The sequence below is a fragment of the Garra rufa genome, chromosome 15 (genome assembly GCF_049309525.1).
Source record: "Garra rufa chromosome 15, GarRuf1.0, whole genome shotgun sequence".
Classification (NCBI taxonomy): domain Eukaryota; kingdom Metazoa; phylum Chordata; class Actinopteri; order Cypriniformes; family Cyprinidae; genus Garra; species Garra rufa.
The window spans coordinates 25,752,387-25,813,334 of record NC_133375.1 but is presented as its reverse complement, the minus strand read 5'-3'; the positions used below and the strand labels follow the sequence as shown (position 1 = coordinate 25,813,334).

General features: G+C 36.7%; 1 protein-coding gene across 1 annotated transcript; it reads right to left on the bottom strand.

Moving 5' to 3' along the window:
• Window positions 1–3,201: 3,201 nt before the first annotated feature.
• nol4la (nucleolar protein 4-like a) lies at window positions 3,202–56,647 on the bottom strand. Its single transcript, XM_073819396.1, has 11 exons — window positions 56,306–56,647; window positions 33,740–33,892; window positions 27,294–27,405; window positions 24,524–24,633; window positions 17,332–17,485; window positions 11,658–11,959; window positions 11,364–11,549; window positions 9,625–9,813; window positions 7,868–7,987; window positions 7,551–7,740; window positions 3,202–7,273 (listed from the first exon to the last, which is right to left on the bottom strand). Exons 1-11 carry the CDS (start codon window positions 56,645–56,647, stop codon window positions 7,053–7,055), a joined length of 2,079 nt encoding a protein of 692 aa, XP_073675497.1. The 3' UTR covers window positions 3,202–7,052.
• Window positions 56,648–60,948: the final 4,301 nt, after the last annotated feature.

Below are 60,948 nucleotides of genomic sequence, written 5' to 3'. Positions count from 1 at the left end.
AATGGTAACACCACTGTGGTGATGTGAGCTGAGGAACTTCAAATAGTACTTAAAGGGAGCATGACATGGATTTTTTTAATTAATTTTGTTCCTTGAGGTTTACTTACAACTTTAATAAAGTTTTTTAAAGAAAAATCATGAAAAATCATTATTTTCAGCCCTCATTCTGACCCTCTCTCTAAAATGACCTGTTTTTAAGGAGCGTGACCTCTAGGGCTTCTCAGTAATTGGCCACTATTATGATTGGCTAGCGTCATTGCATAGGAAACAGTATCAGTGCCCCCTCGCCATTGCATTTGAGTGTTTTGACAACATGGTCAAAATAAAACGGTCATTTCCAGAAAAAGCATTATGAAATCATTTACTTACAGTTTGCAGTTGCAGTCAGATCTAGTACCACTTCATCTTTCAACAAATGTTTCTTTGTGAGCTCTCCATGACACTGTGCCTCGTTTACAAAGCAAAACACTTCGGACATTTCCTCTGACATGATCCGGGATGCCATTAAAAATAAACAATGCATTTGTTCCTTACGCTGGGATCTTTCTGATATTTGTACAAAGATGTGATATCAGATCCAAAACAAGCCGTTTTTGGAGGTTGATTAAATAAATGAGGAGGAGGTTTAAAGCTATGAAACTTGCAGGATGTTTTAATGGTACAAAGACTCTTTGGTTTCTCATGTCATGACTCCTTTAAAATATCTTAATTTTTACAGTTCAGTGGAAAACATCAGACTAAGCCACAAAAACACACTCTTCAGGTCAGTAAAAGAAAGACAGACTGCGATGTGACTTCAGTTCACAGATTTTATTCAGACAGCTCTGGAGGAAAGAGCAACTCGGGTTGCAGGTGCTTTCTCTGACCACAGCGATGACACCACACCGAAAATTTTAAAATGTCTTAGAATGAGTCTCTCGGCAAAGTGATATGTAAAAGGCAGGAAATCCACCCACCTGTGCTTTTTCATTTTTTTGTGTGTTTCTTTTCTTTTTTTTACATTAAACAAACAGAAATGAATTTTACCTGCCATATTCTCCGTCTTTTAGGCGCTTCACATATATTTATATATTTATTTATGTTTATCAACACTTTTCTAAAGAATTCAAATATTCAGCCACATGTACTGGATTCACTTTAAAATCACAATAAATATATAAAAACAAACAAAACACATACATAGCAAATCCAATATAATTGGGTTGATATTGGAGAAGAGAGGGAGGACTCGTCAGCCAAGACGTACAGACCTGGTTAAAAAAAAAAAAGTAACACAGATCCAAAGGGTTCCTGAGGTTTGCGTGTCCCGTACATAACAACAGTGTAAGGGGAATGGCTTTTTGACTCACTGAGAGGCTTCTGACTGAGGTCAAAGAGCACAGGTCAGTTGGTTTATGAGTTGGGTAAATCTTCCCAGTCCCAAACACAATGCCCCTATTCTATATTCCCAATAATAATAATAATAATAAAAAATGACATGACATCAAGAGTTTTGTCTTTTGCTTTTTCTCTAAGGGAACTACTTGTAAGGGGGCATTTTACTCCAACGCTTGTGGAGAAGAAAATTAGTGGTGCCCTTTGAGCTGATGATAAGTCCCTCCTCTCTCTCTCGTTTTCGGCATCTACCATCAGTAGTGACAACCACATGTCTAAAGGCCCTTACACAGATAAGTAACTAAAGTTTGACAATTGAAAAAAAAAACAGAAGCATAGCTAATAACTTACAATTCACAATGTTCTTAAAAAAGAAAAAAGCAACAACTTGAGAAAATAAATTTACAGAGATTTATGCACAAAAGTGTGCAAAGGCCTTTACTGTGGTTTAAGTTCTGCATGTCCACGTTCTTCTCCGTTCAGATTTGATTTAAAGTAAAAAGCACATTGTGGGGTCACGACAGGACAATAGGTGGGGCTTTACTAGGACAAACAAAACCAACGACAACAAAAAAAAAAGCAACAACGAAAAAAGAAAATCTTAAATTCTGTACATGTAAACATCACACACTTTCACTGAGTCAAAAAACCAGAAAGAAATCATACAAAGCTTCACATTGGTATACAAAGAGAAACTGAGCTTCAGCCTTACAGTTTCTAGTAAGTACAGGAGTAAAAACAAATAAAATACCATAATCATAATAATATTACAAAGCACCACAAAATTAAAATATATCACAGGCAATGGTTGTTACCACATTTGATTGCAGAGTTTAGCTGCACGGTTTAAAAAAATAAAACGTTGTAGCATTTCTTTTCTTTTCTTGCCTTTTCCTTTTTCTTTTCATGTGTCGTGTGTTCACAAACCTCAGATGTCCAGACGGCTTTCTAAAAATCTTACACTTCTAATGTCATTTAGGAACAAAAAGGTACAAAACAAGGAACAAACAAAGATCAATGGCCTGGACTCTCAATACACCAACATATTTATGCTTGTTTTCTTGCAATCGCTGTATAATTAAATAAGCCCAATGCTTGACGGGCTCGCATTTTCCTGCACGGTGTAAGGGAACAAATACAGTTGAAGTCAAAGTTAAATATACACCTTGGAGAATCTGCAAAATGTTACTTATTTTACCAAAATAAGAGGGATCATACGAAATGCATGTTATTTTTTTATTTAGTACTGACCTAAATAAGATATTTGACATAAAAGATGTTTACATATAGAGAAAATAATAGTTGAATTTATAAAAATAACCCTTTTCAAAAGTTTACAAACACTTGATTCTTAATACCGTGTTCTTACCAGTTAAATTGCCTGCTGTTCTTCAGAAAAATCCTTCAGGTCCCACAAAATATTTGTGTATTTGAACCCATTCCAATGATGACTGTATGATTTTGAGATCTATCTTTTCACACTGAGAACTAAGGGACTCATATACAACTATTACAGAAGGTTCAAACACTCACTGATGCTCCAGAAGGAAACATGATGCATTATGAGCCGGGGGTGAAAACTTTTGAACAGAATGAAAATGTGTAAATTTTTTCTTATATCTTCAAGAAGTTTTCACCCTCTCTGCTGTTAATGCATTGTGTTTCCTTGTACAGGACAAACAAGGGACAACTATCACTAAAAAAAAAGCTGTGGATAATCCAGGTAACAACACAATATTAAGAATCAAGTGTGTGTAAACTTTTGAGCGTGGTAATTTTGATAAATTAAGCTATTATTTTCTATTATCTTTTATGTGAAATATCTCATTCAGGTCAGTACTAAATAAAAAATAACATGCATTTTGTATGATCCCTGTTATTTTGGTAAAATAATTAACATTTTGCAGATTCTGCAAGGTGTATGTAAATTTTTGACTTCAGCTGTAACTACAATGAGGAGCAAATAAAGACAGAACATTATGGCTTGAGAATGATCAGCTGCATTTCATAATTTAGGATCATTTAGGTGGTTTTAAGGCTCCATCCCATAAACATTTTTCCTTTGCGGATTGTAAAGTGCTACTATGTTAACCAATTTAATAATTTATAAAGTGTAACATCTGAATATAAATTAACTATGATCCTGCACATATCATTTCATCTGTTCATCAGTGAATCTGTTTCAATGAGGTAAGAGGTAGCTTTGAGCCACGTATCAAAACTAAGCCGTTGGAGACAACTTAGAGTTTTTTTCTCTTTAGAAGTTGCGTCATTTGGATGTCGTATTCAGTCATTTGGAGACCAATCTGAGATGCACGTTTTACATCTGGAATGTCGAGACTCGCAACAGTGATTCCCTTCAGACTGTCAGTGTCCTACAACCAGAGTTTTTAAAGAAATTCAAAAATCAAATAAAGCACAACTGGAATGGCAAGACAGAAATAAATATATCTAGATAATTAAAAACAGAAGGTTTGCAGCTAAACAGAGAAAAAATGCTCTGTTCCGCATTATCATGTTGCAGAGTGAGGACACAGTTCAAGCTATGGCTACAAGACTTGAAGGCCCTGTATTGTCATCACTCCACTAAAGGCTAGAGAGTCAGAGTGAGATCTCACACAACGCTATGCCGTTTTCCGAGGGATCAAGTCACAATTGTTCAGGATTGTCTTTTGCTTTTTTTTAAGTACAGTTTTTTTACGATGGCATTTGTGAACATGAGAAAATGCAGGCAGGAGGAAGAGTGAGGCTGGTGTTTGAGGGGCAATGCATCGTCAGTGCTACCTTAGTCCACCAATCAATGCCTCTCAAGCTCTCGGGCGTTGCTGACTGAAAGGAAATGATGTCGCCATTGTTTCCCTTCTGCTAATATTAGGTCCTTTCTCTCAAACTCACTATGCATATACAGTATGTGTGCCAATAGGATGTCAAGTCCCTCTGTTACGATTGGTCCCCGTGAAGATGAAAGTGTCTCAGTCATGAGGTTAGAAAAAAAGAGCAGCATTCACAACTTAACAGAATGTGTTTGTGATGCATGGGAAATGCAGTCCTTGTCCTTTTTTTCTCTTTTTTTTCTTTTTTTTTTTGAACAAGTCCATCTACGTCCTTCCTTTCTGGGAGGTCGATGTCGCTCGTGTTCCTGTGAGACATTTTCCTACAGTGCATTGTTCTGCTGAGGATGGAGGTTAGGAAAAGGGTTCGAAGCGTTCCACTCAGCACAGCTTCATTTGCATAATGTCCAACATTCCCAGCCAATAGAATTTCAGCGTCGTCTTTTTTTTTTTTTTGCGCTCGCTAATCACGGTTTCTTTTAAATTGTGCATGTGTAAGCTAAGGTGAAATTCTTATATGAATGAGGAATTTATATATATATGTACAAAAGACATCTGGTAATGTGTTTATGATTGAAAATGATACATTTTCAGACACTGACACACTATAGCGATTATCATCTACATTGCACCTTCTCCCCAAACCTCATTAGCATCGAACAGAAGAAGAGAGATCTTACAAAAACCCTTGTCTCTTGGATCTGTTCTATATCTAAAATGGCTAAATCTGGAGCAAAGCTGCTGCATGGATATGTCTATGGTAACAGAATAACTTAAAGGAACTTTTCAAGATGCCACTGACATACAAGTGTCTAATTTGATAGTAATGTTTTGTGCCATAGCGTAAACCTCAGGTGGCAGATGACATCATTTTGTGTATGTTTTGGGTATCACTCTTAAATTTACAGATTTTTTTTTTTTTCTCAAAGGTCTGGACTCTCTGTGGTGGACTGATAGCTCTCACTGTGTGATTGTGCTCTGTGCAAGACACTTAAAATGCTGCTGTGAGTACAGACACCTCTTGCTTTGTGTTCTCTGATCATCTCATCATAAAACAACGTTTAACAAGTCATCTCAGCCCTCCGGAATAGATTAAGCCTCACAGGACTCAAAGGTAAGGAAATTTAATAAAGACACTATCATGGACATAAAGCTGTCATGAGCAATGTGTGATAGGTAGGTTTATAGAAAGAGCATAGGCAGAGTTTGAAAGGGTGTTGGGGGGACTTGAGTGTCTGGAGCTGAAACGGTTTTATCTTTGCTTGTGTAAATCGAAAAATAAATTACATTAAAAAATATATTAATAAATTATATTAATACATATTAAAAAGTTAACCCTTTTTGTTGGCCTGTGTCATAATTTTTGCTATTGTTATCATTTCTTTGCCCTGCACTAGAGTCAACATACTTCAAGTGCCTTAAAAGTATAGTTCACCCAAAAATGTAAATTACCCCATGATTTACTCACCCTCACGCCATCCTAGGTGTATATGGCTTTCTTCTTTCAGACAAATACAATCAGAGTTATATTAAAAAATGTCTTGGCTTTCCAAGCTTTATAATGGCAGTGAAAGGGTGTTGAGACCCAAAAGTGCATTCATCCATCATAAAAAGTACTCCACACGGGAGTTAATAAAGGCCTTCAGATGTGAAGTTATGCGTTTGTGTAAGAAAATATCCATATTAAAAAATATTATAAACCATAATTTCTAGCTTCCGCTAACTGTCATACACACGTTCACGAGAGAGTGGCCTTCCAGCGGATGAAGTAGGACATAGGTGTAGCGTGATCAGTGAACAGAGCAAAATAAACCACCAGTCACAAATTAGAAATACAAAACGAGGATTTGTAAAGAAAAATGCCAGAGGATTTCAATATAATCCAAAAGGAGACTGGTTTTCTTTTGCTTTAAAAGACTAGTATATTCTCAGAGGAGCTTACGATATGCCTTCATCCTACTTCATCTGCTTGAACGCCACTCTCTTGTGAACATGTATGACAGTGGAACTAGAGATTATGGTTTATAAATTTTCAAATATGGATATTTTTCTTACACAAACCCTTCAGAAGGCCTTAATTAACACTCCAGAGCCATGTGGAATACTTTTTATGATGGATGGATGCACTTTTATGGGCTTTAAAATCTCAACAGCCATTCACTGCCATTATAAAGCTTGGAAGAGCCAGGAAATTTTTTAATATAACTGCAATTGCTTTCGTCTGAAAGAAGAAAATGATATACACCTAGGATGGCAAGAGGGTGAGTAAATAATGGGGTAATTTTAATTTTTGGATGAACTATCCTTTAAACATTGATTCTAGAGACTGTAATTTTTGTTTAAGCCTATTTATTCCCTCTATATGCATTAACAAGTCTGTGTAAAGCACTTTATATAGAATAAGCCAAAAGAATTCAACTTGGCAAGTCAAATTTGGCTGGTAACTTTACTTGTAATGGCAACACAATACGTGGCTTTTATCCGTGAACTGTATGAGAGGTAGCATTTTATATAGAAATTGGCCAATATATGGTGCAGCGAGTGAAACAATGACCTGTGCTGTTTACTGAAAATATGTGATGATAATAAATGCTTTATATATACAGGTTCATGGCCAGTGAGCCTGAGGTTATTACAGCTGGTAAATGTTCTCAATTTTCTACCCTGTACATGCGCTTCAGATACAGATTCTTCTGATCCCCCCCAAGGGAAGTCAAACTCCGCCTATGGCCTTTAGGTGTATATGTAAGTGCACATAGCTACATGTATCTTTCCTGTCATAGTGTGCATTTTTGTGTATGTGTGTTAATGAGAGAGAGACGGGCAGCACCAGCCTGTGTGCAGTTCTCAGTTCTGCTGCAGTATGAGGTTCTCAAGCTCATCAGCAGAGCGGAGCAGGAAGGCCGCAGACTCACGGTAACCCGCAATCAGTTGCCGAACAGCCGTGACCTCGGGTGGGCTGAGCTGGGCGGACGCCCCTCCGCCCCCTCCACCCTGACCATGACTGTTTGAACTGGAGGAGGAAGTGCTGTTGGTTGCCAAAGATTTCATACTGAGATCAGTGGGACCTAAAAAAAAGGAAAGAGACATTTAAATAATTTATACAAAAAAATTATCTAGTAGATGTATAGAAAAGACTAGAGTTTCAATAGTAATATCAGTCAAATTTAATAATTCTTGACATGAATTTTTGATATTAGTATAATATAAACTAATACACTAATTTGTAATTAGTAGAGTTTTCTAATTAAATATCAACTTCTTAATAAAGCTTTTTATTTTCAATATAAACAAATGAAAGTTAATTAAGTAAACAATTATGTTGAATGTCTGCATTCCACCCACCATTGGTTTGTGATGTGCCATTGTTTTGGAGGCTGTTGCCAATGGTCCCGTATCCACGGAAACTGTAATTAAGTCCACCATTGGTGTAGAGTTGGTCCTGGGAGTAGGCCGTGGCGGCCAGTGTGAAGCCTGAGTGAGCCAAAGCAGCCGGATCTCTGGAGTTAGGCTTGTCTGCTGCAGCTGACTCATCCTGTGTGGAACAAATGCATGCAATAAGGCAAAGGAAGACACAGATATCTCACTAAGTAATCTAAAAATCAAACAACATTTTCTGGAATGAACTCAATCTGATTAAAGATCTAAAGATCTGTACTCACATGGGCCTGATAGATGTCAAGGCGCATCCTCTTAGCAGCATTACGTGTTTCGCTTTCACATGCTGCTGCAAGAATGTTCTCAGCCATGGCGGAGGTGAGGTGAGGGGGTGTGGGCCGTGTCTGACACCATCGGAGAGGGCAGAAAAAGGTAAATGTCACCACCTTATGAATTCCTGACAATGTTCTAATCTTGTAGGATGGTGTTTTTAACCCGTTATTAGTTCAACTGTTACCGATGGCTGAGAAAAGCTGTTATATTTTAGCTCTTCTCTGGACCTGGACACATTCAAATGGATATTCTATTCACCCAAAAATTTAAATTCTGCCAATAATCCCTTACCCTTAAGTCATTCCAAACCTGTAGGACTTTTGTTCATCTTTGGAATACAAATCAAGATATTTTTGATTAAATCTGAGAGCTTTCTGATCCTGCATAGACAGCAATGCAACTGACATGTTCAAGGCCCAGAAAGGCAGTAAGGACATTGTTCAAATAGTCCATGTGACATCAATGGTTCAACCTCAATTTTACGAAGCTACAAGAATACTTTTTGTGCACAAAGGAAACAAAAATCATGACCTTATTCAGCTATTTTTTTCTCTTCCGTTTCAGTCTTCACCATGTGAAGAAGCAGAAAAAGTCTTCATAAATATGTCTGAGGATTTTGACAAAGAGTACTTTTTTTTTTGCTCATCCTTACTTATTTAAACTAGAATATACAGACAATGAACTAGGAGAGATGTGTCAGCGCATCAAAATTCAAGACAGAAATTGTTGAATAAAACCGTTATTTTTGTTTTCTTTGTGCACAAAAAGTATTCTTGTAGCTTCATAACATTACGATTGAACCACTGATTTCACATGGACAGAAATGGTCAGAAAGCTCTGGGATTTCATCAGAAATATCTCAATTTGTGTTTCAAAGATGAATGAAGATCTTACAAGTTTGGAACAACATGAGAGTGAGTAATAGCTCCACTGCAAAATTACATTTTTGAAGCTAGTTGCAACTGCTCATATACATTAAAGTTTTACATTAAAGTTTAAAAAACATTTGATTTCTGTAACTTTTTTAGCACTGTAGTGTCTAGAAATGCCTCATTCCATTGAAATGCGGAAAATAAGATATGGATTGGCAAAACATTGAACCTGTTCATTCAGAGCAGTGATTCACAATCATGATTTTCAATCAGGACAGCACTACACCCTCTCAGAGCTATTACTGGGGCCTATTTACCCCATATATTAGGACATATTAAAGAGATAGTTCACTCAAAAATGAAAATTCTGTCATTAATTATTCACCCTAATGTCGTTCCAAACCCATAAGACCTTTGTTTCATTGCACTGTGGCCTATGCAGGGTCAGAAAGCTCTCAGATTTCATCAGAAATATCTTACTTTGTGTTCTGAATATGAAGGTCTTACGGGTTTGGAACAACATGAGTCTTTTGAAATGGCACCACACCACTGACAGTTCTGTGTCAGTGAGTGCACTCTCTTATCTAGCACCATTCAGGTCATAGAGTTTTTGAGTTAAACCAGGCTAGGTAAATATTGATGTTCCGTGCTGTGGTCCTCAAGTGCCAGGGTTAAAAATTGACTGCTGTGACCTAATCAGCCACTAGAGGGCAATAGTGTGATATTGATTGATTTCATGTTAAACGTTTTGGAATTTCTGTGGTATTGTCATAGCACAGATAATTATGGCAGATGTGCATGTTTGTTTGTCAGTGCAAATGCTTGTGATTCCCTACCTCAAAGCCGCCCTTTTTCATGCGGCGACAGGATTTGAGGTAGGTTCGGATACGTTTGCGAGAACGTTCTTGGAACTCTGGGAACTGGCGGCTGCAGGACTCAATGATGGCCTGGATTTTCTCTTTGGGCTGCTTTGAGATCGGAACCATCCGGTCTAAGTTCTCGTCCACAAACAACCTCACAAACATCTAAAAATGTAAAGAAATATTAGAGCAGTCCAACAAAGGAGATAGAAAAGGATAAAAGATAGAAACTACAAATGATTTGGAAAAGGAAAATTGTATTTGTAATTACTAATCTGAAGTTCTAATAAAACATATTCAATGAGAAAAGGAACATTGTCAGGAAGGTGTAAACATTAAGGGGGGAGAGAAATGTAACAAGAGAAGCTTCTGCTTTAGCAATGTGAGGAAATAATTGTTAGGGTTCAGAAGGTCACTTAGATGCTTCTATTTTTATTAAAATGGGCTTTTTAATCATTGTAATTTATATTACCAGCATAACAATTTGGGGGAATGGTGGATATTAAAAAAACAATATGAATTTCAGCATGTTTGTACTTGGTTTGTCAAGCTGCATGAATACCACAAGTTTGTGTAAAACCTGATGATTTTTATTATATATATATATATATGTGACCCAGGACCACAAAACCAGTCATAAGGGTCAATTTTTTAAAATTAAGATTTATACATCATCTGAATAAATAAGATTTCTATTGATGTATGGTTTGTTAGGATAGGACAATATTTGGCTTGAGATACAACTATTTGAAAATCTAGAATCTGAGGGTGCAAAAAATCGAAGTATTGAGAAAATCACCTTTAAAGTTGTCCAAATGAAGCACTTCGCAATGCATGTTACTAATCAGAAATTAAGTTTTGATATATTTACGGTAGGAAAAATTTACAAAATATCTTCATGGAACATGATCTTTACTTAATACCCTAATGATTTTTGGCATACTAGAAAAATTGATCATTTTGACCCATACAATATTTTTGGCTATTACTACAAATGTACTCGAAAACTGCGGTTTTGTGGTCGAGGGTCATATATGTTGTACATTTACATTTTAGTGATCTACATTGATTATGTTTGTAAGTATAGTGGAGTACAAAAGTCTGACACCACATTTGACTATTTATAAATCATGCTGGTCTGGATGAGGGACTAAAGCTAAGACTATTTTAAACATAATAAAATATAAATATTAAATAAAAACTTAAACTAAACCAAAATTAGAAATGTTGAAAAACTCATTTAAACCTGAATAGTAAAAATGACAAATTTATATGTGAACCTGGACCACAAAACCAATCGTAAGTAGCACAGGTATATTTGTAGCAACAGCCAAAATTACATTGTATGGGTCAAAATTATACATTTTCTTTTATGCCAAAAATCATTAGGATATTAAGTAAAGATCATGTTCCATGAAGATATTTAGTCAATTTTCTACCATAAATGTCAAAACTTAATTACTTTTTTGATTAGTTATATGCAATGCTAAGGTGATTTTCTCAATATTTTGATTTTTTTTTTTGCACCCTCAGATTCCAGATTTTCAAATAGTTGTATCTGTGCCAAATACTGTCATATCCTAACAAACCATACATCAATGAAAATCTATTTATGTATAAATTTCAATTTAACAAAATACCCTTATGATTGGTTTTATGGTCCAGGGTCACATATGAAATATGAGCGATAAAGTAGTTAAGGGAGTCAGTCTCACATTAAAAGCTTTCAGTCGTTCAGGGTCCAGACCCTCAGCGTCATTGATTTTGTCACTGTCATCATGGTCATCGTGATCGTCGTCATCATCGTCTATGACCTGAGAGCGGCCAGGGGTCATGTCCTCCCCGCACGTGCTCAGTTCCGTCTTCACAGAGTCATAGCTTCCTGAGCTGTACTGAGGAGACTGAACAACATACAGTATGTCACAACCTAATCTAATTCCATCATACATACTTTACATTTCACTATATAAGTACTACATTCTTAGAATCATATGGAAAATGTCTCATACCTTGTTGCCATACTCAGTTTTGACAGGGAATTTTCTGTTGGGGTCAGATGCGTAGGATCCGAGCGTCACTCCGGGCAACAGTCTGTCGCTTAGGTTGACAGGCTGCTGTCCCTCCTGTGAGGAAGAGGACGACGAAGTGTTGCTGAAGTCCAGCGGCGCTGCGGCACCATTACCGTTCACCTCTCCGTATGGAACCACCCCCTCAGATGCAGGAACTCCTCCTGTCGCCATGGCAGCACCACCAGGCGGAGTCAGCGCAGGGAGACCGTTAGCTGTGCTGCCATTCTCTGAAGAGGAATCATCTGACAGAGAGATACAGAAATAAAGGTTTGAATGCGTGTTCGTAAAGTCACACGTGTGTCAGTGTGAGTCTAATGGAGGAAGGAGAATGTGTTGTGTGAGGGTCTTTGTGTGAACATTGGGGTCAACTGTCAAAGCAGTGGAAGGAGGCAGAGGTGAAGAGAGAGACGGCTGGGATGAGGGGAGGGAGATGGGTATGGGGTTTTGCCAAAGTGTCTGACTAGACAGGAGGAAGTATTCTGAAAAAACAGCTTACAGGGGAAGGGGCGAAAAATGAAAAAGACAGAAACCCCTTTACGTCCATCCTTTTAGAAAATAGATGTGACATGCTGAACCCCTGTAGAGCATCTACTAAATATGTACAATTTTATTTAGTGGTTTGGGGTTGGTAAGATTTCTAAATGTTTTTGAAAAAAGTCGTTTAGGCTGGATTTATTTGATCAAAAATACAGTGATACTACAACAATTTGAAATAACACTTGTGCTGGAAACTGTGGAAATGGATACCAGGATTTTTTTGATAAATAGAAAGTTCAAAAGAAAAGCATTTATTTGAAAGAGAAAAGTTTTGTAAGATTAGAAAGTCTTAACTGTCCCTTTGCATCCTTGCTGAAGAAAAGTATTAATTTATTATTAGCATTCCTAAACAGAGTAAATTTACTTGAGAAACAATATATGTCAAATAACTAGCATTTAATAATAATAAGTTCAGTTTTCTTACATCACTGCCATTTTTATACATGTGACCCTGGACCACAGAGAGATTTATATCTGATCTGAAAACTGAATAAATAATCTTTCAATTGAATGGACCTTTCCATATGGTTTGCTAGGATAGGACAATATTTGGACAAGATACAACTATTTGAAAATCTGGAATCTGAGGGTGAAAAAAAATCAAAATGCTGAGAAATTTGTCTTTAAAGTTGTCCAAATGAAGTTCTTAGCAATGCATATTACAAATCAAAAATTAAGTTTTGTTATATTTGTGGTAGGAAATTTACAAAATATCTTCATGAACTTTACTTAATATCCTAATGTTTTTTGAAGAAGGAAAAGAAAAGAAAAATTGATCATTTTGACCAATACAATGTATTTTTGGTTATTGCTACAAAAATCCAGGGTCACATATACATTTTTAAGCATAAACTAAATTGCTTAAAACAAGAAAAAGATAATTTAGAATTAAAATTTTAACTCAACATACATTCTCTAAAAAATCTACAATTTTGACTATGCAATTGTAACACCCAAAAATGAAAATTCTGTCATTATTTACTCACCCACATGTCGTTCCAAACCTATAAGACTTTCGTTCATCTTCGGAACACAAATTAAGATATTTTTGATGAAATCTGAAAGCTTTCTGACCCTGCATAGATAGTAACACAGTAACACAACTGATACTGCGTCGATACTCGTAGCTTCCTAAAATTACGGATGAACCACTAATGTCACGTGGACTATTTTATTGATGTCCTTACTAACGTAATGTTCCTTGAACGTGGTTGTTTTATTACTGTCTATGCAGGGTCAGAAAGCTCTCGGATTTCATCAAAAATATCTTAACTTGTGTTCTTAAGATGAACAAAGCTCTTACGGGTGGAACGACATGTTCCTTTAAAGGAACTATTTCTATATGGTCTTTCACTAATGTAGCTATCATACTTTAGGCTATTTATTAGCTATTCAATAAAACATTGACAGACACTTTGTGGACAGAGAAATTGGTATACAAGAACAGTATAGTATGTCAGGAACTAATGACATAAACAACAAAAAGGACAGCTCTTCTCTGATGGTGGGGTGTGGGTTAAATCATCATCCTCTTGCCCTGTGCAGCTCTAAACAGCACGCTAGTCTGCCACGAGTCAAGGGAGGGATCCATTAGTGCATGGTTACATTTATATAGAGTACAGGACGGCGGAAAAGCCTCATTATTTCGCAAAACACAGGCAGTGCATCATAAACACATCCCATTACAACCACACCAGACAGTGCAGATATTAAAATTAAGCAGATTTGAGTAAACAAGGGCAGTACTGGTAGCCTACAAAAGTGTTTCTGTGGGTAAACACGCATGATGATGACAGAAATAAAAGCTATATCAAATTAATAATTAGTCCCAGACAGTCTGGATGTGTTTGTTCCAGCAAAACCGTTTTTTAGGGTCAAATACTCATTTAATAAGGAAAATAAGTAGATGTTAGTGTAAAGACCCTGTGACAGTGCTTGACACACTTTTATTTCACCTGTTGACATTTCTTATTGAAACAGGAAGTTTGCAAGGGACATATCACAGGGTTTTCCCACTATATACAGTTGAGGTCAAAAGTTTACATCCCCCTTTCAGAATCTGCAAAATGTTAGTTATTTTACCAAAATAAGAGGGATTATACAAAATGCATGTTATTATTTATTTATTACTGACCTGAATAAAATATTTCACATAAAATATGTTTACATATAGTCTATAAGAGGAAATAATTGTTTAATTTATAAAAAATGACCCTGTTCAAAAGTTTACACCCCCTTGATTCTGAATACTGGGTTCTTACCTGAATGATCCACACCTATGTTTTTTTTTTTGTTTGTTTTTTTTGTTTGTTTGTTTGTTTAGTGATACTTTTTCATGAGTCCTGAACAGCCCACTGAAGGAAAAATCCTTCAGGTCCTACAATTTTTTACTTTTCCAACATTTTTGTTCTGGATGCTCCAGAAGGAAAAACGATGCATTAAGAGTGAGGGGGTGAAAACATTTTGTATTTGAAGTAACTTCTTCTTCAAAAAAATTTAGCTGCAATAATTTTCCTTCTGGAGTATCAGTGAGTGTTTGAACCTTCTGTAATAGTTGCATATAAGTCCCTCAGTTGTCCTCAGTGTAAAAAGATGGATCTCAAAATCATGGAGTCATTGTTAGAAAGGGTTCAAATACACAAAAATGCTGGAAAACCAAATAATTTATGGGACCTCAAAGATATTTCTGAAGAACAGTGGGCAGTTTAACTGTTCAGGACAAACAAGGGACTCATGAACAACTATTACTAAACAAACAAACAAAAAAACAGCTGTGGATCTAAATGGATATAAGTGGATATAAATTCAACTATTATTCTCTCTTATGGACTACATGTAAACATTTTTTATGTGAAGTATCTTATTCAGGTCAGTGCTAAATTAACAATAACATGCTTTTTGTATGATTTTTCATATTTTGGTAAAATAATTACCATTTTGCAGATTTTAAAAGGGGGATGTAAACTTTTGAACTCAACTGCATGTGAAAAGCATATGTCTGAATTCATAGTCCCAAAGTTTTCTTCATAGAACAGAAACCTACAGATTTTAAATGTGTATATCTGATAAAAGTGTGTTTCATTAACATGTATATGAGACAGCGATAAGTCAAACATGCTAAAACCAGAAAAGCTTACAATGTCAAGTAGAGGGGTAACCTTTGTGATCACAGCTCTGACCACCATTCCTAAAATACTTTCATCCCTTTAGGATAATTCCCAGAGGGGCCTCTAAAGCTGTCCGTCAAGGGTAAGGTGCACTGAGCATGTGCACGTCCCTTTAGTCACTTTCTCTCTCCTTCTGATGGAGTAAGCGGACACGCGTCGGTGTGTGTGGCCGAGCTGTTGCCTGCAGCCCCTTCGGAGCAAGATTACACAGGATTAGCCCACAAAGCAGCGACCCTTGCTGCTTCCTCCCTCTCTACCACCCAATAAGACCCTTGACTGTCCCAGCAGCCATTTTAAAAAACATCTCCATGTCCCCCTCCCCCTGCCCTCATATTCTTCTCTCCTGCCCCATTCATACCCCACTCCAGCCCCCCTGCACTCAGCTGAATTAGAGACAAGACAGAGGGAGCGAGTGCTGGTGAAAAGAAGGAAATGTGTTCAATTCAGAATAGGGGGCAGGGTCAACAACCCAGAAACCTTGCAGTTGTTTATCCTCATCTGCAAATATGGGAGCCTTGGCCAAAGATTATTGTGTACATTCTGCATTAGAGATTATTATTTAATTTACAAAGATTTTTATATTGTCTATAAATATAGATTAGAATTTGTAGACTTGTTATGGTTACATGAACAATTACACTGTTGATAAAGAAGATATCTATCTATCTATCTATCTATCTATCTATCTATCTATCTATCTATCTATCTATCTATCTATCTATCTATCTATCTATCTATCTATCTATCTATCTATCTATCTATCTATCTATCTATCTATCTATCTATTTATCTGTCTATCCGTCTGTCCGTCCTTCCGTCTATCAATCTGTCCTTCCGTTTATCAATCTGTTTGTCTATCTATCTATCTATCTATCTATCTATCTATCTATCTATCTATCTATCTATCTATCTATCTATCTATCTATCTATCTATCTATCTATCTATCTATCAAACTGTGTCCTTCCATCTACCGATCTATTTGTCTAACTGTCTATTTCAATCTATCCATCCGTCCGTCTGTCCATCCGTCCGTCTGTCCATCCATCCTTCTATCTATCTGTCCTTCCATCTATAAGTCTATCCGTCCGCCTGTCCGTTTATCAATCTATTTGTCTGTCTATTTTAGTCTATCCGTCTGTTCATCCATCCTTCCGTCTACCTATCTATCTATCCACCTGTTTGTCCATCCGTCCATCTTTCGATCTGTGTCCGTCCATCTATTGATCTGTCTGTCTGTCCATCCATCCATCAATCTGTTTGTCTATCTATCTATCTATCTATCTATCTATCTATCTATCTATCTATCTATCTATCTATCTATCTATCTATCTATCTATCTATCTATCTATCTATCTATCTATCTATCTGTCTATCTATCTGTCTATCTGTCTGTCCATCCATCTTCCATCTTACGATCTGTGTCCGTTAACCTATCTATCTATCTGTCTGTCTGTCTGTCTGTCTGTCTGTCCGTCCGTCCATCTGTTTATTGGTCTATCTATCTATATGTCCATATGTCTGTCTGTCTGTCTATCTATCTATATCACAGAAGCCTAGACAATTGAGAAAGGCATACATTATAGAACTTCACAACATTTTCACATACAGACCAAAATGAAAAAAATAAGGCTGTGTAGGCATGGCTCCACATACTCCAGACATCCATTTAACCGGCATCTGTCCAGAGCGTAATGGAAGAGAGCGAGAGAGGCTGGAGTGCTGGGAAAAGGGCTATAATGGGCCTTCAGGCACCTCTTCAACATCAGCTTTACAAGACACTTATCAGACTCTCACCAGCGCAAAGTCTTCACTGATAAATGCTGACAAACATCGGTAAAAGGTGGCTGTTATTTCAATGAAATGTACAGCTACATAAACACACAGCGTGAGTGAGAGAGAGACATCGTACCTTCTTCCTCTTTAATGCTGGGCTGTGGGGGTGTAGGCATCCTCTCTGTGTATGGGGCGGTGGGGCTGCTAGGCTTTGCGGCTGGAGCACGCTCAGTAGAGACCCACGCGGGCTCAGCCATGTCCAAATCCTCACTGCTCACCGAACTCTCATCCTGTATGTGTGTGAGAGAGAAAGAGAGAGAGGGGGGAGGAGGAGGAAGTCAGAGAGCTCAGGATATTCTGTGCACAAAATGAAGCTCACCCACCCCACTATCGCTTAGACATCACTAGATTCTCCCATATCTCCTCCACAGCATCTCCACACAGCCAGAGTACTCAAACCTGTGTCAAAATAAACATTCTCTCTCCTGCACTTCCTGTTAGGTTCAACCATGCTGCTATACCATATGTAAGATGTAAACTAAAATTGCTTTAAAACATCTCACTTTACAAACTGTTCTTTTGTCTATTATCATTTCAGTGTGTCCTTTCTTGAGAAAACTCACCATTCTGGGATGAAGGATGGGAAGAGAGGGATGGAAAGGGACAGAAGGAGGAGACTCTTAAATAATGAGTGACTACGAGGGGAGCTATTTTTAACCCTGTAGGAGCCAAAACCCAAAAGATGCACACACAGCATAAGAAGAGCATGAGAGATGTACAGTATTGTTTTCTTCAAGAATAATGGGTTTGAAGCTGTGTAAAATCCACTAATGTATGCTTTCACAGCACAGTTCATTTTCTAGTGTTTGTTATTGTTAACTACAACTAAAACTGTCAAAAAAATAAAGAAAAAAGAAAAAACGGTAATTTAAACAATGCTTTTTTAAAAGTTAAATATAAATATTAGATGAAAAACGAAAAGTAACTGAACTAAGTTCAAGTCAAAGTATTACAATTACTAAAACTTAAAACTGAAATAAATGTTCAAAGTTATAAAGAAATATAAAAAACACTAAAAGCAAAAGCACATAAATAATAACTAAAAATTGATAAGCCAAAAGTCAAATGTTTTTGAACAGCAAGGTTATTTTACATTTTAAAGAAGTCTCTTCTGCACACCAAGCATGCATTTATTTGATGAAAGCAGTAACATTTTAAAATATTTGAATTGTTTTAAAATGTAATTTATTCCAGTGATTACAAAGCTGAATTTTTAGCATCATTACTCCAGTCACATGATCCTTCAGAATTAATTGTAATATTATAATTTTATGCTCAATTTTTATTATTATTATTATTATTATTATGTTGAATAGTAGATTTTTTTAGGTTCTTTGATGAATATAAAATGTTTAGAAAAACTGCTAAAATAGAAATCTTTTGTAACATTATAAATGCTTTATCATCACTTTTGATCAATTTAAAGCATCTTTGCTAAATAAAAGTAATAATTTCTACAATTTCCTTACCAAAAAAAAGATACTTTTGAATGGTAATGTTATAAAAATGTTTATGTCAGATAAATACTGATCTTTGGATTTTTTATTAATCAAAAAATCCTACTGTTCAAAAACTGTTGACTGGTAGTGTATCTTATGTAACATGTCAAACATAAAAGTATTTATTAATAGAAAATAACACGGGAAATCAATATTAAAGTACATAAAGTGTATACTGCAGCACAGGCTATTTTTAACTAATATATTGCATTATAACACACTGATTCTGATTCAAGCTACTTAGTTCAAGTTCAAAATATAAAAGCTAAAAGAAAAGCAGTTAATATTACCAGTATTCAGCTGTCTTTCCAGATGATCTTTCTTCTCAAAATATTGTTAGTGCATTCCTGATATCTTTTATAGCATATTTTGTCAGGAGTGTGTTAAAATGTTTAATTATCATCAAAGACCAAACATTTAAACATTTCTTCGCGATACATTTTTTAAAAATATGATCTCCATTATCTGCACACACTGACAGTGTGTGTGTAAGTGTGTGTCATAATAAGCACTAGGCCATGTTTAGCAGGCTGAAGGCACAGCGAATCACGTCGTGACCCTTGCCTTCACCTACGCTACAGGCGTGAACACACCTCTCTACCTCCGCCGTTGTCATGACGATGAAGCTGTGAGAAAGTTCACTGTGATTTACAACAGCTTCTAGAGCTTCTGGTAAAGTTAGCATCAACGCTTTCTTCATCGCCTCCCCTCCCCAACCACTCCAGAAAAACCATAATACACCCTGTGCCACCCATCTGCTCCGATCAAACCCTCACAATACCAATGCTAATCTTGCGTTAAAGCCTAGAATCTACCCCCACGCGTATGTACCACTTCCTCATTTTTATCACAAACAAACCCCTCATTTACTATCCAACCATCCCCCTCTGCAGTAATACACCCTGAACATGGAATTTAATTCATCTCCTTGTTACTCCAAAAGACCCTCAAACACCTGAACATCAAGCTACTCCATTCCCAGCAGGCCACTACTTGGTTAAAAAGTACTTATTAAAAGTACTTTCTACTTCCTATAAGCTCAATTTATTTAGCATCACCAAGAATCTTTCTCTCCCTGCACACACAAACAAACAAACAAATCCGGATTCTACGCTACAAGACGTGTCCCTGATTCCGTGTTTATTGTTACCATGGTAACCTGAAGAGTAGAGTGGGCTGGAAGAATGTAATCATCAGTGGGGCTCAAGAGAAGGTGAGAATTGCAGGTGTGTAGATGGAGACGTGTGCGAGAGAGAAGAAAAGTCGCTATGATTTCACCTCCAAACTGTCACTGCGAATTGTCTCTCCATGTAAAACACTAAGGATCACTTCCTCTTCCAGCACTGCACTGCTAACAGGAAAGAGATCTGAAACCAAACATCCTGGGACCCCACAGAGGAGCTAATGGTCACAGATGAGCTGATTTAACATAGCAGATTCATCAAGTGTCAGTTTGAGCTTGAGACCCCCTGCTGTTCTGAAACTCACAGTATTGTGGCAGACAGATCTGAAATGTTGGGTCATCATAATCCCAACATTTCTCTGAAGTACAGATTGAAAACATGGCAAGTGTTCATTCATAAATGTGATCTGACACTCTCCTCCACAGCTGTGAATCACTACGCATGCATGTGCAAACATACACACATGCGCATACTGTAAACATGGACACATGTGATACATTGATTTAGTCTTGTGAAAAATTGGTTCCCTTTGAGGATTGTTTAGAGGGCTGATGTGTGCAGCGCTGACTCCATTAGGTACCAAGTGGAGCATCAGTAACACAAGCAATGAGAAAGAAAGGAAAAAAGGACAGGGATGAGAAAAGATCAATGCAGACGCAGGTATACATGCACAGGTATGCACGTTATTTTTCAGTGTGGAAGTAAGCTGTAATGCTTACTAATGTAATGTGGTAATCAGGTAATGTGTGAGACTCCCGGTTCATAAGCCATCGTAGGGAAATAACAAAAACTAAGGAAGTGTAGTAAATGGTAAACCTGTTTGCACGACAAACCATTGTGTTCACAATTAAGATAATACATTAAAATACTATGGTAAGACACTCCAGTTCGCAATATCAAGCAGAAAAACGTGTTTTGTACACATTATAGCTGGACACGGATGAGACGGGAAGCCAGACACATTAAATTTACAAATGGCCACGCCCGCTCTTAAGAGAAAGAAAAAGGTGAATAAAACAATAAGAAGAGGAATATTCTATCTGTAAATATTGTTTGAAAAATAAAAACACTATTCCAATTGTACTACGTGTTGCTTTGCTGATAAATCCATGATAAATCCTAAACTGGCAAACTAAAAGTCAGTTATAACTAAATGCACTGGGTGGCGCTGTGAAGCGTGTTAACAAGTTGATTGCATCTGATCACATCAATGTCGTCGTCTGCCTCACGAAGTTTGGAATTACTTTGATCAAAATGATCTTACTTTTGATCAAATGAATCAAAAATCATCTTGATATAACATAATATACCATAATGAGAAATCACATGAAATCCAAACACCAGTCGACTGAGGAAAGACAGCTGTCCATCACTGCATTCATGACTGCAGGTAAGCGCTGCTGAGAAAAGAGCTTATCTGATAGCAAAATCTTAAGAAATATGCTTCCTTTAAGTTTCCTTGAGGGAGAGTGGAACAGAAACACAAAGCACTGTAAGAAACTTTACTTAGCAAATGGTTATATTTGTCTCTGGAATGTATGTGTCAGCTTTTGAAGGCGTTTGCTTTTTATATAAAGTGTTTTTTTACGATAGGTCAATCGTTTATATTGACGGCATTTAACGTAAACAATGCCACTGAACCCAATGGAGCTAGCAAATTTAGCTAATTATTGCTGCTGAAAATGGTCGATTATGGTCATGTTTTGGCCTGTATTAATCGGTCAGACCAGGAAAAACATTTGGAGTACTGTAGACTACCAAATGTTATAACAAACAAAGGAGAAGAGTGCAAAAACTGTATGAGGAACAAAATGTGTTTGTGGTTGGCCAAACTGAACCAGGATTTCCAGGGCAAGAATCTTGACATTTGTTTGTTCTTATCATTTACCATCATGCTGGTGAAATATTCTGGCAAATATCTTAATTAATACTGCTTAATTGTACATATATTTTTGAAAAATTTCCATCCCTATATTTATTAATGAGAAATTCATACTTATACGTATTTAGCAAGGATGCATTAAATTGGTCATGTAACAGAAAAACGTTTATATTGTTTAAAAAATATACATCTAAAATAAATACTGTTTTGACATTTTTTTTATTTATCAAAGAATCTTTAAGAAAAATTAGCATGGCAGCACAACTGTTTTCAAATAAACGAAGAAGAAATGTTTCTTGCATATTTGAATGATCATGTGACAGCAAAGACTGGAGTTATGACTGCTGAAAATTCAGCTTTGCATCACAAGAATGAATTACATTTTAAAATATATCAAAATAGGAAACAGTTATTTTAAATTGCGATAATATTTACTATTTTTACTGTATTTTTTGATCAAATAAATGCAGCCTTGGTGAGCATAAGAGACTTTTTTCAAAAACTTCTTACCAAAAAAAAAATCTTACCAACCACGAACTTTTGAATGCTAGTGTAGCTCTGAAAACAAATAATACAATTGTGCTTTATGGGGAAATCCAGTTTACAGAGTGTCTCAAACAAACATCTGAGTATCTTTGAAAGATTTTATGTCACTAACCTTGCAAACTTTGAAAAATCCAGTGATTATTTTATCCTCAACAGCATTCATTATATCAGCACGGCACCTTTGCTTTCTGACGGACTAACAACAACACACAAAAAAAATCCTGTGTGCCCCCACTCCAGAAGTTGCGTAAATCCAGCCAATTAAAACTGAGCATGCCAGATGGAGAAAGTGCAATATGCATCAGCCAGTCACTGAACAACAGACGGCCCGTTGGTGTGCTGTCAGAAGGTAAGACTACTCTAACCATAACCTACCTTATAATCTGAGAGAAATGATTTGTTGATAAGAACATTGTTTGAGCCTGCAGCCCTAATCCTAACTTCAGCCCTGAAATCTGATTGGTGGATAGGGATGTTGATCCCAGAACACATCCTACAGTTGGGTGAATAACATTACGAAAGAAGCAGTAAAACAGAAAAACACAGTCTTAACAATCTTCAACCTCTGCTATCTGATTGGTTGCCATGTAACATGCAGAGAAATAATAGTGCTGTCAGTTCATTTCATTTTTATATATGTGACCCCGGTCCACAAAACCAGTCGCATGGGAATATGTGTAGCAATAGCCAACAATACACTGTATGGGTCAAAATTATCGATTACCTACTGTAAATATATCAAAAATTTTGATTAGTAATATGCATTGCTAAAAACTTAATTTGGACAACTTTAAAGGTGATTTTCTCAATATTTAGATTTTTTTACACCCTCAGATTCCAGATCCTAACAAACAATACATCGATGGAAAGCTTATTTATTCAGCTTTGTATAAATCTCAATTTTAAAAATAGACCCTTACGACAGGTTTTGTGGTTCAGGGTCACATATATACTTGTCACATATATACTTATTTACATATTCTACATCAAATTGTGTCTTATTTTGAACACAGAGGACAGATAGCTTTCAACAAATATAACAACTCTAGATAATGTCACATGTTGTTCAACTAACCTCCCAGAAATGTCTTGTCCTGCTCTGGAAAATCATTCAACTCCATGCAAAAAACTGTAAAGATTATTTTTATTTCATAGAGAGTGGTACATCGGCGCCCCCTACCCACAGGCCTGTAGGACACCTACTAATATTTCCCTACCCACCTACTGTATGTTCCTAGTGATATAGAAGTGTTTACAGCAGGTATTTAGTACTGGGTTGTGGTTCAGGCTTAAAAATAAAATAGAATAAAATAAAATGATATAAAATCAAATAAATAATATTAAAGAAAAAAAAAAATAACCCACAGAAATAAAAAATAATCCAGGCCTGTAATGAAGCATGCCACAGGTACATGCTTACAAAATGCCTTTTAGACTTACCTTTGTACGTTTCACGCTTTGCATGCAATCTTAGTAAGCTTAGTAACCAAAATGTCATTTATACTATGTTGTGTTATGAGATTATATGATTTAGTGATCCTGGAAACGAAACATCTTGACAGCTTTTCAGGGAGCTGTAAATGTGTTTGACCCAATGATGTGCCCTGGTGTATCTATAGCTATTCTAAAGATATTCTACATACATGATTTTTATTTTCAGCTATACAGTTACATCCATGTACTTCAGTGTGTTTCAGTGCTATATGGAACTGTCTTTCACAAGGATGGGAGTTGTGTATTTACCATCACCCCATTAATATAGCACAGTGACCCACAGACACATCCAGCTCTTGCTATTCCAAGCATCACATATACTGTTGCTGAGGCAACCATGTCTATAAGAGTTTACCTTGACAACCACACATTGCACCATAAGGCCTTGTCGCAGTTCCTTTGAGCTGGGTGACTTTTACATCAAATTCTTTGCCCAGATACTGAGGCATATTTAGCAGCATATATTGTCTGTACAAGTCAGGTTTAAGAGCTGTCAGCAAACACACACTGGACTGGACTGGACTGGAGACAACACTCCAATACAAAATTATTTAAACTTCAGTATATGTGCTTTCAAAACCATTTTTTAAGTATTGTGAAACAAATCATCTATGCTTTGTATCATGCTTTTGTATCTCACTGTCTTGCCTGTCTTTTACGTACCTGCTCATTGGTGTTCATGCACTGTAGTTTCATCTGTTTGAGATAGGTGGCAGTGAGAGGCATGTTGTAATCGATGAGGTCTGGGACCAGAGAGGTGGGCCGGTCATTCTCTGTGAGGGAAAAACAACAATTGAAAGTTTACATTTATTGATTAATTGATTGATTACAGTACTCTTCAAAAGTTTGAGGTCTGTAAGATGTTTTTGTTTCTTATGCTCTCTTATGCTCACTAAGGCTTTATTTATTTTTTAGTAAAAACTGAAATATTATAAAATAGGATTACAATTTTAAATACTAGTTTTCTATATTACTAGCAGCTATTATTGCAGTCTTCAGTGTCACATAATCATTCAGAAATTAATCTGCTGGGTTATTGCTAAAGAAACATTTTTTCGGTAACACTTTACAATAAGGTTCATTAGTTAACATTAGTTTAACCATATTAGTTAACATGAACTAAGAATGAACAATACTTCTACAGCATTGTGAACTAACAAATAATGAATGCCTGTATTTTTACTAACTAACATAAACAAAGATTAATAAATAGTGTAATAAATATTGTTTATTGTTCATTCATGTTATTTAATACATTAACTAATGTTAACAAATGACACCTTATTGTATATATGTTACAATATATTGTGTATATATTGTATAATATATATGTTAAAAACAGCTGTGCTGCTTAATATTTTTGTTGAAACTGAAAAAAAAAAAATCAGGATTCTTTGATGAATAGAAAGCTCACAAAAACAGCATTTATTTTAAACAGAAATCTCTAAAATGTCCTAAATGTATTTACTGCCATTTTTGATCAATTTAATGCATTCTAGCTTGATAGAAATACATTTCTTTAAAAAAAAAAAACAACAGTAAAACATAAGAGTAAATACACTACCATTCAAAAGTTTTTGAACAGTAAGATCTTCTGCTCACTAAGCCTGCATTTATTTAATCCAAAGTACAGCAAAAACATTACAATTTTGAAATATTTTTACTATTTAAAATAATTGAATTTGAATATATTTTAAAATGCAATTTATTCCTGTGATTTTAAAGCTGAAATTTTAGCATCGTTACTTTAGTCACATGATCCTTCATAAATCATTCTAAATTCTGATTTATTGCTCAGAAAAACATTTATTATTATTATTATTATGTTGAAAACAGCTGAGTAGATTTTTTTCCAGTTTCTTTGATGAATAGAAAGTTCAAAAGAACAGCATTTATCTGAAATAGAAATCTTTTGTAGCATTATAAATGTCTTTATCATTACTTTTGATGAATTTAAAGCATCCTTGCTAAATGAAATTATATAGACTCTGAGCTTTTTGAATCATTGAAGACTGTATCTTTGACCACAGGAATAAATTAAAATTTAAAAAAATTCTGATAGAAAACAGTTATTTTAAATAGTAAAAATATTTCAAAATGTAACTGTTTTTGCTGTACTTTGGATCAAATAAATGCAGGCATGGTGAGCAAAAGAGACTTCTTTAAAAAACATTAAAAATCTTTTTCTTCAAAAAGCTAATTCCTTATAAAGATTTCTATCTATTTTATAAGACTCCTTTCATACATGTCCCATTCGTAATTTGAAGGCCAATATACTCAATTTACTCAATCCTATTCTTAATAGTGTGCACGAGTCAGTTTGGTCCTCTAGAAGGCGCTCTTGAGACAAAGCACCACCATACCCTACCGAAACCCCCTCGGGTCTTTGTTAAAATCAAACACAATAAACGCAGGCAGGCTTTTGTTTGGACACAGATCTTCTGACTCTACAGGGTTCCCAGCCGCTGTATAGTGTGAACCGTTCAATAGCAAAATTTACTTTATAAACTGCTTTGGAAAGCAAAGATGACACAACCCGTCAGAACCCCTGCAGACAGGAACTGATCAGCTAATTCACTATTCAAAGTTTATTTAACATTCATTCTCTCCAAACGCACAAATCTGATTTGCATCTGCAAATCGTATTTTGTAAACATGAATTAGGTTATGAGTTTGTGAATTGCTGTTTGCAAAAACTTTGTGAATGCGAATTAGCTTTTTTTTTTTAATTTTGAGACTATTTTAGCTTCATAGAAATCAGGCTCATCTGTGGCAGAGTGTGAATTAGTCACATCAGCCTGTGACTAATGGCAGGCCGACGTCACGTCTGCGCAGATAGCCGACTTACAGCATATAGAGCACGATATCTCAGCTGTGGGAAAATGACCCAATCTCTATAAATCCCTTGTGATTCATGTTGAAGTAAAGGTGCTTATTGCGGCGCTGCTGATTTAATAAATCATAAAACACTGTGATAATAATAAAGCTGTTTCAATTGTAACAGCACAACTGTCTCTGAATTAAATAATGATGCAAATATTCAGACAGAAGGCATATCTGAAGGTCATCACATGAGCGTCTGCTGAAGGATTGCATGCGTTTTTCCTTTAGCATTATTTTCATTCTTTTTTTGTTAATCTGATGTTTCCCGTAGGAAGCGCGTGGGTCGGATTATCCATGCATTAATTACGAGAGGCCCGTAGAAGCGCAGAATTTTAGTCTTGCCTCTGTGGCTCATCAAAAAGAGTTTGACTTTAATGAAGATTTTGGAAATCTTGTCTTCCTAATTACCGCTAAAGGGCGATGCACTCCCAAAACTTTAATTAAATGAACAAAAACAAGCACTTTACTAAGCTGTACATATTCATGTGTACAGTTCAAAAGCATTAAAAATGGCAAATTTAGACATGAAAGTGCAAGGAGGCCGTCTGACCTTTGAACTCTGCCGTGCTGGGGTTGATGTGCATCCTTTTCTGGCATTCTCCACAACTCATCAAGAAACGGGTCACCGCCTCACGTGGAAGAAATGCGTAGGTCTCTGCAATCTGACAACCAAAAGAGAGAGCGGAAAGGAGTCAGCAAACATTTTGGGGAAGATTAGACAAACGGAGGGAGCGTAATGACAAAAATAGTTTATTGTGTTGTGCGCTGCCTACTGAGGATACATTTAAATGCTTAATAAGTGTGCAACATGAAGGCTGTTCACTTAAAAGGCAGCTGTTTTGCAGGGTGTAGGAAGCGAGGCAGCATAGTAGGTTTGCAACGCCTCTCATTTCCAGTCTTTTCTGGTCTGTTTCTGTCCCTATCTCCTCTCGCTCCTCTCTTTTGCGCTTGCTTTCGTCTCCTGCAGGCTTTCTGTGTGCGACCTTCACACAGAGAGGGTGATGTAGCAGTAGGAATGGTAGGCCCACCACCCTCCCCCCCTTGGGCAGCACAGAGGGAAAAGGCCACACAGGGAAAACCGCACCTCCCAGAATGCCATGCTCCCAGACTGCCCCCCCCCCCCCTCCTCCCAGGCTGGCAGGGCTGGTCTCTGTGGGCTGCTCGTGCTATGAGACCTGACAGCAGGGCTCTCCAGGGCACTGGCTGAGGAGAGGAGGTGAACGTTGCCCCAAGGACATTGTGCAGCCCCCTGCCACCCCCGCACATACCCAAAACACACACACACACACACACACACACACACACACAAACATCTTTGGTATTGGGGGTGCTCCTTTTTCTTTGTGTGTTCAGACCAATGAATGCCCCCCTCGCTCTTCGTCAAGGGAATTAGCTGAGGTCCGGTATGACAATGAACACTGTTTATACAGAAAAAGGAAATTTTCAGAAATGTGTTTGATTTTATAATAAAAGGCAAAAAAGTATGCATAGATTTTTAGGTAGTGGTGTCATGGGTGCCCTATTCAGTGGTCTAAATCTCAATACAGCATTATTGCAGTCCTGCCATGCCACCACTAGAGGGCAGCATGCAGACAGCAGCAGTATAAAAGGGTAGTGGGTCAGAACAGGTGGATTTTTTTCCTGTAGTCATAGTAATTATATGATTTATGTGCATATTTGTAACTGCATAAAGGGTTACCTACATAATATTAATTATTATTATTATTAATATTAACAATTATAATAGGTACTATGATTTTAGATGGTACTATTAGTTTAATAATAATAATTATAGTAACAACAATAATAATAATAATTGTTATTATGATTTTAGATTGTATTACAATACACAAATGCAAATTGTGCAATACTACTACTACTACTACTACTACTACTACTACTACTAATAATAATAATAATAAGTACTATGGTTTTATTAATAATAATTGGTACTATGATTTTAGATGGTACTTTAATTTTATTACTATTATAATTATTATTAATAATAATAATAATAATTGGTACTGTGATTTTAGATTTTAGATGGTGCTATGGTTATTATTATTATTATTATTATTAATTATTATTATTATTATACGTACTATGATTTTAGATTGTATTACAATATGCAATAAAAAATTATATTTTCAGTAATTAATTGTGCATTAGTAATAACAATAATAGGTATTATTATTATTAATAATAATTGGTACTATGATTTTAGGTTGTATTACAATATAAAATATTATTTTTTTATATATATATATTATTATATATTACAATTATTAGTCCCCTCTTAAAATATTACAGTAAATGTAATAAATACTATTAATTAATTATTATTCAGATTTATTATTCATTTAGATTATATGGTAATGTACAATAATTAATATTTATAATTAATATTTATTTATTAGATGGACTACGATTGTAGATGGTGCTAATAATAGCAATAGGTAATAATAATAATTGGTACTATGAATTTAGATTGTATTACAATTTACAATATAACTAATTTATTTCAAGTAATTGAGAAATAATAATAATTGGTACTGATTTTGATACTGATTGACAATATACAATAAAAGTAATTATATTTCATAATTGTGCAATACTAATAATAATAATAGTATAATTGGTACTATGATTTAGATTGTATTACGATATAAAACAAAGTATATTTCCAGTAATTAATAGTGCAACTATAATACTACAACTACTACTAATAATAATAGATACAATTTTTTTTTATTATATTACAATATACAATAAAGCTAATTTAATTTCCAGTAATTAAATGTACTATTATTATTAATATTGGTATTATTATTATTATTATTATTAGTCCACTCTTAAAATATTACAATACATTTAATAAAGAACATAATTCATTATTATTCAGATTTATTATTAAATTTAGATTAAATGGAAAAACACAACAATTATTATTTATGAGTATTTATTAATTCATTAATAATTTATTAAATAATAATTTATTAATTTATGATTATAATTATTATTAGAATCCCCAATAAATAGTAATAATAATAATTACTATTATTATTGTCAAATAGTAATATTTACGATACGTATTATAAATAATAATAATACAAATATTAAAGTAAATATAATAATTTGAATATTTTTATTTTATTTTAAGTTCTATTTTAATATTTATAATAATTAAAAATAATTATTATAATACATTAATTCGCAATAAATCTCCAGAGAAGTCTGCACTGGTGATTCATAGTCAACTACTACCTAGCACGTGTCACCATATGTACCGTCGTGTCAAAAGTATGGACTCTGATCAGGACCTAAAAGGCTCGGGTGGCATTTGGGACAGAGCCATGGATGTACGGCAAACCGTAAAAGGTTTCTGGACACCACCAATCAGAGTCAGTCGCAGCTGATTACAGCCAATGAAAGTCAGTTCAACCAGAGCAAATCAGGCCAATCACAGCTGGTTTCTGAAGGTCACAGCCAATCGGATGAGAACTTAGAGTGCACTGATCTTTGCTTGTCTGATAGTCCAGCAGTTTTGGAGTGGTTCAATGTGTGCCAAATGTCAAAAACATGGCTATCAGGCAGTTAATTGCTTTAATTAGGTGATTAGCACAGGGCTTAGTGGGGGCTGGAACCCGACACCTGCTTTCACACACCAAGGAATCACAGCACAGGGGAGCATAATCAAGCATACTCGGTACACATTTACACCCCTACCCACTTCTAGAAGAATATATGTTAAGTCTAGTCCGTGTGTTCTGATTTAATTGGATCAGATACTAAATGCTGCATTAGGTTGTACTTCATATCGACTTTCTTCCTCCCTCATTATCAAATAATAAGCCACATAATAACTCAATAACACCTGTGCTCAATGTATGTGCTAAGAAACATAATAGCCTGTTTATAATTACGGGACACACACTACAAAACTCTCCAGTGCAGCCTCGTACAGAAATGACACTGCACAAGAATAAATGCATGTGATATAAAATCTCTCTCACAGTGTTGCATGACAGTTCAGTGTGAACGCATTTGGTCCCTCAGACTCAGTCGCTAACTCTTTTATGTTTGTTCCTCCTACTTCATTCACCATAAAGGAGAGGTGAGACACACACACACACAACTCACTTTACACCTAAGAATAGTGGTTGAGAAAGCACTCGTTGTTATGAGCACCAGTAGAAAAGAAATTGGACAGAGTTGTTTTGAAGTGACCCAAAAATGTTCGCTGTGCTTTTTTTCTCCTCTAAATATCATACAAAAACTCTGACACTCTTAAGTTTTTGAGACTTCTCAGACAGTCAGAGAAAGAAAGAATATGAGAGAAAATAGAGAGGTACACTCGAGACAAAAGGTTTGCCAAGGTCATGCACAGGTTGACTCATACCTGCAGTTTTGGACTTAAAATGCAGCTGGATATCAGTCCAAAATGAAACCCAATGTCTGTGGCTATGACATTTTTTTTTGTACTATCATAGAGAAGAAAAATAAAAAACAAGATCTCTGCTATATTAAAGGGCACCCATTATGCAAAATCCACTTTTACATGGTGCTTGGATATAAATGTGTGTTGGCAGTGTGTGAACACAACCACCCTACAATATTAAAAATCCACATTAATCCAAACCAGTCTCATTAGGTATGCGGTTTTGATTCTCTAAGCAATATGACATCACATTGTTTAGGCTCCGCCCACAGCTGCTGACTGACAGTCCTGCATTGCCATAGTTTCCGCCCTCAGTGCTCGAGCATCTGTAACACCAACAATGTCTTGTAAGCAATCCAGGTGTGTTGTGTTTGGATGTAGGACTGAACATAAGAGTACTGACTTTCTCCCAACATCTGAGCCACTGAGGATGCAGTGGATTACTTTTGTTTTTGAAGGTAATGTGCCTCATAATAAATATCTTTATGTTTGCACAAATATTTTCACTCCAGACTGCTTCGTGAATGTCATGTTGTTATAGTGCTTAGCTAACGTTTTAACTGTATTTGTGTGTGTACACTATCAAACTATTTTAACTGATCAGCGGTGCGCTAGTGAGATTAGTTGGTGACACGTTGTTAGTTTGGTGGCGCTAGCAAACGCCCTCCCTGTGTCGTCAATTCAATCACATGGCACGAGATCTGTAACATTGCGCTGTTTTCACCCACTTTCGGTGTTTGGCTTCCCATATATGGATGAAACCTACCATGATTAGCCTACTTTTAAAGCATAAATTTGATTTAATTTTGTGTACATAATATTCACATATGCAGTTCATGGGGGACATACTGTATTGCAGTTACAGCATGAAATACTATTAACATTTCATATAACATTTACTTATTTTATATCACAATTCTGACGTTTTTTACTCTGGAAATGCAAGTTTATCTCCTAAATTGGACTTTATAACTCGATTTAATTCAACAATAGCAAGTTTGTTCATTCTGAGGGGGGAAAAAACAGAAGTGTGGGCTGTAAACTCATGAATCTGAGCCTAGGGAAAAGAGAGAACGATGAGTTGATTTGTCTTATTAGAATCACAAGAATAAAGTCAGAATTTTAAATTTTAACTGAAATTTAAAAAAATGTTAAATATATTTTTAGTGCTACATTAAAAAATAAAAAAGTCGGAATGTTTTGAGAATGAAGTCAAAATGTTTTGAAAATTTAAATCGTAGAAAGTTACAATATTTTGGGAGAATAGCCTATATTGCGCATGCAAATGCCCCGGATTGAGAGCACCGGGAGAAGTCGCCAGGCCACCGGAATTTATTTGAATATTATTGCATCCAAGCGGCCGCACTATTTTACTGGGATGAGGAAGAGTCCATTTTAAGGACTCGTGGAAACTTAAAATTAAGAATTTGATATTTATTAACAGACTGAACAGAAAAAACTTTTCATCTTTCTTTTTATCGTTCTATTTTAGAGTTGCTTGTATTCTCGAAATATTTTGACTTTATTCTTATAATATTTTTACTTTATTCTGGTGATATTTTGACTATAATTTAGACTTTATTCTCGAAATGTTATGACTTTCATCTTACTTGAAAACTGTCCATTTCTGCCAACAGATAAGCTCCACCCACGAAAAAAAAATATTTTCCAGATGTTATAATAAATGACCTGTGGGGTACTTTGAGCTGCAACTTCATAGACACATTCTGGAGACACACAAAACTAAAATTACATCTTGTAAAAAGGGATATAATAGCTGCCCTATGAACAAATAAAATTAAAAAATATCTCTGAGTTTTAGAAGAGATCTCAGCCAAGTCAGAAACTGTGCACAGATTTCCCAAGTTTGCTATCAAAGTCAGAGATTTCAATATGAAGAATCTTTCAATATCTCAATATTGATTTTTTTTGGTAAAAACTGTAATTGTGATTTGAAAAAAAAAATAGAAGTCCTAATTCGTGAAAGGCCAAACTCTGAGCAACACAATTTTCCTCTGGGCTTGGCGAGCCAGGCAGCTTTATATAAGTCCCATGATGCAATGCTTGTCACTTGGGTCTTGTCATGTTTGACAGTTTGAGAGGTAGTGATGTTGACTTACATCGGTGGGTCAGACAAGTTCAGGTTTAAAAAGATTTTAGATTGCATGGGTTTGTTTTTCACATACGTGGGTGGGTGCGAGCCGGAAAAAGCTGGCCAGCATCGCTGGTATGCATTAGTGCATTACTGCATTAAAAAACCCAAAGGCTAAATCCACAAAATGTGTTATTTTATCTAAAGTTTAGATTGCTTTATAGTCTGTAATGGCTCAGCAGTGCGACAGGTGTTTCAAAATGGCTGCTGTTGCCCCAGCAACAGCCTCCACTCATTATAGTTATTCAGTCAGATGTTCTATTTTAGAGTTGCTTGTGTGGTCATAAGAATAAATAGAAAAGAGTTGTTGCACATTGCTGTACATTAAACCTAGGCGACATGTACATTTATAGAGTTTGCTTAAGTGCGTCTTGACTTTTTTTTTTTTCACTGAATGATTGCTCACCGCCTTATAGGTCTTTTTCTGGCCGGCGTGTTTGGGTGCTCGTCCTGGGTCTGCCCCCATCTCGACGTGCATGGCATAGATGATATCAAAAAAATCCTCCACCACGGCAACCCGCTTTAAAGAACTGTCCTGGGCCGCCCCTCCATCTGAACACTGCAGAGAGACAGAGAAAATATGATTATGAAAAACAGAAGAAAGGTCAACTTTTTTAAACTATGACTACATTTAGACTGCAGGCAAAAGTGGCACGATTTCCCAAATTTATTTGCTTGCATCTGACTACCCTGTTGAAAAAAACCAGCATATGCTGGTTAGGTGTGTTTTGAAGCATGGCAGCTGGTTTAAGCTGGTTCTAAGCTGGCCCTAAGGACTAGCTCCTGTTTATAACTTGCTCATAACCAGCTCAGCACCCACTTAAACCAGCTCAAACTTGCTGCCATGCTTCAAAACAAACGTAAGCAGCATATGCTAGTTTATTCTACAGGGTATGTTTTTTTTTAATAAAGTGTGAACAGCACAAACTACGTGGAATCTTATCTTATCTTATCTTCCATATGTGGTCCTAATTTACATACAAGTCTGTTTTGCATTGACACTTCAGTCTGAACAGTCATTTTCATGAAATTTATACTACTTTTACATCATCAGATCAACATTCACTAAAATTCAGTGATGTCAGGAGTCATTCCAAAGATTTTTACATAACGGTAGTTCTTCGGTCACATGTTGACCTTTATATGACAGCTTTATGTGTGCCATCTTTATTATTGTTCTTTTGCGTATGCGGGTTATTTCAGTTTGCCAGTTCACACTCAAATGTGATATTGGCCACATTTTAAAAAATCAAATCTTGAGCTATCCACCTTTTTTAACGCAGAAGTAAGCCTATGTTTGAGACTTCTGGTTTATTATCCGCTATACAGGGAAAGAACGAGAAGAATAACACCATGCTGTAAACAGTAAAACTGATTGCACTACAAACCAGTGTGGTCGTAATTAAGATAATACATTAAAATAAATGAGTAAAACACGATAATTTGCAATATCATGCAGCAAAATGATTTTTGTACAGCTAAAAATAGCTGGATGTTGATGAGACTTTTATAAAATAGATAAATGGTGGATAAATTAGAATTGAGCACCAAGGAGCCATTCACACAGAATGTGTATTTTGAATGTTTTTTAGAAGTTGAACTTACTTTAACTTAAGCACCGCGACATAAGCGCAGTGGTCAAACACATCTGTCTAGTGTGTTTACATAGACATGCAATGGAAAAGAAGCGTAGAGGAATGGAAAAACGCATTCTGTGTGAACGGCCCCTAAGGCTTGCCATGTGAACATGGCCTATCACTCATACTTTATTAGGCTTTTCACAACCACTGCAAATGGGTATTACTGGGTTTCAATTCAGGTTTCTAGATTTCTCACTGTACATTTGCAAACCCTGGTTTAATGTTCTTATTTGCATATTCATGAGGTCAGTAACACTGATTGGACAAATAACATCTCTGAACACAAAGCAAATAACATATTCTCATCTTCACTCCGGTTGCATATGTTCGACATTTTCATTTTTCTCTCAAACAACGCCACTAAACAGCATGTGAAGTTTCTGTGACTGTATAAAGCACATGAATATTTAATGATGTAAGCGCTGTTTAGTTTATGATTGTTTGTCTCTTGTGAAACAGCTCGCGATATTAGCCCTGATGTAAAATGACAGTAAGTGTAAAAACCTACAATCTGTGAAAGTCTCAAACCATAAATTTGTCCCAAGAAATCCCCCGAGTGAAACCCATTACACCATTCTAGGTTGCTGCAGAGCAATTCTGTCTGTGTTTTAGACCAGTAAACTGTAGTCTGGTTTGGCAGAATGAGACTTCAGGAGTAAGAGTGACTCTGACAGCAGTAATGACACAGCAACCAGCTGAACTCTGCCTGCACCAGTCCACAGACTGGCATCTTTATGGGCACAATTCTTTACAGCTCATACATTATTTGGATTTCCGAGTTGCGTTCTCCACATTTATGCTGAACTCGGTCACTTGAACAGCGGCTGGATGAGTGTTGTGCTACAGGGCTTTATAAGTACCACCCTGAGGTTATGGTGGCTATGCATAAGGCTAAGAGAGTGTCTTTGTGTAGTGTATTATTCAGGCGTTCATTGATCTGAATCTAATATTAAGTCCTCCACAGCTCAAGGGGTTTTTTACAGAATATATCCACTGTTTAGATTTGTGTGTAAGAGAAATAATGTGGTTTCCTGCAGCATTTTAAAAATAACTGCTTTCTTCACCACAGACACACACACACAACCAGCCCCACCTCCCACCATCACCACCTTCAACCCTGTTTTCCATAAAGCTGACCCTGTCGCTATGGCAACTGGCAGCGCTCTCGGGCAGGTGTGCAGGGCAGCGGGTCATGTGACACCTGCCGGAACTCTGATCGCTAAGACAACCTTCTTATTCCCCCAGTCCCACACGGGCCCAAACAGTCACCTGTTCTTTGTTGCTTTCGCACCTTTTTCTCTCATTAGCTCTTTCTCGGCTTTACTTCAGAATGACACATCTTTTTTCAAAGTAACTATAACTTATTTAACATCTTTAAAATGCAAAATGTGTAATTGTTGTGCCACTAGCATAAAAAATATACCTGGGAAAACTACTGTTATCAAACAGGTTTCCAGAACACTCCTCTTATCTTTCATTGGTCAAACAAGCAGGTAGCCCCGCCCCAAAATCACACCATTGGTTCAGCTGCTCTTGCTATGCCAGACTGAAGTCCCACCAGTGTTGCCATGTCCATGTATTTCTTGCAGAATTGGACTACTTTAACACTGTTGCTGCATGTTGTTTTTCATGTCCATGGGTTGAAGCGACCCCAATAACCTGACATTTAGCCCTTGGAATGCAAATTTTACTAGAGGAACCCTGCCAAAAATGTGTATTTACCCCCAGAAACGTGATTGGGCTAGTTTTGAGTAGCAATTGGGTGGGTTTTAATGTGAAAACCTGGCAACCCTGAGTCCCACAGAGCTACAGTACACTTTTTGGGGGGGATCTATTTACCGGTAGCTCATCTCTAAATAATTTACTTGATTATTGTAATAAACTGGATTTTATTTTGGTGTTTTTTATTTATTTTAACATTGAAAAATTACACTTAAAATGTATCACAAACATCTTTTCTAGACTTCAGTATTGCTTTCTTTTGTTGTATTGCCAAATCCGCAGTTTTCCGGCAGAATTGGGGTACATTAACACTATTGTTGTGGGTTATTTTTCATGTCCACGGGCTGAATCGACCCCAATAACGTGATATTTAGCCCTTGGAATGCAAATTTTACCAGAGGAACCCTGCAAAAAAAAGAAAAAAAAGAAGTGTATTTTACCCCCAGAACGTGATGGACTAGTTTTGGGCTAGTGATGAGTAGCAGTTGAGTAGGTTTTGTTGTAAAAACCTGGCAACCCTGAGTCCCACAGAGCGACACTTTTTGGGGGGATTTATTTACTAATAGGTTATCTTTGAATATTAAACTTGATTATTGTAATATTAAACTGGATTTTATTTTGGTTGTTTTTTATTTATTTTAACATTTCAAAATGTATCACAAACCTCTTTTCTAGACTTTAGCATTGCTTGCTTTTGTTGTGTTGCCAATTCCATGGTTTTCCAGCAGAATTGGGCTACTTTAACACTATTAAATAATAAGCAACACCAATAATGTGATATTTAGCCCCTGGAATGTAAAATTTACCAGGGAAACACTGCCATAAAACATGTATTTTACCCCCAGAACTCGTTTTTAACAGGGGACCCCGCTTGAAATGCAAAGTGGGTAGTTTTAGGCTAGTTTTGAGTAGCAATTGGCCAGGTTTTGTTGTTAAAACTTGACAAACCTGAGTCCCACAGAGCTACAGTACACTTTTTTGGGGGGTGATTTATTTACTAATAGCTTGTCTCTGAATATTGAACTTAATTATTGTAATATTAAACTGAATTTGATTTTGGTTATTTATTTAAACATTGTCAAATTACACTCACATCACTCACAAAATGTATCACAAACATCTTTTTAGGCTTCAGCATTGCTTTCTTTTGTTGTGCTACTATGCTTGTTTTGCCTGTTTTAATTTTTTACACACACAACAGCAGGTGTGGTGTAAAAGAAGGAAGTAGCAGTCATTCTCCTTCCTCTTCATATAATTCGCTCCCTCATTTTTTAACTGCACATTTCTACTTTGATTCCCCGAGGGACCAACATTTTTTTCCCTCTTTTCTCCACTTCTTTTGCTTTCTCTATCACCTTTTCCCCAAGACATCTTCCTTTTTTCTCTCTTTCTGCTGCTCTCCATTCCTTTTTTCTCCTGTCCCACTCCATCTTCCTCTCTCTCTCTCCCTCTTTCTCTCGCTCCCCCTTTCCCAAGTGCCAGGTAATGAAGGTTGCCATGGCAACTAAAACCAGCGCACAGAGCGGGCTCGCTTTAATCCGGCCCTCTCCAGCCGTCCGGCTCGTGCCTGCGTTCCCTCCTCTCGTCATAATTATCACTCTTATTATGCCACGATCAGTCAAACATGCACCAACCTGGTTTTCATGATCTCGGTCATGAGGTGACCGCGCCACACCTATGCAGAAACCCTATACCAGAGAATATTCTAGTGACGGTCCCTCTAGGACACCAGACGCAGGCTCCTGCAATACCTTTGAGAAGAAAGCCTCGGCTATAGCCGTGGGGGGAGGACTGTTCGTGTGTTTGACTCTCTCTGTCCTACAAACATCTCCATCTCAGCTCGATTGCTCCATTCCGGTTGCTTTCACACATGCGATCACAGACACAAACATTTCCTCTACCCCCCGCCCCTTTCCCCAATCTGAGGGCACATCACAGTCTGGGACACAAGTGAGTGGGTGACTAAAGTAGGCCAGCAGGATCAGGGCGATCTGTTCAGCTCTACCCAAGGCCGAACTTGGGCCAAACTCAACACATAGTGACTCCGTCCTGCACACATATAGATCCAAATATGGGCCAGTTCAGCATAAAGTTCAGTGAATCACAGTGTGTGCAATAGAAACAATATAATCACAATTAAATAAATAAAATAAATCCCAATGCTAACCCTTAAGTGGTTTGTTTTACAATAATGACTGACTAACTGTACATTATCCAATTTATTACATGGCTACTTTGCAAAGAAATCAATAAGTGGATATGAAACATAAAGGGTTTTCACAACACATCATCAATTGGCACTGCACTGAACGTAAACAATGCCACTGAACTGAACAAAACTTGCATATTATATTTGTTGGTTATTGCTGCTGAAAATGGTCAATTATTGTCATGTTTTAGGCTGTACTCATTTGTCAAACCAGGAAAAACATTTGGAGTACAATAGACTGCAAAAAGTTATAACAAATAAAGAAGAAGAGTGCAAAAAACTGAGGTACATTTCCGGTCAGCTAGGTGAAATATTAGTTGTATCTTTACCACCTATTAACTTTAGTTTGTCAACATATTGCGCCATTTCCTGCTTACTTAGTCCTTCTCTATAAGACTTAGCAACTTCCACATGTTTTTCCATTTTTTAGACAGCATAAATGAGCAGAACAACATATACATCAGTACATTAACCGTGCAATCCATGCTGTTGTTTACATTCAAGGATCACCAAAATGGCTGCGCATCCAGGTAACTGACCAAATTGTGATGCAATTGCAAACCCTATATTGTATTTCATTGACATTCTGTCATTTATTACTCACCCTTGTGTCGTTCCAAAGCCATAAGACCAAAAGAGTACTTTTTGTACTAAAATAACAACTTTATTCAACAATTCTTCATCTGCACATAAACAACGTGGTGCTCTCCAATATGGCGCTAGAGTAATGTGGAGGAGAAAATCTTTGAATAAATTTGTTTTTTTATGCACACAAAGTGTATTCTCGTAGCTTCATTAAATTATGGTTGAACCACTGAGGTCACATGGACTATTTTCTCAATGTTTTTGGTATCTTTCTGGACCTTGACTGTGGTAGGACCCTTGCAGTCTATGTAGGGTCAGAAAGCTCTTGGATTGCATTAAAAAAAATCTTAATTTGTGTTCCGAAGAAGAATGAAGGTCTTACAGGTTTGGAACGACATGAGGGTGAGTAATTAATGACAGAATCTTCATTTTTGGGTGAACTATGCCTTTGAAAATGGAAATAAATAAATGCTTGTTCGATTTAAATGTTAAAATTTAAATTTGAAAGTGTCGGAGCATTACTAATACAATAAACACTAACCAATTGTGACAGCAGAAAGTATGACTCACACAGTGAGTGTTTTAGCTTCAGTTATTAACCCTGATCAGGTGAACGCACTCTTCTCTCACTCTTCCTCAAAGCACAAAAGCGCAGTGTTTAGATTCGCAGGTAGAGCTGACTGTTTGTTCCCGACGTGGAGCAACAGCGTGTGTGTTTAATCATTAAACCTCTGTAGAGCTGAACTGGCGTGTCTGAGATGCTGCTTTCTGGGCCCGAAAGTGCACAGTTTCATCATCCTCTCATCATTTTAAAGAAGCGCTGTGAATTGTCAGCAGCAGCAATCAGCATTTCCCCTTCTAAAACTCTATCTGTCTCTCTCTTTTTTCTCGAGACCCCGCAAGCCTTGGCTTTTTCCAGATGTGGCATATTTTTCAATCCCCCTCTCCTCTTCTCTATCCCTCCTATTCTCTTTCTCTCTGCCTTTCTCTCTCTTTCTTTCCCTCTCTCACTCGTCCCGCTCCAAACAGCTCTGTTGCTAGGAGACTGGAGGGGCTGATTCGGCAAGCGGCCACCCCGACCCCCCACCCCCCCTGGCAGTCACACACACACACACACACACACACACACACAGACAGAGAGTCTCTGAACAGTCGTACACACACAGGGGCAGTGAAGGGAGGGGACAAGAGAAAGGAGGCAGCTGGGTCACACGCGCGCACACACGCACGTATGCATAGGCCGATGGAGAAAAGGAGCCCTGGCAAATATTTACAGTGAAAAAGGTAGACTCGAGCAACGTCACTGATACGGCATCTAACAGGACACATGAGATACATATAAGTCTGCTTTTTGAAAATAAAACACCATATAGCTTGAGTGGTCAGTGGAACATTACTCACTGTGATGTCACTAAATTGATCTAGTCTTTTCCTCACTGCTAACCCGCACAAGCTTTATCAGTATTCAGACAAACTAAAGCAATGATAAACTAAAGCAATGCGAATGGACAAACACAGGTAGTACAATAGTTTTGCATCACAGTGTCTTGTGGAGTTAAGAATTATTTTTATTTGTATATTTTCTAAGGTAAATTGAGTGGTACTTGCCTTTTCCTGTTATGAGTGGTTTTTATTTTTTGCTAGTCCATGCTGAGTGGTGTTTAGTGCATTAATAAGTGCTATGCTAGAAGAGTGGCTTAGACGGATGGTTATTAAGACTTAGTATGGCTTATTAAAATATGTATTTACGTTTTTTTTTTTTTTTTAAATCCATATATATGTGAATTTATATTTTGGACTATGGGGGGCACCATTATTTCTATTACGTAAAATGGCTGCACTCTGTGAAGTACTGCAACTACCTGTTGCTATTTTTACCGCAACACAACTCAGAATAAACAACTTGGAAAATAAAATATGGATATGATGCTACATTATGTGGCTTTTGGTTGTAAGTTTCAATTAAAGGGCAAGAAGAGAAGCAATGTAAGTCTTCCCTGCTTTGTTAGCAATAAGAAAAAGAGAAATAATGAGAAGATGCCTGTGGATGGATAAAACATCCTAAAGACCTGCATCTTTGTTCTCTCCACTTTAGCCCTCATGCCTTTGAGGCTTTTAGTGGACCACCGCAACTGAAAGAGCTTTCAAACAATGTTTTTCGGCGCTGATTTCACGTGATATCTAGGGGCGTTTAGACTCTATGTGGGGAATATCGATGGTATGGCATTTGGTAGCTGTGGTCATTGTATCAGTATGTTATTTTCCGAGTTGTGTTGTGGTAAAAAATAGCAACAGATGTGTGCAACCGGTTTACAAAATTAAAATAATGGCACCCCCGTAATCTAAAATATGTATATAACGATGTAGATTTTTTAAATAACGTAAATATTTTATGGGTTTTCTACAACATTTTTCAGTAAGAGACATCATTTACATTATATTAAGCCATACACGTCTTAATACTCAGGTTCCCTTTAAGCTTAAGTTTATTGGACTCGTTTCTTACCCTTTTTATCCTCCGCCAGGGAAAAATTGTAAGATTCCTTAGAAAAGTAATATTGCACCTCTTCTACAAAAACCACACATTTTGAGATATCATTCATGTTCATAGCACAAACGGTGCAGGATGGCTCACATGCTGAAGTTTAATTCTAAACCACTCGTATGAATAGATATAGTGCTGCTAGCCTTAGCAAACCGCTAATTCTATTACAGTGAGAGCGAATTGAGTGTTGTGTGCTATCAGACACCTAGACACTTAATATCCAGCAGTATATTTATGAATTGCTTTGTTTGTTAAAGCTGCCATAACACATTACAGTGATATAGTGCTTGAGGGAAAATGGGGGAAATATTTGTATTACAGTGGAAGAGCCAGAAATGTGTGTGTGTTTGTGTGTGAGAAAGAGAGGAACTGTTTCAACAATGCTGGCGATTCAGATCAGCCTGCTGCAAATCTGATAACAGGTCACCTCTTAAAGTCACATCTCCACCCTGTGAGGCCAGCAGAAGGTATGGACCTACAAATCGCTGAGACCCGTTCTCTCAGCGGGAGGCGGGGGATTTAGAAGCGAGTTACGGGGCAGGGAGCTGCGTGTGAATTTTTGTGCTTGAAGGTCAAGGAAAGATGAAGTGTAATCCTTCCGTTCCTTTCCTCTCTTTTGAATCCTCCGACCCACTCTCTCCACCCTCCTGCCACTGTAAGTTCACGATGCTCTTCCATTAAATCCACATTACGCTTTTCTCTCTCTCCCTTCACTCTTTCCTCATTCCTAACCCTCCCTCTCATTCAACCACTCGCTTCTTCCTCCCCTCCTCTCTCTCGCTCTGACAGGGTGTGACGGACGCTTTCAGCTCCTCGTACGGGCGCAGCTCTTCCCTGAGCTCCATCTGACTCCCTGCACCCACATTACCCAGACACAACTAATCATTAACTGTCATCTGCATTAGTCTGTCACTATAAAGCTCTGGCCTCGATCGTGCTTCCCTAAAAGTATTTTTGTGTGTCTGATATACACGCACAGGATATTGAACATCGTTGTATAACTGCTATAGTCAACATTAAATCAAAAATGACCCAATTTAGTATCTTAATGCACATTCACATTGCTCACTATTCCAAAAGATGTCGTCTTAATCTTTAAACTTTTTCTTGAAAGGAATTTCTATTTTCTGCTGACATAACTTGATGTTAAAGGGATAGTTCACTGATACGAAAATAACCGATAGATAGGTAGGTAGGTAGATAGATAGATAGATAGATAGATAGATAAGACCCTTCTTCCTCAGGTGGGATAGTTTAGATCCCTTTGAAGCTGCATGTAAACTGCATTTTGGATGTTCAAATTTGCAGGCACCATATAAGTCCACTATATGGAGAGATATCCTAAAATGTTTTCCTCAAAAAACATAATTTCTCTACAACTGAAGAAAGAAAGACATGAACATCTTATATAACTAGGGAGTGAGTAAATTATCTGTAAATATTTGTTCTGGAAGTGAACTTCTCCTTTAATTACTCGCCCTCATGTTGTTCCAAACCTGTAAGACCTCCGTTCATCTTCGGAACACAAATTAATACTTTTGATGAAATCCAAGAGCTTTCTGACCCTACAACACAACTACCATGTTCAAAGCCCAGAACGGTAGTAGGACACTGTTAAAATAGTCACATCATGTGACCTCAGTGGTTTAACCTAAAATTTTATAAAGCTATATGAGAATTTTATTATATTATAGCAGTGGCATTTATTCTTGCTCCATTCTGGTCTGTAAAAGCCACTCTTTAAATTCCAATCGATTCCTATCCCTTTTTCTCATTTAACATCAAATTTAACTCCAATATAAGTGACATTACTAAGTAAAATGGGTTTATGAGTTGTAATTCAAGATGACTAAAGCTCTGGTGGATTAAACTAGAAAAGCTAAAAAAGATTTAAAATAGTCTGCAATATTGTAAAAAAAAAATGTTGTAGGAAAGGTAGGAACCCTATTGAAAAAAAAACAGCATATGCTGGTTAGAAAGCATGGCTGCTGGTTTGAGCTGGTTTAAACTGGTCTTTAGCTGGGTTTGAGCTGGTTTAAGCTGGTCATGTGCTGGTCCTAAACAACCAGCTCCTGCTCCAGTTTAAACTAGCTCAAACCAGGGAATGTCACATGAAGAAAGAATATCCCATTGTGTCCTGTTCAGCATGATTTTTCATCTCAATGCATCACTAAATCTAAAGATCTAAACAATAATTCAAGATTGGTGGGCACCGTCATATCCGACAGCCTGTGGGCAGCACTCTGACACATAGCATGATTGCGTTTCTGGCGAGTTCGAGTCCTGGCTCGTGGTCTTTGCCGATCCGGTCCCCCCTTTCACTCACCCACTTTCCTTCCTGTCTGCTCTCTGCACTATAGCCATGCCAAAAGTAAATTTTAAAAGTGATGAAAAGATAACCCACATCGATCGACCGCGAATCTGAAGGCCTCATGTGCTACAGTGGTTACGGCCCTGCATAAGCCAAACCACAAGAAATAAAACACTTGTTTGCATGTGGGTTCTGTTCACGCTCGGAGGTGTCTGCTGGGTCACGTGACCCTGGTGTCATGGTGTAATTGCGTGGTGGGGAGGGGGGGTGCAGACAGTGAGACAACCGGACAGGATCACAACGCTAATGAGAGACTGCAGCAGTTAATTACAAAGGAGAGAGAGAGTGAGCGAGAGAGAGAGAGTGGCATAGAGGGTAGGGAGGGTGAATATGAGGAGGGGGAGATGGAGTGAGACACTCTTTTGTCCCAAAGCTGCATCCTCCCAGAATAGAGATGGAGAAAGCTTTTATTCGCTATAGCACACACAAGCACACATCCTCCCTGATCCGCTCAGGGAGGCAGCGTGCACCAGGACTGTGTCTGCGTGTGGTTATCTGTGTAGGTGTGCGAGTGTGTGTTTGTAGGAGCTCTCTCTCTCTCTCTCTTTCTCTCTCTGGTAGGGGGGAGGCCCTGGAGCCAGTTAAAAATGGTGTTAATTTCTTCTCCTATGGGAGAGGAGAACGGTCTCTCCATGGCAACAGAGAGAAGGAGCTGAGGGGAGGAACACCAGAGCAGCACCATCCGCGACCCTCTCTCGTCACACAAGCACATGCGGTACACACAGTGACAATGTGCATGTGCACATAAATGTACATAACTTTGCATATTGTGTTTATACATTCCTCCTACATTTCTATAGATTCAAATGCAAGGGTTAACGCACATGGACCGGTTTTACTTATGGAATCCCACAAACTCAAAAAGACAGTGGTGTAAAAGATAGGAAAGAGGATACTGGATCAGATCACCTACTTCTGAATCAAACATCCATTTCAAGTAGGAGGCTTCTCACTTCTAAGAGACAGACTGAAGTGGGTCAATCAAGCGGTGTGTGTGTGTGTGTGTGTGTGTGATAGCACAATCAGAGCAGTTCTTAGTAAATCTAGACAGTAGCGTGGTAACATTTCTGTCCTCTGATATGATAGCTTGTAGCTAACAATACAAAATTTTTGAATCAAAATCGAATGAAAAAGGTGAGACTGGTTTATTTAAATGCTTCATTGAGCAACTTTGAACTTACTACGAGTTGAACTTTTTGGGGTCAGTAGGTTTTTTTTATTGATACTTTTATTCAACAAGTAATTGATCAAAAGTAACAAATCAGTCACAAGGGTCCGTTTTTTTAATTGAGATGTATACATAATCTGAAAGCTGAATAAATAAGTTAAATAAGTTTGTTAAAATAAGACAATGTTTGGCAGAGACACAACTATTTGAAAATCTTAAATCTGAGGGTGCAAAAAAATCCAAAAATTGAGAAAATCGCCTGTCCAAATAAAGTTCTTAGCGATGCGTATTACTAATCAAAAATAAGGTTTGATATATTTACGGTAAGAAATTTGCAAAATATCTTCATGGATCCTAATGATTTTTGGCATAAAACAAAAATCGATAATTTTGACCAATACAATGTATTGTTGGCTAAATATACCCATACGACTGGTTTTGTGGTCCAGGCTCACATTTATAATGTTACACAAGATTTCAGTTTCAAATAAATGCTGCTCTTCTGAGATTTAAAGCCCCCATGAAATCAAAAAATGAAGTTTTTTGGCTTTTAGTATGAGTATGTTAACCTTGAGGTTATTTATAAGCTAGTGTGCTTCAAAACAATGACACAATTCGCATTTAGAAAATATAAGCATTTAAAACTTACAGTCTCTAACTTACATCAACATGGATCAACGATTTTGATGACATAACCCTGCACTTCAGCTTCTCATCAAACTTTCTGTCCAATCAAATGCTCTCTAGAATCCGAAGCGTCCCGCCCCCTACACGCTGAAGCTGCGGCTGAAATCGGTCACTTGTTCATAGAATTTGTATTTTCTGTATGGTGAATGGCATGTAGTGCACTTTACATGGGATAGGGAACGATTCAGACAGTGTAAATATGCTTTTCATTGGGGCGAATGAAGTCTGGTTTCACGCTGTGTCCAGAGACATGATAGCATAGAGCGGATCATATGCACGAATTGGCGCAGACCACAAAACTTATCAGACGCATTTGAGTTCTACACATAATGCTATATTTTATAGCGATATGGATGAAATTATGGCTGCTTTATGCTGTCAAATGCAGCTTTACCGAGCTCAACGGCTCTGGCCCAAGCTGTAATATAAACAAAACACTATTGGCTATTTTAAAAAGGGAATGAAACAGGAAGACAGGGCGGGACATATCAAGCAGTCCCGCCCTGTCTTCCTGTTTCATTTGAAATGACATTAACACATAGAATAACGCTGTGTTTCAAAGCACTTCAGTGGACCTTTAAGAAATAATTTTTAGCTCAAATAATCCTGAAAATCATGGTTTCCAAATAAATACTAAGGAGCACAACTGTTTTCAACATTGAAAATAATGAGAACTATAAATCTTGAGCACTAAATCAGCATATTAGAATGATTTATGTGGACTGAAGACACTGAAGACTGGAGTAATGGCTGCTGAATTCAGCTTTGCCATCACAGGAATAAATTACATTTTAAAATATATTCAAAGTAGAAAACAGTTATTTTAAATCGTAATAATATTATACAATATTACTGTTTTTACTGTATTTTATTACTGATCTAAAAAGTGCAGACTTCTAAGTTTAATAAAAGTCTCTTTATTTGAGTTATTCCATTTCTACATGATAAACTTAAGGGAATAAACTGATTTAAGGACTTTTGGGTCAGTGCTAATGAAGTATTAAGAGAGTCTTTGTGTCATTGGACATTGTGGCTGTCTTGTATGTTGCGTGTGGACAGCACAGTGCGCTCTGTGGGCTTTTCATGTCGTAACCTGCTATTGCAAATGCATCATGCAAAACTGTTAGCATTCATGCAAATGACTGGTAGATAAAAGGCCACTGTTGAGGCAGAGAGTGTCTTTGGGTTTGAAGGGGTGGGGAGGGGAGCTGAGGGAAGGTCTGTTTAGATCCCTTTTTCTCCAAGGCTCTCTGCAGATATGCTCGCTAATTAATCACTTATCATAATGAGATTTTTGCCTGATTTTTTTCCTCACTGATATGCTAATAATGGAATCGAAAAGCGGTTCGCTACAGTTTAAGTCCGTCTCTTCTTCACGCGTTTTGAGTGTGGATGCGCGTCCTGTTGTCAACAGCAATTTGGCTGGATATGTGTGTATTTTTGAGATCAGTCGCCAAGAGAAGCAACTCCTTCAGGACAGAGGACAGTGTCTCCTGATCCCTGCAGGCCGGACAACAGCGTCTCTTGAGAGTGTTTCTCTGCACAGATCAGCCTTCTGCTGACCTGGAGTTCTGAGTGAGAGAGGGTAGACACTAACAAACACACACAAACATGCATACACTATGACGAAAATAGCTGACCGCAATGTTGCATTGGACAAAGTGTCTCCCCTCAAAGAATTATTAGCTTTGAAGTGTATTTAAAGGTTGCGACAGCTTGTTTTCACACAAATCTATAGCGTATCTATCATCTTGCTTTTCTTAAAACACATATTTTGCATAAATTATTACCTAGTTATCGTATTGGTGCAATATCATTAACTTATTAAATTTCATTTCATCCTGGCAGAGCTAAATGTATAATTTTCTCTTTTTCTTTGCTTTTTAACTTGTCCAAAAATGCACTCTGCGTCTCAACAGATAACAGATAAGTCACATTAGGTTACAAAACATGATGTAAGACGCCTGAAAACACCTGAAACACCTGTATGTGTTTTGAAACACCTGCTTTTGTAGAACCTCTATCATCCCTCAGTAGATATGACGGAATGAGCGGGTCTCTAACGCTTGACCAGGAGATTTCCCCTCAGAATATGCTCACGGTTGTCTTGCCATAGGCCCATGCTGCAGAACACTGACTAAACCTTCCCTCTGCCACACACACATACACGGCAATGAGGATATTTCTGTTTCCGTTGGCATAGCAACAGAAAGCAATCATTTCCCTCACTTAAAATCTTGCAGCATCCTTTCTTCTCCTTTGCCCCCTTAATAAGAAAAATCTTTAAAAAGTCTCCCTCTCGCTGGACTCTTCATCAGTTTTTGAAAATCAACAGAGACATAGATGAAGGGAAAAACACGAGTGTGCAAGTGTTAGGAGAGCAGTGTGAAGTCTTACAGTGAGCTGTAGTATATATGTTATTGTCAGCATTTGGTGCAAATGCAGTAGACTGTGAGATGTGTTTTTTTTTACAGTAAACACTTAATAATAAACCAGGGCTAGAGTGAAAGTTTTTGAATGGTTGATGGGCCATTGCTGAGTTGTTGGAGTTTTTATGAAAATTACAAAAGAGAATCAAATAAATCAGTAATGTTTTGTATAGTATGCCATTGAATTTATAACTTGAATAGAGAGAAATTATAGCTATTAGATAATTAATCTCTATAATATAAAGTAAGTATTTTTAATCATGTATTAGGTTTTAAGATGATTGTTGGTGCAAACTAAAAACCTAATAAATTGTTTTTGTAATAAAAATAGTATTTTGATATAAAAAATCAGGTTAAACATATACATATTTAACTGTTAAACGATTAATCGTGATTAATCGCAATTAATCGTATCCAAAATAAATGTTTTTGTTTACATAATGTGTGTACTGTGTATATTTATAATGCATTTATAAATACACACACAAAGTATATTCAAGAAAAATGTTGTTTATATATTAAAAATATTTATATATAATATCAGTTATTTGAATATAAGTATATACATGTAAATATATGTAAATATTTTCGAAATATATACTGTATGTGTATGTATTTATATACATAATAAATATACACAGTATACACATGTATATTATGTAAACAAAAACTTTTATTTTGGATGCGATTAATCACGATTAATCGTTTGACAGCACTTTAAATACATTAATAATATTAAAAACTTGATGAGAATAAACATACCACTCAAACGTTTGGGGTCACATTTTTTTCAAATGTTTTTAAGTCTTTCATTCTCAGCAAGACTGCATTTATTTGATCAAAAATTACAGTAAAAAACGAATATTGTGAAATATTATTATAATTAAACACAACTGTTTATTTATTCTCCTGATGGCAAAGCTGAATTTTCAGTAGCCATTACTCCAGTTTTCAGTATGTCGAAATATGTCAGAAATGTCAAAGGCATTTATGAATTCATAACTTGAATAGAGTGACATTATAGCTATTAGTATAATTTAGAATCTCTAGAATATTAAATATTAAATATTTTTAATAATGTATGAAATTTTAAGCTGACTATTGGTGCAAACTAAAAACCTAATAATTTATTTTTGTCATATAATTTGTGTTTTTATATAAAAATCAGGCTAAACATAAACATATTTAACTGTTAAACGAAATAAAAGTTGCATGTGTACTGTGTATATTTATTATGTATATATAAATACACATACATGCATGTATATATTTAAGAAAAATTTATTATATTTATATATTAAAAATATTTATATATAATATCAGTTATATCAATATAAACATATACATGTAAATGTATGTAAATATTTTCAAAATATATACTGTATATGTATTTACGTATGTATAATAAATATACACAGTATACACACATTATGTAAACAAATACTTTTATTTTAGATGCGATTAATCACGATTAATCATTTGACAGCATAAATATAGATTAATAACATTTAAAAACTTGAAAATAAGCATACTTCATCAAGCTGCATTTATTTAATCAAAAATTACAGTAAAAAAGTAATATTGTGAAATATTATAATAATTAAAAACAACTGTTTATTTATTCTTGTGACGGCAAAGCTGAATTTTCAGCAGCGATTACTCCAGTTTTCAGTATATGTCAAAATATGCCAGAAATGTAATTTATGAATTTATAACTTGAATAGAGTGACATTATAGCTATTAGTGTAATTTAGAATCTCTATTAAATATTTTTTTTCAATTGTATTAAGTTTTAAGATGACTATTAGTGCAAATTAAAACCTAATAAATTATTTTTGTAATAAAATTTGTATTTATTTTTTATTCAGGCTAAAGATACAAGATACAACTCTCAAATGATTAATCGCAATTAATTAAATCCAAAATAAAAGTTGTTTCCATAATATTTGTGTGTGTACTGTGGATATTTATTATGTATATATAAATACACACACATGCATGTATATATTATTAAAGAAAAATGTTTATATATCAAAAATATTAATAGAATATATATATTAGTTATATGAATATAAATATATATACATGTAAACATATGCATATTATTTTATTTTTTATATTATTTTCGAAGCGATTAATCACAATTAATTGTTTGACAGCACTAAAAAATATATTTATAGCATTAAAAACTTGGTGATAATAAGCATACTGCTTCAAGCTGCATTTATTTAATCAAAAATTACAGTGAATAAAACAATAATATTGTGAAATATTATTATAATTAAAACTTTTTTTTCTATTTTCATATATGTGACCCTGGACCACAAAACCAGTCATGAGGTTAAATTTTACAAAACTGAGATGTATATAGAATATGAAAGCTCAGTAAATAAGCTTTCTATTGATGTATGGTTTGTTAGGATAGGACAATATTTGGCCGAGATACATCTATTTGAAAATCTGGAATCTGAGGGTGCAAAAAAATCTAAATCCTGAGAAAATCACCTTTAAAGTTGTCCAAATTAGGTTCTTAACAAGGCATATTACTAATCAAAAATTACATTTTGATACCTTTACAGTAGGAATTTTACAAAAAAATCTGCATGGAACATGATCTTTACTTAATTTCCTAATGATTTTTGGCATAAAAGAAAAATCAATAATTTTGACCCATGCAATGTATTTTTGGCTATTGCTACAAACATACCCCAGCGACTTAAGACTGGTTTTGTGGTCCAGGGTCACATATTTAAAAATGTCATTTAATATTGTGAAATATCTTTGCTGTCAATTTTTAACACTGACCCTAAACTTTCAAATAGTAGTCTATTAAATATGTTAGTAAAAATGGGCCAGTGAAACTGTCTGCAGGGCAAGTAAAAACCTGAACGACTGACCCGATTTGGGCAGCAAAAAACTAATTTTAAACACCTGTGAAGTTGTGGTCACAACTAACTACGACATTTCGTGTTTGACTGCGTGTGAGTGTGTTTTTGCTCCCAGTGCTAGCCACAGGACATAACAGGTGATAAATGAAGTTACTCCCCCTCGCTAGAAAGACAGCAACAAAGAGAAAGAACAGAAACAGATCAAGAGAGAGGGAGAGAGAGAATATTAAAGCGATATAGAGAAAGACTTTGACAGACAGAGAGCAGAGCTTGTGATGCCCTGCAGCTGAATCAAGCACCACTCTCATGAAACAAAGTCTACAGTGGGCCTGTGACACAACAGATACATATTTAATAGCTTTATGAATGATATGTGCGCTGCGAGCACAGTCAGCGCTGACAGAATAGCACAGGCTGCTCGACTCATGCTATTAGTGGCTCTTTTGCTTCTCTTTCTCTCCCTTTCGTCCACAATGACAGTGTAACTCTTTTAAAACCACACAGGATAAAGAGCCCCTGCTCTGTCTGGTCCCCCTCCTTCTCGCCCCCATACACTGAAACTTGGCACACCCATGGTGTAGCTGCATCAGAGAGGCCCTCCGCCACTCTTCTGCATCCCACGCTGCACTGGGGCTCCAACCCGCACCATGGCACCCTGCAGCCCTGCCACCCAGGGGAAGGTGAAAAGGAAGACACTGCTCGCATGGGGTGGGTAATAAACTAGGAAGATGGAGAGGAGAATGTTCAGATGGGAGCTGGCAGGGAGCACCCTGGGTGAAGTCAATTTTGTGTTTATTGCTGATGATAAAGAGAGAGTGACTGATAAGCGACAGTGTACACTTTCTGTAAATAGAAGCAGGAAATAAAGACTGAACCTGTACTTAAACATGTTCAAACTTAATAAACACGCCAGTTCTTCGTCAATTACAATTTTTTTTAAATGAACTTTTATGTGATGAAAACGATTAGCTATGTGTATTGTGCCAAGTGGAAGCACATAGATGTTATGCCACACTTTCTCTGTATTCTATTACTGTAAAAAAGGTCCCCGGTTGCCTGTGTTCCTCTTTTTACTCTGCTCTGTTTTGTTTGTTCTTGTTTCTTTGTTTGTTGTCTAATTTGCGTAGAGCAGGTTGGGAAGGATCTCCTACTGTTCCAGTCCTTAATGAGATAATAACGCTGATGTGAACATCTCACTCGCTTAGTGTGTAAGTGTGTGGATGGTTGCGCTTCCTTGTTCTTGGACACTTTGTGGCCTGCTGGTTGGTTAAGAACATGGCAGGGTGGGCATGAAAGGAAGTGACCTCAGATGCTTGGTTTCATTACCCTGCAGGAGGAAACCATTTTGTTCTATATTTTGGTTTCTGTAAATTGTGAGGCCAAAAAAATAATAAATAGTTTAGAAGTATACATGTTATCAAATGTTAACAGTCAAAAGTTTACATACACCTTGCAGAATCTGCAAAATGTTAATTATTTTACCAAAATAAGAGGATCATACAAAATACACAATTTTTTATTTAGTACTACTGACCTGAATAAGATATTTCACATAAAAGATGTTTACATACAGTCCACAAGAAGAAAATAATAGTTACTCCAAAAGTTTACATACACTTGATTCTTAATACTGTTGTTAACTGAATGATTTTTTTTTTTTTTTGGTTTGTTTAGTAATAGTTGTTCATGAATCCCTTGTTTGTCCTGAACAGTTAAACTGCCTGCTGTTCCTGATAAATCCTTTAGGTCTCACGATTATTATTATTTATTTTTTTAAGCATTTTTGTGTATTTGAACCCTTTCCAACAATGGCTGTATGATTCTGAGATTCATCTTTTCACATTGAGGACCACTGAGGGACTCATATGCAACTATTACAGAAGGTTCAAACGCTCACTGATGCTTCAGAAAGTAACACGATGCATTAAGAGCCAGTGGGTGTAAACTTTTGAACAGAATAAAGATGGGAACATTTTTTCTTATTATGCCTAAATATCTTTTTTTTAGTACATTGTGCCCTATTTTTTTTTTTACATTTTAATTAATGAATAATTAATGAATTATTTAATTATTATTTGTAAAGTAATTTAAATAAAAACATAATTTAAAATTAATTATAATACATTTTATTATAACATTTATAATTATATAAATTATTTATAATTATAATACATTTTAATTAATTAATAATATAATTAATAAATTATTTACAAAATAAAATCTCGAATCTTGATGCTACAACACCGGCTCATTATTATTATTATTATTATTATTATTTTTTTTTTGTCACAACCAATGGCAGATGGGGGAGTGTTTAAAAAAACCTGTCTGAAAACAGTCATGAAATTAAATTTTCATAACAAATGCTAAAAAGCTTGGGCCATTCAATGATATTTATGGTCTTCCATATACATACATACATACATATACATATATATATATATATATATATATATATATGGTCATAGATCAGATAACCTCTTCTATATGTCAGAACTGGTCATCTGTGTGACTGATAGATCGTTTGTGAGATGTAGTGTATGTGCATGTGTCATGCAGTGACAAGAGGCTGTATTAGGATGCACGGAGTCTCCACAGAGGGACAGAATGACTGATGAAGGGTAAAACAAACACGGCATTAGGGAGCTGTTAAATAATGATAGTGAATACCTCAAATCAGCCACATGTCCTCGGAGAAAGAAAGAGAAAGCGGTGGGTGGAGAAATGTGCGCGTATGCTGGGGGGGAGGGCCATATTCCTCAACAAGTAATACATATGTGTAATCATGAACTTCAGTTTCACATCTGACTTGCACATTCAATCCATTACAGGAGCAATTTATGGATAGAGAAACTGTAATTGCCACAGGCTCACTGGACGTCCTTTGGGTAGTTAAACCCACACATCTGTGCGAAGGGTTAACTGTGGCGGGAGACGTTACTATGTTCGGAGTTCTGCCTCATTTCTTCTTAACACAGTCTTATAAATGAAAAGCACGCTGGGAGCTGCCTGTTAGGAGCTGTCAAATGGTTGCATAGCAATTATCTGCTAACGAGGATTAATCGACGCTAATTTAGCTTTGGTTATTTCCACCAAAAAAAAAGAATGTAAAATTATACTTTTCTCTTTTTTTTTTGTACAAAGTGCTCACTTGGTGCCTCCCGTTGGCATGATTACTGATCCTTGTTGTGTTTTTGAATTCATAGTCAAACACCTGGCATTTTATGTGAATAGTGAAACAACTATGAACAGCCATTAAAACACTCATTAAAAAAAACAGTCTTGTCACCATTGTTTCTAATTTGAGTGCTTATTTTTCTCAGGCAAAGGTGTGCCAGTCTCAAGGGAGTCGGTCCCTCCTGGATGGCAGACAAAGGTCTGTTGGTGGGACCCCTTGAGGGCAATACTCAAAATGGTGTCTGTTCATGACACCCTGAACGGCATAATGCACCAGTGGTAGTCGAGGACCTCCTAGTGTTCAAGAAAACTGTGACTTGCATGTATATCTCAGCTTTTACAGTACATTCAATTTGGTTTATATTTTAAACGAATAATAAAAAAGATAAACCCCTAGTGCAATGCATAGGTCGTAATTACTAATTCCCGTCTACAAAACTATTATTAAAACTATTTTTGGTCTTTAAATAAGCTTCGTGACTAAAAGCCTTTATGCATCGAACAAATCAAACATCGGGATGCATATTTCTGTCCATTCCTTGTTCGTCAAACTGAACCCTTGCTTTGGTTGTCTTTCTAATGATGGATTCTGTCATAGTCCTGGGATGTGTGAAAAAAACGCGAGCATTGTAGAGCAGAACAGGTAGGTTACCAGAGCAACGGGTGCCAACCGTCCGCTCCGCCCTCATCCGGTACAGAACAATGCAAGAGCTTGCTTTCCCTCTTCAGGATAAAACGTACAAGGCACGATGTTTCAAACAGTTGATCATTCACTGTTGATCGTTTTTGTTCACTGTTTGATGTTCGCTAAACGTCGCCCTAAATGACACATTGATCGGCGAGCGCGCCTGAGATGCCCACAGGAGGAAGATGATGGTGCGTGAGACCCTCAAGTGGTCCACAAGAGGAGCTGAAGTCCCCCAAACACGCATTTCTCGAAACATACTGATTCATTCAGAGCAGTGTAGCTGTATTTTAACGTCCAGCATATCGTTAGCCCCTTAGGAAAACTCTCCGTGCGCGCCCCTCTGCGCCCCGGCATCCCCAACAATTGGGTACACGAGCTCACCAAGCGCGCTCCCGCCTCCAAACGTCCAGTGACATAAAGCAAAGTGAATAAAATAGCGTTCTCAAAAATCAACATTATCACGATTTGCTGAGAGAAAAACGGGCCACGTTGTGATTTTCTGTGACATCCCGATCCCGTCAGCAGGACAACGTCATGCCAATTCGTCAGATACCATTACTACACCGCCGTTATTGCTAAGAGGGACCGGCGTTGCTATGGCAGCCAGCTCTCAGAGTAAGACTGTTCTGCCCGGTTGGGGTGAGGGATGAATATGCTCGGTCAACCCGAGGTGTAAGATTGAAAAGTTGCGCAAAGCAATGTGGGTTGCGCGTAGGTGGAATCAAACGAGCGCTGTCCCGAAGCATATTGAGAAAGGGCTACAGCATCAGCCGAACCATATTGAGAGTTGAAGTCTCACACAATCACATATACACACGGACACAATTCACAAACGTATAGAGAGCTGGGAAATAGCACTTTACCGTAGTCTTGACAGGGACATACAGGACGGGCTTCCCCGATGGCTCTTTCTTGTTGTGCTCGCCCAAGATGTTGCTGCCGACCTGAAAGCCTTTGGACTTCACCCAGAATTTGAATTTGGCGTTGATGTGGCTGTTGTCGACATAGACAGCGTCCGACTCCTCGTTCTGTAGCAGGGTCTGCATGATTTTGTTGTATTTTCGCCGTGTGACGGTCTTTGTTTTCCCCGAGTCCCCGTAAGTCCGGAGACACCAGTCCTGAAATTCGCTGAACATCTCTGCCTCCAGCACGACGGGACTTCGGCTCCTTTTTGTTAAATCCGCGCATGGTTTCTTAGTTGCCATCCCTTCCTCTTTGTGAGCCGCGAGCCCCTTTCCGAAACGATCAAATGCAACTACAAAGCCTGAAAATGATAGTAGACTCCCCCTCCTCTCCCTGTCCCGCTACGAGGATGATCGCTTCGACACCGGTGCTGGAGGTCCACCTCCGCTAAACAAGGCGAAAGAAGTCGTATTGTGTGTGCTTGTTTCGGGCAGTCGCACACCTGTTTGCAGAGACGCCTCGCCTACTGTCCCAAACCGCAACGGCAAATGTCACTTGCACACATCATCCGCTGAGGAACTGAGAGAGGGGGCCGTCCTAACCAAGCGGGTATCTCCCACCTGTGCGTAAACGGCTCGAGGACCAGTGCAAGTGGGAAAAACCCCGAGGGTCGATGCCGTCAATGTAAAAACACACACGCAAACCTTCCTGGCTCCAGGAAGGGGTAAAAAGAGCTCGGCGTAACTGACTTTAACGGCCCACTTTTCAAACGACCGGTGCGAGACAGCGTTCTAATACGGGATGTGGCACAAGCCTGTTGATGTCATACGGACGCGAGAATGGTTAGCAAAAACGACTCGAATTATTTTAATACTGGTGATGGTTCAAACAAAAACACTAATCGACCGCCTTCACGAGCCGCCGTCACGCGATAGGACTGTCCCACTCTTTCCACCTGTTTGAATCGGACCTGCGAGTGCTGCCGCCACGCTACAGACCGTCCCAAATTGACATTTCTCGTCTAGAATCCGCAAGATTTAATGGCTACCGGTAGTTTTTGACAGAAACGTCTTCCGTGGCTTGCAGTAAAATAAAAAGCAGCCGTAACGAAGTACTATGTTTTTTTCTTTGTATGTCAGTCTGCTTTTTTCAGGAAGTAGTGCAGCGCGTGGACGCAGTGGTTACAAAGCGGGTAGGCAGTGTATCGTGTCGCAATATAGAGACAATTTCCTATTCAGACAAAAGGGGGAAAGGACTTTATAGTTCTACTAATCAACATTAGTAAAAATATCCCTATTGCGTATATATTGACATAGCCTAAACTGCATATACATAGCCTAACAAATTTGTGCGATGTTTTTGTAAAAAAAAAACGCAATAGCAATGATTAGAAATTACCAGCAAAGAAAACAGTTGACTACAGTTTAAAATGATTTGTTTGTTTACTTATTTGCTTTATTTATTTATTTACATAATGAGAGATTCTGGTCCAACTCTTAAGTGTTATTATAATGAAATGATAAATAGTTAAAATATTGGCTATTAAAATCCCATTTGTTTAGCTTTTTTTTTTTAAATATATATGTATATAAATATATATAAAACCCTGGACCACAAAACAATCATAAGAGTCAATTTGTTGGAATTCACATTTATACATCATCTGAAAGCTGAATGTATAAGCTTTCCATTTATGTACGGATGTTTGGATAGGACGATATGTGACCCTGGACCACAAAACCAGTCATAAGTGTAAATTTGTCAAAATTGAGATTCTTACGTCACCTGAAAGCTGAGTAAATACGCTTTCCATTGATATATTGTTTGTTAAAATAGGACAATGTTTGTCTGAGATACAACTATTTGAAAACCTGGAATCTGAGGGTGCAAAAAAATCTAAATATTGAGAAAATCGCCTTAAAATTTGTCCAAATGAAGTTCTTAGCAATGCATATTACTAATCAAAAATCAAGTTTTTATATATTTAGGGTAGACAATTTACAAAATATCTTCATGGAACATGATCTTTACTTAATATCCAATTGATTTTTGGAATAAAAGAAAAATCTATAATTTTGACCCATACAATGTATTTTTGGCTATTGCTACAAATATACCCGTGCTACTTAAGACTGGTTTTGTGGTCCAGGGTCACATATTTGGCTGACATACTATTTGAAAATCTGTAATCTGAGGATGCAAAAAAATTAAAATTACCTTTAAAGTTGTCCAAATTAAGTCCTTAGCAATGCATATTACTTATCGAAAATTATGTTTGATATATTTACGGTAGGAAATTTTCAAAATATCTTCATGGAACTTCCTAATGATTTTTGGCATAAAAGAATCGTTGAAGAATCGACAGTCGATAATTGTGACCCATACAATGAAATATACCCGTGGTACTTACTACATATATGTGACCCTGGACCACAAAACCATTTGTAAGTAGCACAGGTAAATTTATAGCAATAGCCAAAATACATTGTATGAGTCAAAATTATTGTTTTTTCTTTAATGCCAAAAATCATTAGGATATGAAGTAAAGATCATGTTACATGAAGATATTTTGTAAATTTCCTATTGTAAATATATCAAAACTTAATTTTTGATTAGTAATATGCACTGCTAAGAACTTAATTTGAACAACTTAAAAGGCATTTTTTTTTCTAAATTTAGATTTTTTTGCACCCTCATATTCCAGATTTTGATATGTATCTCAGCCAAACATTGTCTTATCCTAACAAACCATACATCGATGGAAAGCATTGTGATGTGTGTGTGGTCAAGAGTGTTTAAAATGTCCTCTGACGTCAGGTTCTGTGTGTGTATTTGGTCTGTTAATTTCTAATAGACTCCGATGTTTGGTCATGTGTGTGTACATATTGCATTGTGTTGCTGCGTGTCCCCATATGTGAGTGCTGGTATGTGAGCATCCTCTCTTTCTCTGTGTAGTGCGAGTGCTCCGGGGCTGTGTCGAGGACCATGCTGGGACTGCTGGTGATGTCGGCTGCTGTTGCTATGACAGCAGCTCAGCTCCAGCAGCTGAAGAAGCAGAACAGGCCGCCTGTATCTGCCCCATCCAGACTGCATTGCCTCACTCCAGAATCTTCTCTCAGTCCTAGAACCTGTTCAGAGTTCTAAAAGGTTTCCCCAGCTCTGGAATCACTTCAGCATTTCGGAATCCTCCCTGAGCTCTGGAATTCTGCCGAAAGATCTGGGATTCGATGAATGAAGCTGACAGGAATGTGTCCCTTTGATGTTCTCTGATTCTTAAAGGGGTACTGCACCTTGTTTAAATACCATGTTCATTTTGCCCAGCAGCTAGTATTGACTAGTCAGTTCCAATAAAAGGTTTGACTGACAGCACTAAATCCACTTTGATTGGCACAGCCCTGCATATCTGTCCCAGATGTGCACCCCTTTAGTTTGAAAAGATATTAACAAACCAATTAACATCACACAGCAAGGCTATGTTTAGATGAAAATGATTTTTGTGGAAAATGTAGATTTAAACAGTGAGAGTAATCTCATTACTTTACTTTTCTCAAAAGAATTATATTCTTTTTTTGATGGTTTAAAAGACTTCATAATACAGAGAAATTGTGCAGAGGTGTTTTTTTTTTCATTGGTCTTAAAACAGTATTGCATTAACCTGTGTAAAGGATAAACAATGTTGGAATATAGCAACGTGTGGGCACATGTTAAACTAATTACTTGATCTTTCCAACATCTTGAAGTGCCATAAAATAGACATCATTTAAAGTTAGCTAATTAGCAACTATATCAAGTCAATTATGCTCAAGACAGCTAGTTAGACTGATTTAGTAAGATACTGGCCCTTGAAATTAGGCGTTTATTTGCTAAAAATAATTCAAGCATTTTTATGAGATGATGTGTATTATAATAATTTGTATATAATAGTGGAGGTATTGCACATAAATCTATTACATTTTAAAAAACCTAAATAATGTACATTTCTATTTACTACTTTATTATTTATTGCTTAAGGGGCATGGATTTGTCATAAAAATACTGCATTATAAACCCACAGAGAGAAAACCTATACAGTTAAACCAAATTTTATTTAGACACCTTCAATATTTCTCACATTATCATAGTTTATTTTCTTGAACTGTGTTCAAGTGTTGAACTGTGTTTCTTGATAATGTCAGATAACTTTGATAGAAAGGCATGTAATGGATTACAATCAACTAACAATTCTGTTAGTATGATAAAACTTACACAACTATCAATACTTTGTTGACCAATTACCAAGCAATGCTTAATTTTGTCCAGTCTGTGGTGTAAAAAGGTTGCATTAGCAATTAAAGAAAAGCTTCCAAATGCTTATAAATTTTACTGGTAGTCCACTGTATGAAGATTGTTTGGTTATATGTCACAGTTTACTGTATTTTGCAATCCTGACTTAAATAAACTAGTGTCCTGCACCCACTAGTAATAAAAAATGTTAAAAATTATATCTAGTGTTTAAATAATTTTTGGTTTGACTGCACAAATGAAAAGATAACCAAAAGATTTTCTGTACATTTTGGTCACAAATATCTGCCTTTTGGAAAATATATAGGTATGTGAACTTATT

Excerpts from the sequence above, each read along its gene's own strand:
- nol4la (XM_073819396.1), bottom strand. The coding sequence starts at position 56,647 with ATGGCAACTAAGAAACCATGCGCGGATTTAACAAAAAGGAGCCGAAGT. Across the intron at positions 11,550-11,657 it reads AAACTGAGTATGGCAACAAG|TCTCCTCAGTACAGCTCAGG; the intron begins GTATGAGACATT and ends TATGTTGTTCAG. Across the intron at positions 7,988-9,624 it reads TGAAAAAGGGCGGCTTTGAG|ACACGGCCCACACCCCCTCA; the intron begins GTAGGGAATCAC and ends CGATGGTGTCAG.